The following is a 60,948-nucleotide window of genomic DNA, read 5'->3' as shown; positions in this document are numbered from 1 at the left end:
AGCACTGCCCCAGACAGGACAGGCAGCACGGTCCCCCCACCACAGCACGGGAAGGCAGCACCAAGGGTGGGGGTGAGGGGTTGCAGGGCCTTTATTCATCACACAACAAGCAGGCATGACACAGGGGTGCAGGATGGGGCGGGCAGAGAGCCTGTCATCAGGGCAGGAGGTGCCCTTCATGCGACCTTGGCATGGGCTGGTGAGAGGAAGCAGGAGGACAGGGCAGGGGCAAGCGTGGGTTTGCCCAGAACATCTTGGGTTTCACCCCAGGCTGGGCACTGGCAGGTGGGCAGGAGCAGAATCCATGGAGGGGCTGGAGTAGAATCAGCCACCTCCACATCTTAAGCAAATTTTCCCCACAGATTCCTTGCCAGCCTCATCTCAGCCCCCCTGGGAAATGCCCAGCACCGTTATTTACAGAGTAAGACAGAACTGACCAATATTACAAATAATTAAAAGGCAGTTGTAAAAATGAGAAACCACATTCCAAAAAGTAGAGAGTAGAGTTTTTTTTAAAAAAACAAACCAAACCAAAACCCCAATTATCCATGAAAATGCTAAAAACCACCCCGAAAGGATCTATTTACAGCAGGAGATTGCCCGTGGCAGTGCTGGACCTGACTCCTCCGTGGCAGGCAGGGACACAGCCCGGCCCCAGCTGCTGGTGAGGGTGGGCAGCACCTGCCCTGAGTGTCCCCCACCCGGGTGACAATGGTCCCCCAGGGGCCGGCCAGGCGCCGCAGGAGCAAAAGGCCATCGGTGCTGGCGTGTCCGGAGACACAGGCAGTGAGTGGCTGTCGTGGAGATGCTGACGGAGGCTGCGACGTGGCAGTGATGCTGCGGGCAGCGAGTGGCTGGACAGGAGAGGGCAGCAGCCTCGGCAGCACCAGCAGTTCTCAAGAGAAACTGTGAGATGACAATATGCAGAGGCCCCGGAAACAGTATACAGAGCTCCAGAGCAGTGCACAGAGCCCTTGGGGTGTTGTACAGAGCTCCAGAGCAGTGCACAGAGCCCTTGGGGTGCTGTACAGAGCTCCAGAGCAGTGCACAGAGCCCTTGGGGTGTTGTACAGAGCTTCAGAGCAGTGCAGAGCCCTTGGAGCAGTGCACGGAGCCCCTGGAGCAATGCAGAGCCCTTGGAGCAGTGTACAGAGCCCCCAGAACAAGGCACACAGCCCCAGAGCAATGCACTGAGCCCCGAGCACCTGCAGGCAGCTCCATCTGGGTGAATCCCTGCCTGGCCCCTGGCAGACAGCTCGAAAATAGGTCAGGCAGCTGCCTCAGAAATCTCTGTTCTCTCCTGGAGCTGCACAGAGGCACCAAGGCTGCTCTGTGTGGGGCTGGGTCGCAGTTCCCCAGCCCCAGGAGCTCTGCAGTGCTGTGGGGGCTGTGGCTGCTGCCCCCTCCCTCCCTGGGTAAGGCTTTTTCTGGTGGTGACGGAGGGACGCGCGGCGCAGACCGCCGGCCACGCTGCAGCCTCCCAACCCACAATCTCTTAATCCAATTGGTGCCTCTCCAATGTAGCTCGTTTCGGTATTTTTAAAATGCACTTGGTTTTACATTGCAGGCTGTCCGGAGTTGGGCAGAGCCAGAAGAGGAGGGGAAAAAAAAAAAAAAAGAAAGAAAAGAAAAAAAAAGAGAAATATGTATATTCAGCACTTGGAGGAGAAATAACTACAAGTGCCCCAAGCCGGGAGGTGGGTGCGAGGCAGGGGCACCACGGCCCTTGGGAGCAGGGGATGTGCACACACACAGGGGCACAGGCCACCTCTCCCCACGCTGTGCACCCAGCGATCCCGGCGCTGCGGCTGGAGGAGCCCGGGGACCACCCGGACCCTCCCCAGCAGAGAAGGGCCTCAGCAGCACCCCCAGAGCAGCAGGGTGGCCGGGGAGGGCCCCGCAGCCAGCCCAGCCTGGGTGACCACAGGGAGCCTCCCTCCTCCTTCCTGCCGGGGAAGCACACGCGGCCCGCGGCTGATGCAACCGCGCGGCAATCGGCGATCGGCCCGCGGGATGCCGGAGCGCCGGCAGGGCGGGCAGCGGCCGGGCCGGCACCTCCACCCGCGGCCATCGCCCCTCGGCCACTGCTTCCCTACCGCGGCCCCGCTGCGCCGCACCCCAGCCCTCCCTGTCACGGCAGCAGCCTGCCCCGGCTGCTCTCCCTCTCTCAGCACCCCGAGCCCTCGGCACGGCACGGTCTCCGCTGACACTCCCGGCGCACTGGGGCGGCACCGCCGGCACCCCCAGCGCCGGCAGCGGGCTCCGCGCGGGCAGGAGGCCATGCAGCCACCCTGGCAGGGTGTCCCCGCATCCCGGGGCCACCGGCAGCCTCCGGCTCCGCATCTGCTTCGTAAGCGTCCCCGGGGCCGAGGGGACGTTTAGGAGACAGATGAGCCCGCGCCACCTCCGAGAGGGGCCCCGCGGGCTCAGCGCGGGCGCTCTTCCGGCAGGACAGTGGATGGCAGGCACGCTGCGGCCCCCGGCCCCCCGTCCTCACTCACTCGAGGGCCCCGGCTTCTCCTCCGCCCTGGGGGTGTCCGCGGGGTGCAGTTTGCACTTGGAGGGGGAGTGGCGGACCGCGGAGCGGGAAGGCCGGGCGAAGCAGGAGGTGAGGGACTGGGAGCTGCAGTCACACGCCGTGTCCTGCAAAGATAGACAGGGCACAGCGGGGTTAGAGGGCTCAGGCATCCTGTCCGCCGCCACGGCGGGACACCCCGGGGGGCTCCGTGCCTCGTTACCTCGCTGGCCATGGCCGAGATGAGGTCGGGGTCCCGCAGGGCTGCGTCCTTACTGCCCTGGCCAGGGGACGAGGGCTTGGGGTCCTCGCAGCTGCCCTGCTTGAGGACCTTCTTGTTCAAGACACGGGAGATGTTTTCGGCCGGGTGGTGGGTGGCGGGGCTGAGGTGCTCAGATCTCTTGCTCTCCTCCCCGGTGGCCTCCTTCTTCTCCTGGGGGGCAGTGGGGCTCTGCGCTCGCCCGCAGACGTTCCTGAAGAACTCCTGCACGAGGCCATACTTGGGTGCTTCGGGCTTGGCCCGGCTGCTCTCAGGGCAGCCCGGCTTCCAGATGGACTCGGTGCTGCCCGTGTGCTCCACCACGCTGAACAGGCTGGACAGGCCATCATTGATGTTGCTGAGCACGGGGCTGTCGCGGGTGGTGGTGGAGCGGGCCCAGGCAGAGCCGTTCTGCTTGCTCTGGTGCAAGTTCCACAGGCTCCTGTCCTTGGAGGCATCCAGCTTGGAGGAGGACCTCCTCTGGAGCTTTGGAGAGCCGTATTTTGGGGAGCAGCACGGCCGCTCGATCCTGGAGTGGACCTTATCCAGGGAGGAGGAGATCTGCTTGCTGCGCACGGACACGAGGGAGGAGCTGCGCGGGGACCAGCTCTTGCCGTGCACGCCGGCAGCGCGGGGCAGGTCGGTCTGGAGGCCCACGCTCACCGTCTGGATGGTCTGTGTGCCCACGTGGGCCAGCCCCACTGTCTGGCTGGAGGTGCTCTTCACCTTCCTCTCGAGCGAGCTGGAGCGGATGGCCTGGCGCACGCAGTTGGTGATCTCCTTCATGTCGTCGCTCATGTTGCCGGAGATCTCCAGGTCGTGCAGCGAGGGCGGGAAGCGCGGCACCGGCGGCACCGCGCTCTCCCCCGCGCCGCTGTCCAGCAGCTCCTGCTGCTGCTTGGAGAAGTTGCACAGCCACTGGCTGTAGGTGCCCTCGGCGCTGGCCGACTGCTCCGGCTCCTTCGGCTTGGCCATGGTGAACAAGAACCCGGGCTCGATCATGATCTTGCCCTCCTTGTTGTGCACCAGGGGCGCCTCCAGCCGCCGCACCACCGGCGGGCTGTAGTAGATGCGGATCCCTGTCTTGTCAGGCGCCGTGTAGCTCCTCTGGATTTGTTTCTGGGCTGGGTCGTGCCCGGAGAGGCTGCTTGCCCGTGAGTAGTCCCAGGAGGAAATGCCCAGCTTCTCCTTGGCCAGGCCGTCAGGGGCAGGCTGTTCGATATTCACATATGTACACTTTGAGGGAGGAAGGCTGGCGCTGTCCCGGATCCCGTTGGGCAGCATCTGGGTGGTTGAGGATGCCTTTTTGCCCCGGGCGTGGTCACCCAGCCCTGGCACTGTTTTTCCAGGGAGGTAGGGAGAACAGTCGAGCAAGCTTTCAAACTCTGACATGGAGGAAACAGACTTGGTCCTGTGGGAGGAGAGAGGATGGGGATCAAAAGGGGGCAGGGCAGGGGGTTGGGGGATAGCTGAGGCACTCTGCTCTCCCCTCAATGGGACCTTACAGGGCACCCAGTTCTGCTCCTCACAGGGAGCCGTTTGCTTCCAGGACTACCCTGGAACATGGTTGCATCTCCCCGTGACTCTCAGGGATGTCAAGCCCAAAGGCCCCCTCTATGTTCCAGGGACCATGGAGACACCAGCACACTCACCTTTTGAGGTTGGTTCCCTTGGCTTCTGCTTCAGAGATTGTCTCCTTGTCTGTGATTTTCTCATTGAGAGCCTAGGAGGGCACAGGAGAAAGCTCCAGGGTCAGCAAGCACAGGACCAGGGCACAGAGATGGGCTGGAGCTCAGGGGCTGCCTCCTGCTCCCCTCTGGCACCACCAGCTTCCCACACACTGAGGCATAGCACAGGGCTTGCTGCAACTACATCTATTTAAAATCAGCCTTTTATAACCCCACAGAAGCTCTAGGGGTTCAACCATGCCCTTCACGCTCTCATTCTCCTGGTGCTCTCCCTTTCAGCCTCATTTGCTGTTTAAGGGGGTGTTAATTGGGGTTCACACATCCTCCCATCTAATCCTCAGCACAGACCTGAGCCCTAAGAGCATCCTGAGAGCGCTCCACCCTATCTTACCCACCTCCTTCCAGTTGCTGCCGTGCTTCTCCATTTCAGAGTGCTTCAATGCCCATGGATTGGATCCTTTCTGCAACTGGAGAATGTATTTGTCACTCAACAGGTGCAATGTGACCCTCTCTGGGCAAGCAAAAGCATGAAACATTCTTGGGGCAAGCAGCAGAGGCTGGAGGACACGTCCAGGATGGGGGACACCATACCTGGTTAAGTTTGTTCTGCAGGTCCTTCACTTGCTGCTCTGCCTGCTGCTGCTCCTCCTTGAAGCGAGCCAGCAGCTCTACCTTCTCCTGGTTCCAGTTCTTCTCGCTGATCTGCAGCTGCTTGGTGAGGTCCATGACAGCGCTGTAGGACTCTGCCAGGAGATGCTGGTGCTCCTCACGCTCCCTCTTCAGTGCCACCTTCCAGTCTGGCAGCGCACGCTCCGCGATCCCTTTGCCTGCCTTTGACTCCAGCTGTGGGGACACGGTGGTGGCTCTGAGGGACCCACGGCCCTGGCATGGTGCTGGGCATCTCCAGCAAACAGGCAGGGCTGCAGGCATCCCGCTGGCCAGTGCCAGTCCTGTGCTGCCAGGCTGGGCAGTAAGCATGTCCCCAAGGATGTGACACACACATGGTTTGCCCATGGCACAGCCAAGCCATGGCCAGCCCTGGCTTGCAGCCACGTCATGCCAGCCAGCCCAGCAGATGGTCACCCAGCAGGACACAGGCTGAATGTCCTGCCTGCCTGGCTGTGCTCCTGCCTGCAGGACATGGCTCCTGGAGAGGGGCAGCATCACCTGCAGTGCTGCCAGGGCAGCCCCTAAGGATGCAGCACCACTGGGGTGCTGCCACCACGGCTGCTCTGCTCGCTTTTGAGGAGGAGATGTGGGAACTGGGGACTCATGCTGTGCCAGGAGAAATCCTGCTGGAAAGTGCTGGTGTCTGTGCTGGGGAGCAGAGCTGGTGTACAGCCATGGGCTGCTGCCAGCACAGTGTGAATGGAAACCTCTCAGCACTGGGAGGGCAGGGCTGAAAGACTGATGGGACTCATCCTACAGGCAGGAGCTTCCCCCAGTGCCCAGACTGCCCTGCCTCCACCTCCTGCCTTCCCTGCAGCCATGCATTTCTTTTGCAGCATCTGCAAGGATCCTGTGCTGTGACCTGGGGTGGGGGAGAGGTGGGCTCTGATGCTGCTCTCAGCTGCCTGGCCTCAGGAGGGACACTGAGCCCCTGTCCCATCCCACCCTCCCCACAGAGGAATAAAGAGCATCCTCTGCTGCTCCACAGTTGGATTTCCATGCCAGCCCTGTTGCCATGGAAACTCTCCTGCCTGAGTGGCTGCTAATTAAGATTCCCACAGTGCCACCCTGCTCCCAGCCCAGCGCTTGGCACAGGGCACAGGCAGGCCCCCAGCCCCCCAATAGGCTTGGGGAAGCTCTGCCAGCCCTGGGGGTGCCTGGGGCTCCCACCTGGGCAATGTGGCACTTGAGCTCAGCACGCTCCATCTCCCAGGCAGCCTTGGCCTTGGTGAACTGCTGCTGCAGCTCGCTGGCACCGCGCCGCTCCTCCCGCAGCTCCGTGCACAGCTCCTTCAGGGTCACCTTCATGTCTGCCAGAGTCTTGATGCACTCGTTGGGCTGCAGGAGAGCAGGGTGAACACACCCATCAGGGTGGGACTCTGTGGGAGCTGCCCTCTCTGCAGGCTGCTGCCAGGGTGAGGGGCAGGGGAAGCCACCAGGGCAGGGGACCATCCTCAGGGGTGATATGCTGGGGAGGAGCATCCCCACTCAGCCACGCACCCCGAGAGGAGCCACCATCCTGTGCCACACAGCCACAGCAGGGGCTGATCCTACCCTGATCCACCCCCTGGGCTCGTGGGGACCCTGCTCACCGTGTTGGGGGTCCAGGTGTCCCCGGCACACATCTTGTTGTCTGCCTGTTGCTGCGGGGCGAGCTCCTCCTCTTCCAGCAGCAGGTACAGCTCCTTCATGCTGTTCACCTGTGGGTGACACCATGGCTGGGGTGAGATGGGGACTCACAGCCCCTGGCCAGGGATGGGGGACACCCAAAGAGCCCTGGGCAGGGCAAACAGGCATGAGGGACACACCCAGCAGTGTGGTCTCCCCTCCGTGGCAGCCCACTGTACCTCCAAAAAGTCCTCGCCCTCGTTGTGCACCACCTTGCCCTGGCGCCAGCGCTTGAGGAACCACTTGAGCTTCATGAAGAGCAGGAGGAAGCTCTGCCTGAACTGCTGTGACTCCTGCACCAGCAGGTTCTTTTCCTGGCTCCAGAACTTCTGCTCCAGCCGCCTCTGCAGGTTCAGGCTCTGCAGCTCAAACTCCCGTCGCAGCAGTGCTTTCTGGTGGTCCTCCTTCAGCTGTGGAGAGACGAGTGGCTCCAGGACAGGCCCTGGTGGCAGTGACATGATGCCTCCCCACCAGGGTCTGAGCTTAGCCTGGTGCCAGCCCCATATCCTGATCCAGGGAACCTGCACCACCCTGGCAGCATGCTGGGGACAGCAGGGCCGTTGGGGCAGTCCCGGGGGAAGCCCTGCATGGCTCCATGCCCATGTGCAAGGAGGAGTGTGCTCAGCTCCTGAAAATGAGACATGGTGTGTGTGCTCAGCAGTCTCAGTGTGTGTGCTCCCCAGTGACACCCGGGTCCCCACGTGGGTCGTAGGGCTGGGGCTGGAGTGCCATGGGTTGAGGACAGCTGTCTCCCAGGGGCAGAGGCTGTTACTCACTCACCTGGCAGATCTTCTGTGAGAAGTTGTCCACCTCGTCCTTCCTCAGCTGCCTCTCCTGTGAGAGCTGCTCCTGCAGCCCCCGCAGGCTCTCGTTGGCCTCTGACAGCACCAGCTGCAGCTCCTTCATCTGTAACAGCCCGGGAAGGGCATGGCAAAGGTGAGCTGCACGTCCCTGTGCCCCTCCCTGACCAGGCTCTGCAGCTTCCCTTGTCCCCAGCTCTCGAAAGGGCCAACCCTGTCCCACAGCCCTGTCCCCAGCCCCGCTGGCCAAGGGGACGTGGCTCCCTGCCTGTGCCATACCTCGGTGGCGTAGGAGTCGTTCTCCTCAGCCCGGCAGGCTCTGTAGCTCCGGGGATGTGCGGGGTCCGTGTCCTTGGCGTGGGGCATGCGGAAAGGGTCGGCGTCCCTAAAATCAGGCTGCTGCATGCGTGGGCAAGTTAATGAGAACAAACCAAAAGAGCGGGAAGAAAAAAAAGCCAGAAAACAAAACAATGGGTCTCCGAAACAGTAAAGAACTACAAGACAACAAAAAGGATGAGGAGGAGAAGGAGCTTCATCACCATGGCGGGAGACAATGCGGAAACCAAAAGGAAAGACAGGATGAGGAGACACGTGGCCTGGATTGTTTGGGGAAAGGGGAAAAAAGAGAGAAAGAGGGAAAAAATGTGCAAACACCAGTTACGGTGCCATGCAGTGACTGGGGGAGACCGGGACCTCGGGCTGGGGGACCACATGCAGAACAATAGGACTCTGAACAAGGGAGTGTGCTCCAGAAAGGGGCTTGTGCCTGCAGCCCCAACCACCACTGACATCCCTGGACCCGGGCACGAGCTGGGACCCCTGAGAGCAGCGGGACAGCAGGGCATGAGCTGCTCTGCACTGCTCCAAAGGTGTTCTCCCTTGGATGCTGATTTGCCCTGAAGCCTTTGCTCTCCAAATTACCCTGCCTGGGTACCTCTGGGGACGGAGGGTTCCTGCAAGCGGGGTCCCTGCAATTTGGGCTGCTTTCGGGGGCTGCAGACTGCTCTCCTCCCACCCAGCTCATCCCCACCAAGCAAAGAGCTTCTGAAACACAGTGTTGGGCTAAGCCAGGGAGAGCAGCCAAAACATCAGCCCCTGCTAAGGTGGGATTGCACCTGAGAGCCCCTGGCCATGGGCAGGGCAGCCTTGGCACAACCAGCCTGTGCCAGGAGGTCCACTGCCTCCTGCCCTGGGCACACTCTGTTGGAGCAGAGTCCTACCTTGTCCCCGGTGCCAGTGGCATGCAGTGAGGTGTTAGTTTTGGTTTTGCTCTGGAGAGGCAGGAGGTGGGTTACATTGGAGATCAGGGTTTGCTCCGTTAAAGCAGGAGGAAACGTGGTGGCAAATAAAGCGGCAGCTGCTGAGAGGGATGTGGGGAGAAGCCGTACCTGGAAGTCGGAGGCATGCTCCTTCTGCAGCCCCTCTTTGGTGACGTCGTGGCTGCTGGGGCTGGAGAAGGGGAACGAGTCCGTGTGCTCCTTGAAGCCGCTGGTGAGGTGGTCCACCTTCCTCACGAAGCAGCCCAGGTCCTGCTGGAGCACGCCCAGCCGCATCAGCAGCACGTTCATCAGCTTGGCATCGCTGGGGCTGTCACCACTGCTGCCCAGCGCCTCGCCCAGCAGCACCCCTGCACACTCGTTGTCCAAGCAAGCCTTCAGCCCCGAGGTGAACCCGTTGGCATCCGAAATCAAGACGTCGATGGCTTTACTGACCAGCGTTGCCTGGTCCCGGATGCCCAGCAAGGTCTCCAGGTCCTTGGGCTTGAGCAGTTTGGTGGGGCCATCGGGCACCTTCCCGCCGCCCAGCCCCCTGTCCTGCCCGTCGGCCTCGCTGCCGCCCACGCCGTCCCTCCAGCCGGCGGTGGGGACGCACTGTGCCGAGTCGCCGGCCTCGGCGTCGGTCTCCAGCATGGGCCGGGTGGTCTGGCAGGAGGCCAGGTCGCAGCGCTGGAGGTTGGAGAGCAGCACCCTGTTCTCGTACTGCAGCTTCTTCACCTTGCCGCTGAGCTCGCTGATCTGCACCTTGGCCGTGGCCAGCTCCTCCTGCGAGGGCTCGCTGACCACCGAGCAGCTGTCCTCCGACAGCGTCACGTCCAGCTCATGGTCTGACTTGTACTTGGTCAGCTCGTTCAGGAGCAGCTTGTTCTGGTCCTCCAGCTCCAGCAGCGAGCGCCTCAGCAGCTCGGCCTCCTCCTCCACGAACTGCAGGTGCCGGCGCAGCTCCGCCACCGTGTCCCCCGCGTCCCCGCAGCTCGAGACGCCCACCAGGAACCGCGTGTCCTGCCCCGGCAGCTCCCTGTCCCCCTGGCCCTTCATGTCATCCATCTCTGCCCGCAGCCCGCGGTTTTCCACCTCCAGCTCCACGATCCTCCGGCTGAGGATGTTGGCTTCCTCCTCCACCAGCTTGAGGTGGACCTTCAGCTCGGCCTCCCGGGAGTGGGGAGAGTCAGCCAGCTCCTCCACGGACAGGGAGCTGTCGAGGTCCCCGTACAGGGACCTGTACTTCAGCAGCTCCTCCTTCATGCCGTCATTCTCCTTGGCCAGCTTGGTCAGCTTCTTGCACATCAGGGCTGACTCCTCCTTGGCAAAATGCAGCTGGCACTTCAGGTCTGCGCTGTCCTCCTGGGGACCAAGAGGGGCTGGGTGTTAGAAGGATACTCCCAGGGGCCACAGTGATTCCCACAGAGCCATGGGGACATGCCAACCCCACCCCAGTCATCCCGTGGAAGCTGCTGGCTCTGGCCCTGGAGGGGGAAAAGCTTTGAGATCCATCTTGGAGGCTTTTGGGGTGAGCCTGGAGACAGGACAGGATGCCCTGGATGAGAAGACCTGCGGGTCTTGCCCAAGAAGGACACTGAGCCACCACCAGGGATATGTGGACAAAGTCCAGCCTGATCCACAGCAGGGCAGGGGCGAAGGGAAAACTCTCAAGACTCCACAGGGTTACTAAGGTTTCCTCCCCAAAACTGCACTGCTGCCACTGCAATGCCCTCATCAGGCTCTGCTCCTCTCGCTCAGCTCCCCACTCTCATCACAGAGCAGAGAAGCAGCTGAAAACCTCTCAAAGTCCCAACCCCCAGCCTGCTGCCACCACCTTGCCAGGGCATGAGAACCCAGGCAAAGCCTCAGCATCAACTCAGTAGTCCCTTCCCAAGCTCCTCTGCTTCTCAGGACCGTTTCTCCATGTGTTCCTTTTTTATTTAGCAGTTAGGATCTTGGCTGTTTGCCCAGACAGACCGTTTCTCTGCTCTGGGAGCTTTTTGGATGGAGGACCAGGATTTCCTGACGTCCAGCTCGCAGCTTCCCGTGCCCTGGGGTCACTGGAGTGCTCCGAGCTCCGGTGTGGTCAGTGCCAGGAGCGGACCTGCTGGGCTGTGACCCTCACCTCACTGCACCCACTGGAGCTGGGCACTGCCCTTTGAGGTGGCCAAGCCCTTTGGTTGGGTGGCTGCTGGCCCTGGCAGCCCTCTGTCTGGCTGAACTCACCCCCTTTCCCCTTGCCTTGGCTGGAAAAAACAAACTGTCCCCTCCTTTGGGTGCTCTGGACCCCCAGACCCCAGCCATGCCCACGCTCACCCCAAACTCTGCAGCAGTGTTTACTCTGCAGACCTCCTGGACTGCTCATAGCAAGGCCAGGGGTGATGGGAAGGGGGTTCTCATGAGTTTGGGGTGCCATCTTATTCCCTAAATGTCCTGCTGTGACCACAGGAACCACCCTGCTGCACTTCCATGCTTGTGCACTGGGACACGACCTCACTAAGGCGCATTAAAGCTGTGCCCCCCTAATTAGGTGAGGAGATTAGGGGAGGGCTGGTGCGGGCAGGGCAGACATGACCTCAGTTCCTGTTTTTCCAGGGGTAAAAAAAAAAAAAGCAGCGTGTCTCTCTACTCCTTGGCATCAGCTGAGACACACACACACATCCCCACGCCCACCTGGAGTGCCCCTGGGCTCTGGGCAGACCTTGGTGTTGAGTCTGTCCCTCCCAGCTCCATTTTTGGGGAGTGCTGATGCTCACCCAGCACGGCCAGACAGGAAAGGGGCCCAGGAAGCCACCGATGAGTCACAGCATCCGTGCCCACAGGGCCACCAACCACGGCTGTGCAGGGACAGGGAGCCAAGGGGCATCTGCACCCGGAGAAGCCCAGAGTTCCTGGAGCATTGGTCCCACCACAGAACTGGGGCCACCCTGCAACCCCAGGCTGAAGGGTCTTGGCTCCATGGGGGTGTGGGAAGCAGAGGAGGTTGGAGTTGTTTCCTGTCCCAGGAGGAGGCAGATGAGGAGCTTAAGCCTCAGGAAGGGGTGATTGGAGGAGCCCCCTCAACTCAGGGCAGAGCTGGCTGTAAGTGCTCTCTGGGAAAATGAGGCGAAGGATGCTTGGGACCATCAGCTGGCCAGAAAGGGCTCTCAAGAATGGAGTTAAAGGGAGGTGATAAATAATGACTGAAGGGGAAAGTCTTTGAGGGCCTGGGGGGTCTCTGTCCTGAGGCTGCACAGAAGGGTCTGTGCCAAGGAGGACATGGGTCACCCAGACCCCTTGGGCTGCTCAGGGCTCCTGCCATGAGACGCTCAGCAGCATGTCAGGAGTGTCTTTGCATGGTCTGCCTCCATGTCCCAGCTTTGAGGGAGCAGATCCGTTCCCAAATATAAACCTTTCGGGTCTTTTGCCTTTGAAAGAGGATTTCTCCTCTTGCCTTTCTATCCCTGCAACAGCAGCTCTGCCTCTCCGAGCCCTGGTAACAGCATTAGCGAGTCACAGCAGCTCAGCTCAACAGCAAGTGACAGCTGAAATCCTCCTGCCACTGGCAAATCCCCTTCCCTGTGCTGCCCCAGCAGCCTGGGAGGGGCAGCAGTGGGGTCCTCCAGCCATCCCCACAGGGACCCTCTGCTCCCCCAGACCCCGTGCAGCTCCCACACCACCCTCAGGCACAGTGCTGGCACTGGCAGGAGGGACACGGGCTGCAAGAGCCACAGGAGCAGAGACAGCTTTGCAATGTAAAACTCCTTCAGCTCCTTACACAGGGAAAGGGTTAAAGCCACGCCGGCCACTGCTGCTTCATTGATAAATGAGACAAGGGAGCGGCTGAGGACAAAGAGGATGGCCTAGCACATCAATCCCTCCCTTATGCAGGGGCTCTGAGAGGCAGGAAAGCTCTGCAAAGCCCTGCAAGGAGGGGATGGCGCTGCCATGCCCGGATTTACTCCTGGTCTGGCTCAGTCTCCAGCTGGCACCATGACCTGGGCTGTGGGTGGGTCACTGTGGCGTGCCCTGGGTGCTCAGGTGCTGATACCTGCACTGATGGCTTCTTCTCAGTCTTGCCCAGGGAGCGAGATCCCCGCTTCTTCAGGGAGTTCTGCAGGAGGAACAGAGAGTTATGACCCACAGCAGTGACAGACAGATTCAGTGTGGATGGACATTTGTGCTGACATTCCCCAGGAAAACCCCTGACCCTGGGGGCTGAAGGAGGCTCTTTGCTTTGAGGGAGCTGGACTGGCAAGCATCTCGTCATGAGGTTTGGCCAGAAATTCCCCCTGCAGGCAAATGAGCAGTGAAAAAGCAGGAGTGAGCAGGAAATGAGCCATGGAGAGTGGAGAGGCTGAGTCACTGTCCCTGTCAGGGCTGGATGGAGCAGGGAATCCAACCCCCAGGCCAAGGGACAGCTCTCAGGACATTCCAGTGTGGGAGCAGCAGATGATGACATTCCCCATCGCCTTTTCCCCAAGCAAGGGACATGTCCTGGTCCCTCAGCAACACAATGCTGACTCTACTGTCAAGGTCACAAGGGGACACAAGGGACAATGTCCAGGCTAGTGAGGACAGCGGGGAGGTGGGGAAGGCAGACAGAGCAATAGGGCAGACCAAAAGCACAGAGCCAGTTATCTGGGGAAAGGAGCTGGGGCAAGACCCTCAAGAACATCCACACAGCCTCCCATGAGCGCTGGCTGATCCATGCAGCTGCCCTGGACCTATTTCCAAGCTGGTGCTGAGGCCCAGCAGCCAAAGAAAGCAGCTGTGAAATGTAAGCTGCTGCCTGTGCCAAGGTGCCGGGCTCCAGGCTTTCCTATTAAGGCCACGACCATCCCCGGAGCTGCTGGAGCTGCAGAGCCTCTCCCAGGGGCTGGTTGTGCCACATCACATCCCTCACCCCCACCGTGCTGGGGACTGCGGCTGGCAAAGGGCAGCAGCAGCCCCAGCAGCCCCAGGCACAGCGCCCTGTGGTGTGGCTGTCACTGCCCCACCCTGGGAGCAGCCTTGGGGTGGCCTGAGGGTCCCATCACAGCCAAGCTTGGTGTGGCAGGTTTGGCGTGGGGTACCCAGACTGATCTCGCTTTTTCCTACCCCTTCAGGAGACAGAGGAGGGGAAAATGCCTGTGCCTTCGGTAATGATCCCCAGACAATTATCCAGTTATGGGAGAAACCTCTTGGAAGGGAGGAATAATCAGCCCCGAGGGGTGAGTGCAGCCCTGCACAGTCCCTGGCTCTGGCTGCTAACAAGCTCTGCCAGGCTCTGTGCCCTGCAGCAGCAGGGAGGAGGAGGGCTTTTAGCTCACTTTGTCTAATGTTTGCCTAATTAGCACTCTGCAATCAGTGAGTAACCCCAACGCCCTTGCTAGCCTGGGGATGTGCCATCCTGAGCCTGGGGACCATCTCTGAGCCCGTGCCAGCCAGCAGTGTCCCCAGGGCTCAGGCAGCTGCAGCCAGGGGCTGTATCCCACCCCACGCTCCTCAGGCAGGGCAAGGCAGTGAGCTCCCCACGCTGACCACAGAACCATTTTCCCTGCCTGTTTTCCGAGCGGGAGAGCTCCAGCCCAGCGACCGCTGCTGTTTGTTATTCAGCCCAGCTCCCAGCTGCAGGGAAACCCATTTCTCCCGGCTGCAGGGACACCCATTTCTCCTGGCTGCAGGGACACACATTTCTCCCGGCTGCAGGGACACCCATTTCTCCCGGCTGCAGGGACACCCATTTCTCCCGGCTGCAGGGACACCCATTTCTCCCGGCTGCAGGGACACCCATTTCTCCCGGCTGCAGGGACACCCATTTCTCCCGGCTGCAGGGACACTCATTTCACCCAGCTGCAGGGACACCCATTTCTCCCGGCTGCAGGGACACCCATTTCTCCCGGCTGCAGGGACACCCATTTCTCCCGGCTGCAGGGACACCCATTTCTCCCGGCTGCAGGGACACTCATTTCACCCAGCTGCAGGGACACCCATTTCTCCCGGCTGCAGGGACACCCATTTCACGGCTGTGAGCGGGGCTGTGCAGCCCGGGGACAAGACACCCGTGTGGGGGACGCTGCTCCGTGTCCCCGGAGTGGGGATGGCTGAGCCGCACCCTGCAGTTTCCCTGCAGCTGGGCTCAGCCTGAGGCAGGGCTGGCCCCAGAGGTCCCAGGCTGTGTGCACGGTGGGGGAAGTGAGAGCCTTCTCCTGGCTGTGTCTCCTCCCCCACACTGCCCTGATGGCCCAGCCAGAGCTGCACCCCGAGGCTCCCCCGGGAGCAAAGGCATCCCGGGCAGTAGGGAAGTGGGTTACAAGGGCTGCAGCGGATCTCAAGTCCACGCTGTCAGCAGGATGCCTTTCCTGTCACCGAGGCTGACACAGATGCCAGGCAGAAGCTGGTCCCAAACACAGCACGACATGGAGTGCCCTGACTTGTGCATATGGGTACATTTGTGGCTGCCCAGGACACAGAGGGGATTGTGCACCCACCCAGCTCCACTGGGACACCATTGGGACATCTCAGCCCAGTTTGAACCTGCAGATGTGGTCAGGACAGAGCCAGCACCAGGCTCTCTGCCAGGGACAGGGACCCCACACAGCATGTGGAGCTTTGCCCAGATGGAATTGGGCATGGCCCAGGGGGCTGGGCTGAGCAAGTGGCCAGGGACATATGAAGTGCAGTGGGGAAGTCCTACAGCCCCCCTGGATGGGGCAGAGCCAGCCCGTGCATGGGATGAAGCGTGCCGAGGGCAGGAGCTGCTCGGGTTTCATGAGCATCTGTAGCACGGTTTGAGTTTCAGTGACAGGCAGGGCTGGGGGATCCCACGGTGCAGGCCCAGGACACCTGCTATGAGCAGAGCCTTGGGGACACCTCCTGGTCCCCCTCACCTCTCGGAGCTTGTCCATCTCGTTCTGCACCACCTGCTTGGCCAGCTCGGTCTCAATGAGCCGCTGGCGCAGGTCCTCGTTCTCCTCCTCCAGCCTGATCCTCTTCTTCTCCACCACCTCCAGCTCATTGTGGAGCCGCACAGAGACGTCCTTGGCCACCTGGGGACACAGCAGGGCTCTCATCAGACTGGGCACAAGACTGCAGCTCCTGGGCACCCACAGTCCTCATGCAGAGATCACCAGGGGGTTACTGAGACCCTCTGGAGGAGACTCTGTGGGGAGTGAGCCCCTGGCCCTTGTGTCTGTCCCCTCAGTCCTGTGCTGTGACTGCTCTTGTTCCTTCTCCAGCTGCAAGACTGCCCAGCATCCCCATCCTCTGGCCAAATCCTGCCTTCCCCAGCCCTAGCATGATGCTGGGAGACGTTCATCACCTCTTTCCCATACCACAAAGCTGGCAAAGCCCCCCGAGGGCTGGAAGAGCTGGTAGGCAGCAGCAGAGCAGGCAGCCTGTCGCTGCAGGCAGCAGCTGTGCCAGTCAGGAGAAAGGCGAGCTGCTGCATCACATTACAGAAAAACCAGCAGCTGCCCCGGGGTGAAGGGTGCCTACATCCACCCCAGAGCTCCCCCTCTCCAGATCCCTGCTGGGAGCAGTCCCCAGCATAAAGGGAGCTTAGTGACACAAAGCATTCACTCCTGCATTTGCAGGACAGCAAAAATTGTCCCAAATGCCACTGGTCTCCTGCACAGCCTGGGATATCAGCACTGTGGAGGCAGCAGCAAGCCCTGCTGCAGGGCTGGGGGACCTCAGGCCATGGGGTCAGGCTCCTGTTCCCCTGAGGATGGGCTGTGCTTTCTTTCCCAGTAAGGGAGAAGCTGAAGTGGGTGTTTTTGGCAGCAACCACCCAAGCTTGGGGGGAGCTGATGGGTGGTTTGGGGAGGGGATTGGGGCCCCAGCAGGGATGGGCAGCGAGGCAGGTTCACAGCCCCACACTTGTGGCATGTCTTGGCTCCAGCACCAGCTGTTTTCTGCTCAGAAAACAAAGTTAGTCCTCGAGCTGTTGCACATCCATCCTGGGCTGTCTCCGACTGCCACCGCACCCCCTCTTGGCAGCAGTCTCGTTGGTGAGAGCCCTCAGCAAACACTCACCAGGCTCCTCCAGGGCGAAGCAACGTCACCCTGCAGAAATCCTCTTGTCCCTGCCCCAGCCCCGCGTGCCACCATGCCTGGGGCTCTGCAAGGTTTTTGCGATGGCCAAGAGAAGCAGCTCCCAAGGCTGCAGGGTCCAGGTCCCCACACTCCCTCCCTGCACACTCCATCCTGCAGTGGTGGCCCCATCACATCCCCATAGCAGCAGGATAAGGGAGCTCAGCCTCGAGGCACAGGACTGGGCTGGGTTCCAGCCTGCACAGGATGAGCCTTACATATGGCACATTGTCAGGCAGTGCTGGCCCTCTCCAGCACCAGGACCCTCTCAGACCATCTGTGAGCTGAAAGCACTGCTCCCCACTTCCCACATCAACACAGCCAGCAGGGAATTATGATGTCTCCAACAAAACTGCACGTCCCCACAAACCGCACATCCTCACAGAGCTCCCTGCACCCCGACATCCCCTGCAACCTCCCTGCCCACAGCTCATCAAAACCCCCTTTGAGGGCTCTGCCTGGGTGGGGAGGTGCCGTCCCAGGCTGACCTTGACGTCCTGCTCAAGGCTGTGGATGAGCTCGCCGTCCACCTGGCCGGTCTGTGCCACGCGCAGGCTGCGGCGCTCGGCCTTGCGCAGCCGGTACTGCAGGATGCGGCAGGTCTTGCTGGCCTGGTCCAGCTGCTGCCGCAGCTCCTGCAGCTGGTACACGTCCTCCTCCATGTAGACATCCCGCATCTCCAGCATCTCTGCGCGCAGCTCCTCGATCTCATCCTGCAGGGAGACGGCGTGTTAGACCCTGCAGCCTGCTCTGCCCACTGTTCCCCTGAGACACCTCCCACCATGGCTCTCCATCCATCCCTCCATCTATCCATCCATCATCCATCCCTCCATCCATCCATCATCCATCCCTCCATCCATCCATCCATCCATCCATCATCCATCCCTCCATCCCTCCCATGAGCCATTTTCACAGATCTTCAACCCCTTGGGCCAAGCCCAGTGCTTGCAGGAAAAGGCTCAGAGCCAGCTGGGTGCCGTCACCCAGGGGTGAGCCCGTCACCCGGGGTGGGGCACAGCCAACAAAAGCGCGCGAGAGTATTTGTGGTAAAAGAAAGAGGAAGGTGGGGGAGGGAGAGGAGCTGCAGGAGCAGCTCAGGCGACAGCCACAGGGAGAAAAATTAGGTTATGTTTGGAAAAGATGTGTCAGGGAGGCAGGCAAGGCAAGGAGGAGATGGCAGGCGAGGACAGCTGTTAGAGGAGGCAATGTGGGGACATGAACCAGATGCCACCAGTGCTGGGGACCAGAGGTTGCGCCTTGTTTTGCCAACAAGCAGCAGTCTTTGGGCTGGGTCCTCTGTTCCACCTCTTCCAGTGTCATCAGCTCTCCCAGTGCCCTCCTCCAGCACAGCAGAGCCTCTGGCACAGAGCAAGTGCATCACTGTCACAGCAGGGCCAAGGGTGACATCCTGCTGGCACCAGCACTGACCCACAGCTCCTCCAGGGCTGTGGCACACGACTACTGTGGGGTCCCCAGTGCCACCTCCTCATGCAGAACAGGACTGTGGTCAGTGGGGACGCTCAAGGACTGTCCCCTCTCGACCCTGGGGACTGACCAAGCTCTGTCCATGTCACCATGAACATGGTGTCAACCCAAATCCCCCAGGCAAACGCTCCAGCCATCACATCGGCCGCTCTCCTCAACAAGACCCGGTGGGACTAGGGATCCCTCCTGGGAAGGGACCAAGCCTCTGCTTTCCTGCCAAAACCCCTGGCACTGAAGACCTCCTGACACTGCCAAAGGGAACTGCCACTTGAGGAGTGGCTCACCCTGCCACCCTGCACCATGGCACGGTCAGGGAAGGAACAAAAGGATCTGGCACAGGCATTGGGGATGCTCAGCCCTGATCCACCCTGGGCAGAGGGGACAGGGACAGCTCCCCACATTGCTGTGACAGTGACCTAGAGCCCGAGATGGCAGCTCTGTGCTGGCTGTGCCAGGCACTGGCACAGTGGCTGCCACACTCGCCCGGCCTGACAAAGGCCCAGCTGCAAGAACGCCCCGAAAGGAGAAGCCAAGCCTGGGCAAAGGGCTGGCAGCTGCAGGGACAAGTCACAGTCGCTCACTGTTGGCTTGAAACACTTTGTGACAAAGAAGGAACGTCAATTAGACAATCCCAGATTATCTCCTGGCACCATGGCCACCAGGGTCCTGTCACCCTCCACTGCTCTGCTTCTTGTCAGGGGGTCTTGAGAACAGACCTGCTTCTGTTCTGTCTCACACAGAAACAGCCCCGAGGCTTTGAGATGAGCACAGGGGGTCCTGGGAACCCCGGGCCAGGCTGCTCCAGGGACAGCCAGAGGTGTCCAGTGAAGGGGCATCACTGCAGACATGTTTGAGAAACCCTCCTGGACATGCCAGGTGTGACACCCCGCAGGGATGAACCACATGTGCTGGCAGAAAGCCCTGCCAGGGCTGGGATGCAGCCTGGGGTGACAAACTCCATGGGAACCCCCCACCAGCACTGCCACCACCCACCAGCAGGGCCACAGCTCTGGGGGCACCAGCAAAACCCCCATAACCCAAAACAGCCTGGAGAGCTGGTTTATTCCTTGGCAGCTTTCAAAGGAAAAAAAAAAGCATTATGATTGCAGGTGAGCAGGCGCACTGCAGCGGGTGGGGAAAACAGCCTTTCACCACCAAAGTCAGGAGAATCGTGGCTTGAATACAACTGCAATCCTTCAGTGCTGACCATTCCAGCTTTCACTTGCCATGTGGCTTTCCCAGGCAGCAGCTGAGCAGGGCAGGGAACAGGGACCTTGGAAAAAACCCAACCACATCTTGCATTTGCTGGAAGGAAGCCTGGGCTTGCCCTGCTAAGAGCTCCTGCTTGTTTATTCTCTGGGTTGTAGCAACCGTTATTTTAGGGGGAGGCTGTGTCCAGCCTGGAAGTGCAGCCCTGGAGTGGGGCTGGGGGGATTTGCAGCACTGGGGGCTGGGAAAGCAGGGCCTGTCTTCGCTCCAGCTGCAGGAATTCACCCACATCCAACAACAGCGATAAATCCTCTGAGTGGATGCAGCCTGGCAGGCGCACAGCCTGCCCCAGTTTGCCCCACGGAGACAAACCATGCTGCTAAACCAAAGGGATTAGGATTGCAGAGTGGAAAAATGCCAGCAAACTGGGAGAGAGCTTGGAGGACAGAGCTGATCTGCTAAGGCAGCACGTGGGGTGCACTGGGGTCCCCTCACAGCTTCAGGGGTCCACGGTGGCCACGGAGCCTCACCCTTTGCACCTGCACATTTTCTGGAATTGATGCCCAACTCAGCAAAAAATCTGTTTGGATTAAGGTGAGAGCAGAACCAGGAGAGGGGAGGAACCTCACAGAAACACCCCAAACTGAGGAGTGGCACTGAGCATGGAGCACTGTAAGTGATGTTAAATGAAGTGTGGAACACCAGTGAACACCAGTAACACCAGTGACACCAGTTACCACTAATAGCACCAGTGAGACCAGTGACACCTGTGACCACCAGTAACACCAGTGACAGGTGGGCAACACTGAGGAGGAGATCAATGACTTCTCTCCAACACAAATGCCCTGGGGACTGCCCTGCTGGGCCACTTGCCCTGTAAACAACAGGGTGCCCATCCCTATGCAGAGTCACAGCCTCCCAGCACCCATGGGCTGCTCCCCTTGTCCTCCAGGATCACCCAGCACTGCATCCTGCTCATCCCATCTCTGTAGCAGCAAGGATTCCACAGTGTTTTTACATTAGAGATCCCCTGTCTTGGAAAAAACGCTGGGAATCTGCAGTCCAGAGAGACTCATTAGAATGCTCCAGGGATCTTGTGCAGAAGCAAACACCCCATTTGGTGGCTGCAGGAGCCAGGTTATGCTCAGTGGAGGAGCTCGAGAGACAACCTACCGTCAACCTCCCCTGCACAAACCTTGGAGACACTGTCTCTCCCTGGGGACATTATTAAGGAAACTAAGAAGCGGAAAGGTGGGATGCAAACTGCCTGTTTCCAGTTCAGGAAAAAGAAACCATGCGTTTTTAGAGCAGGAGGAGACAACAGCTGTGTCCACACATGCACTTGAAGGACATCAGCTCTGTCAGGAAGGGCTGAGCTTTAGGGTGATGACCCTGAGCAGTGAGGGACCAGTGGAGATGGCAGAGCACACCTCAGAGTGCAGACCAGACCCGTTAGAGGTTGCAGAGGCAGAATTAAACCCTTGGATCTCCTGCCCAGGGGAGTGACACGCTGACTTTAGCACCCGCAAGAATGCAGCAAGCTCCGAGCAGGGGACACACACTGGGCAACCCCAGCAGGACCTGCTATCTCCAAGAAGCAGAAAACAGCAAAAAGGGACACCGAACAGGCTCGTACAGTGCAGCCATGGCTGGCTGTGGTGCCGCTGGCAGCACAACCCCCTCAGGCTCTGGGGCACAGCCAAGCAGCAGCAGCCTGCCCGTGTAGGGTGGGCAGCATTTTGGGGGGCACAGCCCTGCCTGCACCCTCCAGCTTCACCCCCAAACCTCAGCAGAGGAGGAGGAGGAGGGGTGGGAGCTGCCTGGGTGTCTGCAGAGCCGCCTTTGTGCGGAGCTGGCAGCGGGTGTGCCTGCGGCTGGCCGCGCTCCCCCTGCAACGACGGGATTACCGTGCAGGAGAGCAACAAGCACGGCTCCCTCCGAGATTACAGCACAAAAGCAGCGGCTTTCAATTAACTCTGAGCGCCCGCCAGGCAGCACAGGGAATTGTGCCTGAATTTGGGAGGGGGGAAAAAAGGAAAAATCAGGGGGGATTTTTAAAGGAAACTGCCCAGGGTGCTCAGACACGTCCCCTGCCAGCAAGGGGAATGCAGAAAACGCAGCACACCACAAGCCCATGCCAGGGTGCAATGGGTGGAAGGATGGGCAAGGCACAGCCATGTCACACACAGGGGTTTCTCTGGGTGCATTAAGAGCAGCCCTGGCCTGGCTCTGACAGCAAACACCGGCCATCCATGTCACACTGGAGCCCAGTGCAGCAGCCTGTGCACTGATCCCTGCCCCTCGCTGGCATGGCAGCTCCCCCTTGGCAATGGGAGTGAGGGAAAAATCAACATTTCTCAGCTTTACACCTGCCCCCATAAATTACCAGGCAAACAGCTGGGGGCTCTCTGCAGCCCAACCCCTGTTGTGCACCATCCAAAAAGGCAAGAGGCTGCAAAACCCCTTCCAGGCTTGACAGAGCTCTGTTCCCCAGCTCTGCAGGTGGTTACTGGGACCCCCAGGCATGGTCCCTGCCCCTGTGGCCAGGCGGGATCTGGGCAGCAGCAGAGCAGGGACTCAGAGCCAACCAGGCTGCCCAAACACAGCCCCCAATACCCCTGTGGGATGTTCTGAGAGCCCTTGGTGGTGGCATGACTACCTTGAGGAAAACAAGGCAGCCAGCCACTCTAAGTGTTCCTCCACAGAGCTGGGAAATGAATGTGAGCCCCAAGGGATGTGGGAGGACTCAGGGCAGGGAGCAGGAGAGGGACAGGCAGCAGGAAAGGGCAGGCAGCACTGTGCTCACACGGCTCTTCCCTCGGAGAGGAAAGGGTTTGCAGGCATCCCCTCCCCTTGCTCCAAACCCTCCCGTGCCCACTCTTTGTCTGCCTGTCCCTCCGCAGCTGCTGCCGTATCACATCTCACATTTTCCAGCCTGCTGAGCAGGGCTGGGAGCTGCACGGCTCAGCAACAGCAACGGGGCAAGAACACCAAGCCACCTCCTCCCTCACCAGGCTGCCAGCCTGCCCGTGAAAACAGCCCTTTTTGGGGAAACGCTTGGAATAACCCGTTCAGGGGGGTCACAGCAGGTGCACAGGCCTGAGAGCAGGGGCTAGAGGAGATCCCAGCCCGCCCAGGACAGCCAGAGGGGGAGGAGGGAAGCAGAGCTTGCACAAATCTGGGCTGCAAAGAGAAACGGTTAAAGTGTGCTTAAACAAGTCGGATTTATGATGGCAGCCGAGGGAAGATGGGACGTGAGCTGGCAGTGCTGGAGCTCTGCTGGGAAGCTCCCAAGCCCAGCGTGCATCACACGGGCGTAGTAGCACCACACACGTCTGGCTCGTGCCAGAACGTCACCAAAGCCCTCCCACCCCCAAAAACCCTCATCTCGCTCTAAATACGCACTAGGTTTTAGCTGGTGGTGATGAATATGTGAAAGAAATATTCATTTGCAGCTTTTTGGGTGAGTCCTAGGAAATAAGTCACCTGGGATAAGCCTGATTCATCCACACTCCAGCGGAGGAGAGCTGCATGGCAAAATGGGAAGTGCCAATCCCTCTGTTTAGGGCTTTATTCTTGTTTTAAGTCCTGGAATGCCTGAATTTTTAGCACAGATGGCACAAGCCAGCACTCTGCTGCAGCCCAGCCCAGTTTCCTGCTCCTTGCTGGAGAATCTAGGAAAACCTTCCAACATTTTTTGGAGCACAAGAGGCATGTGCTCTGGGCTTCTGCCCAGCTGGAGCCAGGGTACCACCCCAGCCACCTCCTCCAGAGCGAGGAGAACAGAGCTACAACACGGAAACACGGATATAAGCAGGATGCACATGTCAGGGAGCAGACACAAGCGCTGGCAAAGAAGGGACGATGCTACCAGCGTCCCCATGGCCATTTTTGGTGCATGCCTCCAGCAGCTCTCCCCTCTCCCACTGCTCCTGGCCAGGGGATTTCAGCTGGCACCCCTCAGGGCAGGTAAACCACTGGCACCCGCTGGCCTGCAGCTTGCAGGAAGGAGATCACGTGGGGATGGAGGAAGCCTCGCTCTATCCGCAGGAATGGCAGCGCTCGCACGCGTGTTCTTGGAAACCCAGGGGCCTCATCTGTGTTTTTCCAGCTCCCAGTAAATCAAAGCCCTTAAGCTGTTGCTGCTAATTCTGGCAGGAGTTGGGACACCAGCTGGGAACTGGGGCTTTGCTAATGGACAAAGGGCCTGATTGAGCATCTTCCAGTGCATCACCCGGTGCCCACCTCGGGGCTGGGATCCCGACATTTTCACAAACTTGGGCAGCAGCAGAGGAGAGCTGGCCTGACTTCCAACCTGCAGGACCCAAAGAGCAGCTGGGGAGCCTTGGTACCCAGCCCTGAGCTCGCTAGCAGGTGACTGCCCAAGCAGCTCAGCCACAGCTTCACCCTGCAGGAGAGCAGAGGGCACAAAATGCCTGCAGCCCCCAGGACGTGGCACCTGGTGGATGTGACGAGAGGTGGAACTGCTCTGTGTCCCTGTCCCCTGACAGCACATCTGCCCTGGCTCAACCACACCCCAATGAAGCAGGCAGACCCAGAAAAAGGCCCCAGGGAGCACAGGAACCAGTGGGCAGAAGAGAGCTGGAAAATGTCCCCAGGGTCTGGCAGCAGCAGCAGGCAGGGAGAGCAGCAGGGAGCCATGCCCAACTGCCAGGCCGTGCCCAGCTGCACGGGGTCAGGTTGTGCCATACTGTGTCCCAGGATGCCCAGCCGGGCTGAGCACATCCACACCAGGCTGAGCTGTGCCTTGCTAAGCTGTGCCAGCCCAGGATGTGCCAAGCCTTGCCATGCCAAGCTGGGTCCACACTAGGCTTGGTCATGCTGCACCCAATGTGCCGTGCCAGGGGAAACCATGCCCAGCTGGGTCACGCCTGGCTAACCTGGCCTGTGTTGTGCCAAAGGCTGCCCTGTGCCAAGCCATGGAACACTGAGCTGAGCAGTGCCCAGCCATGCCACACTGTGCTGGGCCATGCTGTGCCAAGCTGAGCTCTGCCCTAAGCTCAGTGTGGCCATGCCAGGCTTAGACAAGCCAGGCCCTACATCCAGTCATGCCACACTGTGCCGAGTCAAGCCCAGGCACAGCACGCCAGGCCACCCCTGGCTGTGCCACATTCAGGGATGCCGTGCTGGGCTGAGCCATGCCAAGCCCTGCACGTGGCCATGCTGTGCTGTGCTGCTCTTCTGAGTCAGGCCAGGCTGAGCCAGGCCATCCTGAGCTGAGCTGTGCCCCGTGCCCAGTCATGCCCTGGGATGCTGAACTGCACCAGGCTGGGCCTGAGGATGCTGTGCCACACTGAGCTACACCTTGGGATGCAGTGCCATGCCACGTCATGCCATTCCCAGGGCTGCTGTGTCATGCTGAGCCATGCTTTGGCGTGCCATGCCGTGCTGTGCCATGCCATTGTGCTGCCAGGGCTGCTGTGCCAGGCTGCACTGTGCACAGCGATGCCACGCTGCGATGACAAGGGATGCTCTCTTGTGCCCAGGGATGCTAAGCCATGCTGACTCCTGCCCTGGGATGCCACACCATGCCACGCTAAAGCCAGGGATGCTGCACCATGCTGAGCCATGCCCTCGGATGCCCTGCAAAGCTCTGGGACGTTAAACCACGCTATAGCCAGGGATGCCGACCCTGACTGACCCATGCCCTGGGATGCCACGCTGTACCACTACTGCCCAGGGAAACCGTGCCGCACCGAGCCGTGCCAGGGATGTCACTCCACACCGAGCCGTGCCAGGGATGCCACGCCGCGCCGTGCCCACCTTGAGATAGTCGTTCTCGGAGCGCAGGTCCTCCAGCTCGCGGAGCAGCCCGTCCGTGCCGGCGTCCAGCAGCTCCTCGGTGAGGTCGGAGAAGGCGAGCGAGGTGCTGAGCTGCAGGCGGCTGCTGGCCACGGAGGCGGCCGAGGGCTCCTCGGGCAGCGGCGACGCCTCTCCGGCCGAGGGCGGCGGCGGCGGGGCGCTGCCCGGGGACTCGCCATCGCTGCCGCTCAGCCCCAGCTCCAGCGACAGCAGCTTCGCCTCCTCCGAGGCGCTGCAGTCCGACACCTCCGAGCTGCTGTCGGTCAGCCCGGAGCCCGGCGCGGGCCCGGGCACCGAGCGGGGTCCCGAGCCCGTCCTTCTGGCCGCGGGGGCCGCCGTCTCGGCTCCGTACCGCCGGCCCTTGGGCCGCGCCGCCCCGCGCCCCGCCGGCCCCTTGCCGCCGGCCCTGGCCCCCGCCGGGCCCCGCTTGTCGGGCCGCCCGTCCTTGCCCCCGCCCGGCCGCCGCGGGTGCGGGTGCGCGCTCGCCGCCAGCCGCGGGGCCGCGCCCGGGTGTCCCCCGCCGCCGCCGCGCCGGCCCTTGGCCAGCGACCAGCCGGGCACCTCCTTGGGCCGGGCGGGCGACGGCGCCCGCTGCGGTTTCTTCTTCCTCTCCGGGAGCGGCGGCGGCGCGGGGGGACCCGGCTCTGCCGGCGCGGCCTCCATCTCCCGCTGCGCTGCGCTGGGCTCGGCCCCGGCCCCGGCTGCGGCTGCGGCCCCGGCCCGGCCCCGGCCCCGGCTCCGCCCGCCGCCGCCGCCGGGCGGGGACGAGCGCGGGCGGCGAACAAAAGGCGGCGGAGGGAGTGTGGGGGAGGCGGGGGGCGGCCGTGCTGGCGGCAACAGCGACCCCTCCGCCCGCCCGGAGCCGCACGATCGCACCGTGCCAGCCGAGCCCCGGTATCCCCGGTGGGTGAGGGCATCCCCGGGGTGAGGGGTCCCTCCCGGGGTGTCTCAGCACCGCGTCTCCTTTGGGAGCCATGACATGGCAGGCCCCCCGCAGCGGGTCCCTGGAGCTTCCCTGGGGACAGGGTCCCCTCGTGTGTCCCCTGCAGAGCAGGTCGCTGGGGTGCCCCTGCGGAGGAGGGTTACTGCGGGGCATTTCAGCTCCTGGGACACCCCTGAGGGGAAGCGTACTTCAGGACAGGTCTGGGGAAGGAGGTCCCCTGGGTGTCCCTGCAGGCGCAGGTCCTCCTGGGCCGTCCCAGAGGTGAAGGTCCCCGAGGGACGCTGAGGTGACTGTCCCCCGAGCCACCACTGTCAGTGCACGCCATCCTCGGAGCTGGAAGTCCCCCGTGGGCGGCAGGTCCCTGGGGCCCCTCGTGGTGACACCGCCCGGGACAGCTCCGCTCCCAGGCTGCCCAGGCCAGCCCTCCCCAGCCGCGGGAGCGCTCAGAGCTCTCCAGCGAGCGCCTGCTCCAGTCTGCTCACACCCACCCGCCGCGGCTGTCGTACGTTACCAGCCGGCCCCAAACCCACTGCGGAGCGTCCAAAGGCTGAGTTTGAAAAATGCTCCTCGGCTGGATTTGTAAAATGCTCCTCTGTGCTTTCCGGCGCGGCAGCACTGCCGCCGTGGCCTCGGCACGGGGAGCGATGCTCCGCTGCATCACACAGACCCTGGGACCCCCTCGCTGCTCAGATCCCGATTTTAGTGCTGGGCAGCACAGCCCCAAGGCAGCGCCTTCTTTTGCCCGGGGCAAACCCGAGCCTGGCAGAGGGGCAGAGCCCACTGCACGTCTCGGTCCTAATCTTTTTTTAAAAATTAACACACGTGGGGTTTATTATTGCTCAATACCCCTCTGTTCAGGTCCCAGCCCCCTGCCCTTCCCCCCAAGCATCCTCAGGACACAGGCTGGGATTGCACTCCTGCTCTGCCTTAAATCAGCTGTGCATCCAGCACAGGAAAATCAGGATTGTACACCAAACCCGGGCTTTTGTTGCAGGTATCACTCCCTGCGGCTTGTGGCCTGAGCAAGCGCCATAAATGCGTGTGTGCCTCTGGCCACGGCCTGCTGAGCCCCCCGCGGCTCCATGAACGCCAAGGCGGTGCCTCCAGCCTGTCAGCAGCTGATGAGCGTGACGAGGGTGGAATAAGAGACCCCAGGAAGACGAGAGGGGCTCTGTCCCAGCCCCACCCTGCAGCACAGCCACTGCACCGGGAAAGGAAGGTTCCTGGGCATCCTGCCCTTCCCGGGATGAATCGCAGCCACAGGTGCCATTTCCCCGGCTCTGGCACGCTGCCTGGCACCACACCTTGCGGAAAGCGGGCTGAGCCGTGCCGTGTCCTGTCCCGCGGCGCAGGGAACGAGGGACAGACGGGGGTGGCACGGAGCTGCCTTCCGTACGTGCTGCAGGGCAGCCCGTGGCCGGGGCTCGCCGCAAGGCTGCTCCCGCAGGGCTCGCAGCATCATTAGCAGCGCCGTGACTCAGTCCTGCTGCATGACTGCACATGCCCCGAGCGGGACGGCAGGCGCTGACCCACCAGCGCCGCGCTCATTAATGATGATCATTAGTTTTGCTCCGAGCAGCGGCTAATTGCGTAACAGCGGGCACACGGTGGGCTGCCCTCGGGGAGCCACGCAGCTGCAGGGGAGCCAGCGGGGAGGGCAGCATGGGAGCAGCCCCCAGGATGCCGTAAGGAGGGACACGACATGCCCCACACTCTGCTTGGGGCTGAGCACAGAGTAAAGAGGCTTTCCCAGAGAGCAGCCTCCCTCAGGGAAGCACACCTCCCGGGCTCTGTCAGATCTCATCACTCACAGCCCGCTTGCTGGGACTCATCCCTGTCCTCGCAGCCTGGCTCTGGCTTGTCCCCACTCCTGGCCAGGTGGTCTCAGGTTGTTGTGCCTCTGTTGGGTTTGTGTGGCCAGGTTTTGGCGGTGGGGGGAGGGCTACAGGGGTGGCTTCTGTGGGAAGGTGCCAGAAGCTGCCCCCATGTCCAGCAGAACCAGTCCCTGGTGGCCCCAAGATAGATGCAAACCCTGGCTATAAACCTGGCCATAAAACCCAGTGCAGGACCCAAAAGAGGACGTGAATCCCATCACAGCAGGACGTGCATGCAGTGGGACCTGTGCATCCCCACAGGCACGTTGTGTCTCACCACCTTTGCAGAGCTGGCAACAGGCTTTAGAGGGCTGAGCCCCATGCTGGGACTGTGCCCGAGGGAACAGGGCTCAAAGGCAGGAGCAGGTTTGGGGTGGAAGTGGGAGGGATGTTAACAAACCTCAGAACATCCCCTGGGGCTGGAGGCAATGCAGACAGCCAGGTTTAGAGCTGAGCCAAGGCTGTCCTGGGCCAGGTGCCTGGTGCTGTGCTCACCATCATCATCCTGGCACTGCCACGGAGCCGTGCTGGAGGGGACAGAGCACTCACGGATGGTCTGCTGTAGTGCTTGGTCCTGAACTCGCTCTTCCCAGGAGAATTATTCAATAAATTTGAATTAAATGTGGGCAGGCGGCTTTCTGAAGCCTCTGAAAGGAAAGCAATGAGCTTAAGCAGCCCCCTGGGCCCTCGGGAGGTCTGGCTGGCAGCCAGCCCGAGCCAGGATCCGGCGCATCCCTGAGCAGAGCAGAGGGAAAGTCTGCTCAGCACCAGCGCACACTGGGGATGAGGCTCAGCAGGGCTCTCCCGGCCACCCAGCCTGTCCAGGGCCTGGAAAGGGGACACAGGAGAGGTGGGCAGAGGCAACATCACCCTGTGCTGGCTCCTGGCACAGGGACACCAACCCTGCAGATGCCAGCTGTCACCTCCAGAGCCACCAGCTCAGGGGCTGCACTGGAATCAGTGGCACCGCTGGTGTGGACAAGGGCAGGAGCACCCCAGGGGCTCAGGGGGACATCCAAAATCCTGTGTCCCCAGTGCAAAGGGCAGGGCCCAGGTAAGAACCAGGAGGACACCTGAACACCTTTCTGGGTCAGGCCCTGGGCTCTGCACACTCCCTGCTCCTTCTCTGGCTCCCAGTGGCAGCGCTGGCTTCTCTCCAGCCCTCTGATGAGGCTGGCAGGTGCATTACAGGTTAGGGTGCCAAAAGCCTCGTAGCAAAGTGCAGCAAGCCCTGAGGAGTGGCAGGAGGCAGGGCCTGAGCCCTCAGTCTCCAAGGGTGCAGACAGACCCAGTGAACTTGGCCCAAGCTGTGTGGAGCAAAGCCAAACCCCCTCCCTTAAGCTGATGATTCCACAGTTTCTTAGGGAAAAAAGCTGTAGAAATGATGCTCACCCAACATTCAGCATCTCCCTTGTTCAAACAGCGTTTGCACCTGCTCTCCTGCACTTTGTATGGACACTCACACACTGAATGACAAATATCCCAAGTGCATTATTTTTAAACTCCTACATGCATTGTTTACTGTCAGAGCTGTGCTCCCCCTCCCCAGCCCTGCCTCCACTGAGGGGATTTTTGCTGCCAGGGAGGGTCCTGAACAGGGACATGAAGCCAAGCACGCCAGGGGAGGGAGCACAGGGGACTCTGTGGCCTGCCATGCCATGCTCACAACCGGGGGAATCTCTTTGCTTCCCAGCTGTGGCACATCTGCTTGCAGAGCTGCTCAACATGACGCTGCATCAGGATGGTCTGCGGCAACCATAGCAACGGGGCTGCCTTGGATTTCCACCTTCCCAGCAGAAATGATACTGATTTCTCCCAAATTTGCTGTTGCCTAAGAGACCAGCAAAAACCTCTGGCCAGGCAGGAGAGAGGGGTTCTGGGGAGGTGCCCAGGTTGAGGCTCTGATGTTCCTGTCAGGTGAGGACTCTGGTGCTGGGCCCGATGAGCAGCTCCAGAGGCTCCAGCCAATCCCACCTCCACCAGTCAGACCCTCCACAGAACCTGAGCTGCACCCCAGACCCTGGCCCTCTCCCCCAGCATCAGCAGGGTGGGAAACACTTCTTCTCTGCTCCTACAGCCTGGATTCCCCAGAAGGAAGGAGGAAGAACCAGACATCCCAACACCTCTGGGCTCAGCAGAGAGCTGTACAACAGAGCACGAGGGCATTGCCCACTGATGAATTTTTCCCCCTGCAGCCCCCTGGAGTTCCTAGGCTAGCTCAGATCTTAGAGGGCTTTGGAGGAATATTTCAGGCACAAGGCAAAAGATTCCAAAAGCAGCTCTAACCCCCAGATGTTGTCCAAGACATTTATTCTCACTGGTTTCCAGGGGGCAAAGAGAATGAACGAGGAAGAACAGAGCCTTATCTAGGCTCCTGCTAAGGAGAGATAGTTGGACCTCAGCCAATAGGGTCAGAAAGGGGAGGAAGGGTTAAACTACATGGTTACAGACTCCAGGGGTCTCTGGGGAGGGAAAAAAACATTCCCCAGAGAAATACAACACACTGAAATGGCTGCTGGCATTTGGAGATGGAGATCCTGGGCCCAGGAATGGTCACAGGGATTTAGGGAGTCAGAGCAGCCCTCCCTGATGCTGAGGGCACCCTGGGACAAGGGCAGCACCCAGTTTCCAGGGCACAGCACAAGCTGCTCGTTGACTGGCAGTAAAGGATTAAAAACCTGCAGGTGAAGGGGGAAAAAACTAAACACAAGACACTCTGGGCTCCCCTTCCCTGGGCCAGCCAGGGTCAGGCTGCTGCAGCACCCACAGCTCTGTCACCAGCTTCTCCCTGAGCCAATCCCACCTCCCAGCACTTTGACTTTGCAGCTCACACTCTCCTGTCATCACAGCTCCCTCACCCAGCCCTCAGAGCAAGTCCAGGAGCTCCGCAGAGCCCCCCAGCCTGCTCTGCCCTCCCCTCCAGACATGTTCCAGGGGGCTCTGGGCTGTTTTGCTGCTGCTCAGTGCTCCTGGGACCTGCTTTGGGGGAGGAAGTGGAGGGGGCTCTTGCTTTTGGGGTACAAGATAACACCGAGCTCCATCCTGTCCTCCCCTTGCCCATCTCTGCTCTCCCCCACCCTGGGCAATGTGGCTCTGCAGGGACAGCAGTGCAGGATCCTGGGCTGGCTGTCCCCAACACCAGTGACACTGCAGTGTGGCAGGGTGGGGATGTTCATGGGTAGAATCCTGTTCCACAAACTCAGCACAGCCCTCGACACATCCCACTCGTGCGGGACCAGGGCAGTGCCGCACTTCCAGGACCTTGGCAGGACCTGGAGATGGCTGCCCAGGTCCGGGAATGGCTGTGGGAATTTAGGGCACCAGAGTGGCCCTAGAAATGCTGAGAGCTCCCCCAGCTCAGCATTCAGGGGCTGCTGCTTGGGACAAGGACAGTGGCCATGGGCCAGGTGGGTCCTCTCACCCCTGAGTCTTCTCCTGACCCGAAAGCCCAAAGCAAACCGAGGCCCGTAACAACAAAGTTCTGTAAAACTCTCCAAATCCGCCTTTTCTGCCCCATTTCTGCCGGGCGGGAGCTGCGGGGCGGCACCGCCACCTGGCGGCCACCGGGAATAGCGCAGCCGCCTGTGCGCTCCGCCGGGAACAGGGAAAAAACACGGAAAAAGGGGAAAAAACACGGAAAAAGGGGAAAAATGAGGGGGAAAGAGTTTTCAACACTCTGCAGACACAGCAGCGCTGTAGAAGCAAGCTTATAAATCATGATCCTTATAAATGTTATTATGTTTTCCTTTATAGGTGAAAGTGATACAAAGTTCCTTCATATTTTATCCAGTGTTTAATTTGAATTTTGTATCCCTGTGCTGGATACCTTCAGTGCTTTTGTGCCTTTTCCCCGGAGCAGGGAGAGGCAGAGACCGCAGCTCTGCCCAGAGCACTCCAGGCTGTTTTAGGCACTTCCAGCAACATGTTAGCAGGGCAAAAAGCCTTCCCTTGGCTCCCGTCACACTGGAGGGGTTGTGCATGGAAAATTAACACTGCAAGGATGGGGCTCATAGTTAAAGGATACAAATTATTAATTTTTTCCCCTGGGTACCCAACAGAACATTTTAACCACATTAGAAATGTAAACCCCAGTCAGAGCTGAGAGCACAAGTGTCCCTCTCCCCTACACACACCTGAGGATGGTCAGCCAGGGGTCCAAGCCAGGGAGAGAGGAAGGAGGGACAGCAACTCAACCAAATGCTGGAGAATACAAAATGAAAACCTAAATAAATTCTTTCCTTTTGTTAACGTGGCCACTGAGAAATTACAACCTCCTGCTATGTAAAATTTTCAAGGGTGGACACTTTCATTGATACACTGACCACAAATTGGCTTTTAATAAGTCTCCAGTATGTACAACAAGCTTTTTAAAAACCTATCTGTCAGAAATGAAAAAAATAAACAGTCAAACCTGAAGTTCAGCAATATTCTGAGGCCATTGCAGTATTCTGCAGCTATAGCAGTGCCCAGGAGCTCTGCCCCCAGCGCCAGCCCAGCTGTGCTTGCACTCACCCTCCAGAAAGGACTTTGCAACCAGAAACCCAGGGCAGGACTTGAACAGTGATAAGGAAGGGAGCTCCTGAGACCATCAGGGCTGTTCCAAGGAGAGGTCTTCTAAGAAAAGAACTGCCCCTTGTAGCTTTAAAACCAGTCAACATTTACTGGTTGGACAGAGATAGTGAGTGATCACAGAGAATAAGAAAATAACCCACTCACATTTAATCTTTGGTGTGATTCCCAAGGTACTTTGGCTTTCTCTGGCACTGACCATTGTGGGGGCTCAGCTCATCCAAGCAGGGTCTCTGCTTAACCAGGCACCCCCAGGCTGCCCTGAGAGCCCTGATGAGCCTGAACTCCCAAAAAGCCTCACCTGGCACCCCACTCCCACATGCTGGAGTTCTACTGACGTGCAAACCCTGGCTCCTCCTCTCAGATCTTGCCCGTGGCACTTTCTGGGCTGGCTCCTCTCTTGTAACTGTTCAAGGATGATGCTATGAGGGAATTCTGCCGTCTTTATCTACCTGTGCTGCTTTCCTAGCAGACAGTGAGTGTTGCAATGGCTTTGCTGAGCAGCCACCTTTACATACAAAGGAATTGTCTGCAGCTGCCAAGTGCAGTTTCCAGCCCTAACACAGCTGTAGGCCAGTGCTGTTCCTGTAAAACCCTAGGGAATACAGGGATTCCTGTGTTCCTGTAAAGCCCTAGGGAATACAGGGATTCCTGTGTTCCTGTAAAGCCCTAGGGAATACAGGGATTCCTGTGTTCCTGGAAAGCCCTAGGGAATACAGGGGATTCCTGTGTTCCTGGAAAACCCTAGGGAATACAGGGTATTCCTGTGTTCCTGTAAAGCCCTAGGGAATACAGGGGATTCCTGTGTTCCTGGAAAACCCTAGGGAATACAGGGGATTCCTGTGTTCCTGGAAAACCCTAGGGAATACAGGGGATTCCTGTGTTCCTGTAAAGCCCTAGGGAATACAGGGGATTCCTGTGTTCCTGGAAAACCCTAGGGAATAGAGGGGATTCCTGTGTTCCTGTAAAGCCCATGGGAATACAGAGTATTCCTGTTTTCTGGTAAAGCCCGTGGGCATACAGGGTGTTCCTGTAAAGCCATAGGGAATAAGGGGTTTTCCTGTGTTCCTGTAAAGCCCATGGGAAGAGCTGTGTTGCAAGGAGCATTTTCCCTACTAGGAGACACAGCCCGTGAGGGGAAAATCCCTGTGGTTGCTGTGCTGCTGCTCCCCTGCTTGGTGAGTCCAGGGCCAGGCTGGCTCTGTCCCTATGGCTGTGATGCTCATCCTGGTGTTGATTTGGGTGACCAGAGATCTTGCTCAGCCTGGCCTTCCTCTAGGGAACATCTTAGTACAAATCCCAAGGGCTCAGAAGAGGCAGTGAATGGTTCTCACACCACTGTGGGTGAAGCTCCTCGTGCTGATCAGGCTCAGAGAAGAAGATTTCTGTCACCTTGTGGGAAGGGAAAAGGGCTGGGACTGAAGGCTGGGCCAGCAACTTCCTGCAAGGAAGAAGAGGACTGAGGGTGTCCATATGTGAGGGAAAAGACTGGCTGGATGTGAAAAGCAAGCCAAAAAAAGTTTAAATGAGTTGTAAATTTAAATATGGCAAGGAGGTCTCTTTGATCAAGTGAGGGGACCTTGCACTGCTCCATTCCCTGTGCCCTGGATGTACCATGTCCCCTTCATCTTCCGAATCTGTTTCATGTGTTGTTTGAAGACTGTTTCTAATTAGCAGAGCTCAGACAGTGAAATGCAGAGTAGAGCCAGTGCAGAGATCAAACCCTCAGAGTTCAAGGGGATGTAATCCAGCCAAAAATGGATGGCAGAGTTGGAAAATTCTCCTGAATTCAAGTTCTGATCAGTCCATGTCCCAAAGTGCTTGCACTTGGAGTATGAGGAAGGCTCTGTCTTTGGCAATTTGAGTTGTGACACTTCACCTCTGTCCTGCATCCCTGCAGGAGCAGTACTGGAAATGTGGCTGCACCACTTTGGCCTGGGCTCTCAGCTCCTGCCACCCAAGCTCAGCAGCTTTGTGTCAGGTCACAAGTAACTAGGAGAGCTGGGATTTCTTGGGATGAGTGCCTCTTCAGAAATAAAACTTACACAGGCTTTCCTTTGTCTTGAGAGCTTGAGCAAAATGGGATCTTTACAAGTTTCAGTCATTGTCGAGCCTTCAGAGTGTGTAATATCAGTAGAGACAACATTTAAGCAGTGGAGCAGATCCATGTTGAATAAGAAACAGGTAGTTAATATAAGGTAGATTCTCAGGTTTTTTTACAGCTTAGCCCCTGGGTTGCCTGTCTCAGCTCTGTTATTCCATTCTGTGCAGCTGGGGAAGGCCACGCTGGTGCTGGTGACAGGGGACTGTCCAAGGCAAGGTGCCTGCAGTGCTGTGTGCCCTGAAGGTGGCAAATGAAGCCCTGTAATGAGCTGGCCGGGGCACAAGGGCACAGCCACCAGCCCCGGATGGGCTTGGAATTGCTTGGCTCGGAGCAGCAGCCCTAATTACTGCTCATTAATGGAAAACCCATTTCAGTTTAATTGCTGGGAGTTTGTGTGTCTGATACAGAGGGTCTGGTCTCTGATCCCCTGCTCCAAGCAGGTGCTGCAGTCTAGGGAGGAACTTCAGTCTGCATCAGGTCACAGCAGGCTTTGAAATGTGACTGAAGCTTTTCCATGCTGGGCTTTATTTCCCAAAGATCCGGGTGCCAACAGAAATCCTTTCCATCTTTGCCTCATTTTTCCAAAGAACAAATCATCAGCCAGGCTTGATTGCAGTGAGTTTGAGGGCTGGGAGCACTGGGGAGCTGCTGGGCTGGTGCTGTGATAAATGGGTTAATAAATGTTGCAGAAAGCCCACGGGAGTGGACCCTTGGAATGCTTTGGGAGGTTTCAGCTTGCAGCTGACTCCCTGTGCAGGCAGGTCAGCCTTTCCAGCTGGGACAAAAATCTGTGCCAAACAGGCTGCAGGACACAAACTAAACAAACTTCCCCACATGGGCTGGCTCCTTCAGGGGATGGGGAGAGCCACGGGGTGAACCCTGGGCTCTGCCCTGCTGAGGGGTGGACTCACCCTGCTCCAGAATCCTGCAGAGCAAAGAGCATCTGCTGCAGAGGGGGAGGATGGAGAAACTGCAGGCTGCTCTGTCTGCTGGCTCCCTCAGCCAGACCTGAAGGAGATGGAGAAACCTGCAGGCTGCTCTGTCTGCTGGCTCCCTCAGCCAGACCTGAAGGAGATGGAGAAACCTGCAGGCTGCTCTGTCTGCTGGCTCCCTCAGCCAGGCCTGAAGGAGATAGAGAAACCTGCAGGCTGCTCTGTCTGCTGGCTCCCCCAGCCAGGCCTGAAGGAGATAGAGAAACCTGCAGGATGCTCTGTCTGCTGGCTCCTCCAGCCAGACCTGCAGGGGATGGGGAAACCTGCAGGCTGCTCTGTCTGCTGGCTCCTCCAGCCAGACCTGCAGGGGATGGGGAAACCTGCAGGCTGCTCTGTCTGCTGGCTCCCTCAGCCAGGCCTGCAGGGGCAGGCAGAGGTGTTGGCTCTGCTCCCTGTGCCCTGGCTGGGTGTGCACAGGGCATTCCCCAGCACCAGCTCTGGTTTGCAAACAAACAAACAAACTCTGTTTGCAAAAACAAATCATCCTGGAGGCTGGCACAGCAGGACACCTGGCTGCCTGACCACATTTCCAGTGTGCTGCTATGAATGGAGTGCACTAATAACCCTCCGGGTCTGGGGTCTGGAGGAGCTGGAGGCTCCTACAGCTCCAAGCTGGAGGCTGAACTCTATTTTTGGGTATGGAGGTGGGAGGTGCAGCCAAATATCTGGGGCTCCTGCCTTTGTGTGCAGGCTGCTGCTCCCAAAGGGGACTCCCAGAGCTGAGGGATGTGGAGGGAAGAGGCATTAGCTGCTAATTTGATGTGCTTTATGTCAAATGTTTGCAGCAGAGAACATCTGTTTGCTACTCCCACTCCTCTCTCACTGCAGCGTTGGCTAAGAACGGTGAGAGTTTCTAAAAAGGGCAATAATTTTATTAAAGGTGCAGCAGAAGATGTTTTTATGAGATATCTGTGTGGAGGCCCGTCAGTGAAAGCAGTGCTCTGGTGATGTTTTGTAGCAGGTGAAAGGTTCTGGGTGTCTCCATGGCCCGTGGTGGCACTCAGCTGATGTCCTGCAGCACACAGGGTTGGGAGCTCTTTCTCCTCTGTTTTTCCTGCTATTCTGCAAATCTGTGGCTGCAGGCAGGCTGCTGAGATAGAAATCATACTCTCCATGTAGAAAATAAGTAAAATTTAATTAAACAATGTTTTTTAACATGGTAATTCCACCTTCCAATGTGCTCTCCAGGAAACCTCAGGAGAAGAAACAGGCTCTGAGTGTGAGTCTGGCACATTCTCTGTGGAGGAGCCTCGCCCATATCCAGGGGCTGGACCCCTTCTTCCTTGACACCCAGCAGTGCTGCCGTGGGAAATTTTGTAAATACTGGAAAAATCATCCCAGCAATAGCTTCAGTCATGGCCTCCAAAAGATGGAACCACAAATACAAACATGTTCTTGAGATATTGAAAACTTCCCCTGTTCTAAGCTTCTCTTACATCTCCTTCAGGCACAGGGTTTGGGGCCCACTGAAAGATCTCCCAGACCAGGCAAGGAGGCATTTTATGAAACAATTTTCTGGATTTGGGGATTCTTTTCAGGGATATTTGATGTTGCAGCTGTGGGGGTGGAGGCTTTTCCAGCTCTTGGACACGAGTACAGGTCAGGGGCTGGTGTGGATTCTTCTCTCACTGATCCTGTTGTGAGAGCTGAGCAGGCAGCACTGGAGGGTCCTCTGTGAAGGATGGAATTGCAGTAGGGCACTTCACAGATGGGCTAAATAGCTCAAATAACTCAATACCTCAATAATAATTAATGTAACTCAATAGTTCAGAATTTCAGTTTGGAAAAGCCTTTTAAAATTAAGTTCCAAACATTAACCCAGCACTGCCAAGGCTACCACTAAACCATGTCCCTAAGCACCACCTTCTTAAACATTTCCAGGGCTGATGTTTCTATCACTAACCTGGGCAGCTGTTCCAATGCCTGGCAACACTTTCAATGAAGAATTTTTTGTAATATCCAATCCAAACCCCACTGGTTCAACTTGAGGCCGTTTCCTCTTGTCCTGACACTTTTTACCTGGGGGAAAAGAACCAGGTGAATTTCTGCACTTCTCTCCTGGCAAGATAAACTCGGGGTGAGGCTGTGCCATGGGGGTGCTTCCCTGTCACTTCTTGGTGTTTTAGGGGAAACACTGCAAGCCCTGCAAAGATGCAGCGTTCATCCTGCTGTGCAGAGGTGTGGAGCTGAGGGAAGAGCAGTGAGTGGCTTTCTTGGAGGTGGATTTACTCCAGGCTGGTGGTTTTGCTGGTGGGTTTTTCCAGGCTGCAGTCTCCCACGAGATGGTGCTGTGGGATAAAGGGACACTGTCCCCAAGACACACCGCGGGGCCTTCGCTGCAGCTTCTGGGCAGAACAGAAAATTGATCTGTGGCTTTGTCAGAAACTGAGGATTTTCTTTGCAAAGCCTCTTCGGGGAGAAAAATGGGGAGGGAGTAACATCAGCTGCAGCTGGGGAGAGTCCCTTCCACAGGAAAACCCAATCAGAGGGAAAGGAGTCACCAAATCCCACTAAACAATTCACAAGTGGTGCCTTGCACTGGGCCATTTTTCACTCAGAAATTAACTCTGCTAATATTCTGCTTAATCACAGCATCACTGAGGGGTTTGGGTTGGGAAGGGACCTCAAAGATCATCCAGTGCCACCCCTACCATGGCAGGGACACCTTCCACTGTCCCAGGCTGCTCCAAGCCCTGTCCAGCCTGGCCTTGGACACTGCCAGGGATCCAGGGCAGCCACAGCTGCTCTGGGCACCCTGTGCCAGGGCCTGCCCACCCTCACAGGAACAATTCCCTCCCAATACCTCTGTCAGCTTAAAGCCATTCCTGCTGTCACTGCAGGTGAAAAGGAATCACATCCAAAGTGAGAGGGAAGCCCAGGACACATTATTGTGATGTGCAATATCTTAGTGCTTTAATTAGATAGAGTTTTACAGAAAAATTATTAAATTAGAATATTTACACATGCACTTGGCTTTTACCCCTCTTTTGGGGGAGGGGTTTATGCTCATTCCTGCCTTGTTCCCCTGGCTCTTGGTTGGTGGTTTCATCCTGGGAGAGGTGAGGGGTGTTGCAGCAATTTGCCAGTGTCTGAATCCTTTGCTGAGGATATGATCTCAGTGGTGATTTTGGTTTCCTTGCCCCGGGTCAGTTCTTTGTTTGCTGGCACACCCTTACACCTTTGCTCTTCCTTTGCTGACTGAAGAAGCCTTTAGAGCCCTGCTGCTTCCTTTGTGGTCTGCAGCTGAGTTATGCCTAAATTCATCCCATGCACTTTCCATGTATTAGTTTCTGGTTTTGCCTTCTCTGCTGCTCCTAAACCCAACCCTGCCCAGCTCTGGCTCTGCATTTCTTTATCTGACCATTACTGATGTGTTTGCAGTCCCCAGTGCCAGCCTGTGTCCCTGTCACCCCACTCCCCTGTGTGCTGCAGCCCATGGCTCTATTGCAGTCCTGGGCTTTTATTAACTTTGTACAAAGCTTTTGACCTGCTGGGCTGGTGGCAGTGCTGGGTTCCAGGGTGTGTGCTTACCCTGTGGGATTTCTGTCCCACAGCCCTTTCAGTGCCTTTTTCCTCCACTCACCTTGTGCATCTGGCAGATTTTTGGGACTTTTTCAATGCTGAGCTCCTGATCTGAGAGTCTTGTTAGGGGAAAATGATTCTTTTTGAACATGCCCTGTCCAGTGATGCTCCTCACTGATGCCTATGATCAGTGCCATGGAAAATAGAGACAGTGCCTAGAAGATTCAATATTTTGCAGAGAAACTGCAAGAAAGTGAATGAATGGACAAATATTTGCCACAGGAATCCTGTTTTCTTTTCAAGCAAACAAACATCTGGGTTATTCCCATTGAAAAAAAAAAAGGTACTGTGGCAAACATGAAAAGATCCAGGAATTTCATATCAATCTGTATTTGTATTTTTAATTTCAGAGCCTTTACATCTAGAAATAAAAGTATTACTGGGGTTTGATCTGGAGTCCTCTGAAGTCAGTAACAGTGAATACTGGATTGAGAGAGGCTGAATCATTTCAGGAGCAATTCCCAGTGCTGTGTGTTTGCTGTCCAAACACCCTGCAAGCCAAAGGTGCCCTGAGATGTCCATGAACACAGAGGTCCCCTCCACTCCCAGTGCCCTGCTGCTTCCAGCAGCAGCTGAGCCCTGCCAGCCTGCCTGGCCCCTTCAACCCTCCCCTTGTGGCAGCTCCTGGGTTTTGCCCGTGTTGCCCCCATGGGGATGGGGTGGGATTTGTCCCTTCATCGTGTAGATTAATGATGGGCAGAGCTCTGTGCTCTCTTCAAGTGATGTTTGTGTCTCTGTACCCCAGGGGAGCTGTGGGTGGCTGCCAGAGGCAATGGGGTTGCACTGGTGCAATTAATTCACTTAGTTGAATTTGCCTTTTGCTGTTTGTTTTTATTCTGAGGGATAGGCTGGCCAGCTAACAAGTAAAACACAAGTTGCAGCCTACTCCTGTAATGTGCCAAAAGCAAAATAATCTTGGTTTGGGTTTTTTCTCTTGCTCGTGTTGATTGGCAGGGCCCTTCATTACTGTCCTCACAGTTATTTTAAGCCGTGCTTCTACAGCAGTAAAAATGATGATCAGTTGTATTTTTCACTCACAAATGGGATTAATTTATCTCACCCAGTCGCTCAGGGGTGACCTTTCCCCAGTCTTTCCTTAATGAACAGTTTTGTGATATAATGCACCTCTGCTCTAAGGCTACAGTGAATTGTTACCTGCTGCAAAGGTGGGCACAGTGGATGGGGCTTGGGGCAACCTGGGATAGTGAAGGTGTCCCTGTCCATGGCAGGGGGTGGGATGAGGTGCACTTTACATCCCTTCCAACCCAGACCATGCTGTGGTTCTAAGAAATGCTCAGCTCCTGATTTTGTGCAGACGAACTCCATCTCGGCCTGCTCACTCCACTTGTGTTTCCTCTGTCCACACAAAAGTCTCAGCCCAAGAGACAAAAGTATCTTCAGTGTCCTCTGGAGTTACAGCCCTCAGCCCAGTCTCCATGTGGCAGAGTCTCCAGCCTCTTCCCCGTGCCCTTCCCTGCTTGATCTGCTGCCAATATCCAGATTATCATTCAGGTCAGCTCCCTATTTCTTCCTTAGACTCAGATTTCCATCTGGCTCCTGATGTTGAAGCTGCTTCTGAATTTTGCAGAGTTTCTGCCCAACATTTCTATGATTCAGCCCTTGTGGTCCAGCTGTGCAGGTGTGCTGTGTGTGCCTGTCAGCTGATCCAGGAATCCAGTGCTTCTTCTGGTACACAGTGCAGGGGGAAGTATTAAAAAATTCCACAGCCACACTGGGTCTGGATCTTCTCCAACTTTCTGCAGGTTTGAAGGCACCTCAAGCCACCTCTAATGATTTCTCTTAATGGGCTTCCAGAAAAACGCAAACCTGGACAATGTCACAGTCCTGTTTTCTTCTCCTCACCAAGACTTTTTTCATTGAGATGGAAAAGAACACCATGGCTAGGTGTTCAGGTGAACCCAGACATGTCAGAAAACTGGGAATGTGACTTCACCTCTGCTGCTGCCCTGTTCTTCCCTCAGCAAATGCACTCCTGCCCCACTCTGCACTGTTAGAACTTCCCTGAGAATCTACTTTTAGCAAATTTTCTAGGACCACCTCCCCTCTGCACCCCTGCTGCTCCCCTTCCCTGTCACAGCACCAGCTGCTGTCTTCAGCTCCAAAGCTCTTGTCTTCACTCCTCCAGTGTCTCCAAGTGCATTCCTTCCCTGATGCTGATCTGCCCTCTGGACAAGCAGCTTTGCAGCCTCTCCTCAGCAGCCCCCCACAGCTGGACAAACTCTGGAAAGAATTCCTAGATTCCTCACCACGGGCCTTCTCAAATCTTGACACCAAGCAGAGCGCCCAGATGGGATTTTTGTCCCTGGGGCTGCTCAGTGTCATCTCCCTGGTTCCTTATTGCTTCTTTCCGCTCACTGAGGGCAGCAGGAGGTCACAGGGGGAATCACTCATCTAGAACCGTGGAATGGTTTGGGTTGGAAGGGGCCTTAAAGATTGTCTTTTTCCAACCCTCCTGCCATGAGCAGAGACACTTTCCACTAGGTCAAACCCTGTCCAGCTTGGCCTTGAACTCTTCTAGGGATGGGGCAGCCACAACTTCTCTGGAAACCTGTGCCAGTGCATCCCAGTTACCAATTTCTTCCTAATATCCCATCTAAACCTCCCTCCTGTGGGATTGAACCCATTCCCCCTTGTCCTGTCACTCCAGGCCCTTGTAAATACACTGTCTAGAGTATATACACTGTATAGAGTATTTACAATGCAGAGAATACTCTCTCTTTTTGTAGGCTCCCTTCAGGTACTGGAGGGCTGTAATTATGTCACCCCAGAGCCTTCTCTTCTCCAGGCTGAACACTCCCAGCTCTCTCAGCCTTTCCTCATGGCAGAGCTGCTCCATCCCTGTGCTCACCCCGGTGCCTGCCCTGGGCTCTCTCCAGCAGCTCCATGTGCTCCCTGTGATGGGAAGGGGTCACACCAGCTCCTGCCCTGTGCTTCTTGCTGCTCCCAGTTGCCTCTGCCAATCCCACCAGCCTGGCATGTGACACCTTCATCATCCAGGGCAGAGCCTCCTTTGTGCTGGGAGCAGCCACAGCCCGCGCGTCCCTTCCCGGCATTTGCGCAAGCGAGCGCTAATTGCATCCTCAGACGTCTGTCCTGTTTTCCTGCAGGCACAGGTCCCTGGGATCAGTGTGCAGAGGGGAATTGGTGCACTGGACAGGGCTGCTGGTGGCCCAGATCCCTCTGGTGTGCTTTGTCTGTGCAGCTCCCGGGCTCTGTTTGTTAGTCTAAGTCACGATGCAAGGCGGAACCGTCCAGACTTATGAAACTGGGTCAAACTGCTGGGGAGGAGCACAAAGGCCTAGTGTGTGAGCTGGGAGGGCAGAACAGACAGGCCAGGGCACAAAATGGAGAGGGGACTGGGAAGGACAGAGAGGAAGATGCTCTGCACAAGTGTGTCAGACACAAGAGGCAGTGGGGAAAGAGTTGGGCTGGTCCTTGGAGTGGAGGGAAGGTTGTGGAATGTTGGGGTTCCCAATACCTCTGAGGTCCAGCCCTGCAGAGAAATGGCTTAAAGAATTTAGCCATTAAAGAATTAAATTAGAATTTAGATCCAGCATGTCTTGAAAAAGCAAAAATGTTTTGATAAAACCAAGAAAATAATATAAAAACAAATAACAAAGTCACACACAATATAAAGACAAGTCTATATACCTGTTACAACATCTTGAAAATGCTGCTGGAGCACCTCTGTGCTGTCCCTTTAGTACTCGATTGTTTAGGTGGGCTATTTGGCACCTTGCCCAATGAACTTGACAACAGGCTTTGAGGTACCCTTCCAAAGCCCAGTCAGTGTCTCTGTGCTGGCACTGAGCCAGTTACAATGAGCAGGCTAAAGAAAATTCTAGTTTAACTTCCTTACATGTTCCAAGCTAAGCTGAAACTCTTTCCCTTACATGGAAACCCCTGCTCGGGTGTGGAAATGCACTGCTACAGTGGAGGAGCAAAGCCCAGCTCATTTGTGTGGATGTTGGATTGCTTCAGATTCAACTCAGTTGTGCAGCTGCCACCAGGCAGCCAGCACAGGAAAAAAGAAATTAAAAAGTGTGGGTTGTTGATCTCAAATCATGTAGGTGCTGGGGAAAATCACCACAGGGTGATTTGCTCTACCATGGAGCTGTTCACCACTGGTTTTGAGGCATTGCAAAGTGTGGGTAATGTCTCCTGGCAAAGATTAAAAAAAAAATTCCCATTCAAATGGGGTTGAGGAAGCTCCATGTACAGACCAGCAGTTTATCTGCCAGGAAAATATTGGAGCAAATCATCAAAATGTAAGCACATAGTGAGGAGGTCAGCAGCATCCTGTGGGATTTGTCTAGAACAAGTGGCTTCCAAACATTTTGACTTTTCTCCTGTGACAGCATAATTCAGGTTTATGAGCAAAAGAAAAGCAAAGATTTTTGTATAAATTGACATTAATAAAGCTTTTGATTTTCTCCAATTATGTTTTGATATTCAAGATAGAGAAACCTCATTAGAAGAAAATTTTCATTTGGTGGTTGCAAAACTGATTGGAAAGCCATGCTGGAAAGTTGTTTCTTATCAAAAGAGAAAACTTCACAAGGTGGGGTTCTGCAAAGGGTTTGCTGTCAATCAGTGCCTTCATTAATCATCTCAAGGATGAGATACAGATTGTTCTTATTAAATTTGCAAATGAGGTCAAGCAGAAAGTCTCAGCTGCAAATATGTCAGAGAAGAATTAGGATATAAAACTAAAATGCTCTCTTTGCCCACTGTTCATGGGAGGAGAAGTCATGGGTTTAGGTTCAGCTGTTTAGAGCACTGAGTGTGACTTCCAACAGGAAGGATAATCCAGGACTGGCATGGGTGGCCTCAGGGCACTTCACAAGCACAGAAAAGGGAATTAAGCTGTGGTTTGTGTAAAGATGATCCTCCCCAGGGCAGAGGGCTGCCCTTTGAGGTCTCTTCCCACCTCATTTCTGGCCTGTAAGTTGGGAGAGGGTTGCAGAGATGCTGCCTGGGATCAGCCCCTCCATCAGGAGCCAGCCCTGTGTGTGAGTGCTGGACCTGCACGTTCCCCTGCCATGACCTTCAGATCTTTTCTTCTCTTTACAGAGCATCTTCTACTGCCTTGAGGACCACCAGGGTATTTAAAACTGCTTTTGCTGTTCCTCCAAATTTCTTTGGTTGTGGGGGTGAATGTGGGAATTCATAATGTGTTTTATCAACTACACAAGTTAATAATGTGGATCTTGTGTAATTTGGAACTCTACCAAAGGATGAATCAATGATGCACAGTTCTAAGTTCACTAAATTCCCAGAAGTAAAACTTGTTCAAAATATATCTGTATCTGGAATGGTGTTGTCTTATCCTTTACACTTGTGTTTCTATTTCTGCACTGATACAGCTCACATAATATTTCACTTCCAGTTCTGAACTTGAAATGCAGCAAGATGAAAAGCCGAGTTTTGGTAAACAGGGATTTTTATTTTGGATTCTAAAGAGAGAACAAAATTGGCTGTGCGTGGAAGCGCTTGCTGCTTTGAAGTGGTTAATTTGCCTTTATCTTCAAGACACATGACATCAGATTGGATCCAAGAATGTTCTTAAGCAGAGATGGATGAAGCCCTGACACCCCCTAACTCTGGGTTCATTTACAGCTGGGTTATAGTCAATCCTCCCTAGAGCCAGGCAAACCCCACAAGGCTTCCCCCAAACCTTGGCTTAAGTGGGCTTTTTGAAACTGGACCTGACCTGGACCCAAATTTAACACTACTTTTTTGTGCTTAAAGGGAATGTATAGGCAAGGAACATATTGTGCTCTGTTGTAATAAGATCTGAGTTTCATCAATATTCAGTACTAGCACATGCTGGGTGGTGTTAGGGACTGAGCAGATACTGTGAGCACCAGCTGCTGCTTTTATGCCAGTTTTTCATGCTGAACAGTAGGAGACTAAACTCTAGCACCACGCAGAATGGAGAGTTATCACGAGCTGGGAGCAGGAAATTCATGCAAATCCCTCTGTGCTCGTTAATGGTGTCTGTGATTGGGCTGGAGGAGGCTGTGAGGGGCAGAGCTGTTCCCCTGTGCTGTCACAGAGCCTGTGCCACCTCAGGCATGTCTCCAAGGCATCATTATTTTGAGATACTGAGGTCCACAGAAGCCTTTACTTTAAGGTTGACTAATGCACCATAATGTCTTTTAAAACTCTGGCCCCCAGGCTTCTTGGGGATGAGTCATCTGACTGAAAGCATCTGGCCATGTCCTATTCCCTCACCGTGTGGGAGGGTCTGCAGGTCCCTGGCTGGTGGCACTGGGCTCCCCAGGGCCCTGTCCCAGTCTGTACCACCCTCAGGGTAGGTGCAAGCAACCTGCCCAATCTGCCTTCCCCACCTCTGCATGCAGTCGTTTGTTTGTCTGAATTCTCAACCCTCTGCTTTGCAAAATGACCTTGCAGGTGTTTTGGTCTTTTTTCCAGGTACTTTGAGAAGAGATCTTGCGGGTCTCCTTGCCTTAGATGACTCCAAAAAACCCAACAAAGTTGTCAAGGGTGACAAGTGCAGGAGGTGGAGGCTGTACTTTATCCTAGAGTGACTCCCAGCCAAAGGCCCTGTGGTTGTCACACCGGCTGCCCTGGGACCACCCCCAGGACAGGTAGGTCCAGTGTCACCAGCAGATTCCATAATAATGTGGTGTTGATTTCTTGGCTGACCTTGGACAAGCCATCCAGCCCTCCCAGATCTCAGCAGATCTTTGTGGAAAGCAACAGTTCTCATTTTCCACTCTCTGTCTGCCTTGAGCTGTCAAATTGAGACATCCCATAGTGGGATGTTCTTTCAGTGACTGATCCAGGGGAAAACTCAAATCTTGGTGGCAGTTGGTGCAATTTTAGAGCTCCTGGAGTTAAAGTGTTGGAACTGTCTGGAGAACATTTTTTTGGGTCCTCTAAAATCCAAGCACAGTTGTTCATCCGCTTTGAAATTTGTATTTACAAAGGATATACCATAACCTTAGGAAATGCTCTTTTGACTAGGAGTGGAAATGGCTCTGACTGGAACCTGCTTTGATTATAAGTCTGTATAGTGTGGTCAGAAATCTCAGTCTTAATGATTAAGATATCCCCCCCCCACCAGTCCTGTTATTGTTAGTGGCAGCTTCTTGCCACAATATAAGATTTCAATTTATGTACATATATTTTGAGAGCAGGTCTCCACGTTGAATGCCTTTAGGCTAACTGAATTCAGACATCAAATTACAATTAAATCACAGCTCAGAAATGTCTGTAATTAGGACTCTTGAAGGGTCATTATTACTATTTTTCTAACTCACAATACAAGAGTGACTTCCAGTGCAATGTTAAGTTTTATTGTTGATTTTCCTATACTGAAAGACAGGAAACGCTGTTGGATTTTATCTCTGATTTGCAGGAGCGAGGGAGGTGGCATCAAACAGCAATTTCCATCCTGTCTGCTCCAATGACGAGATGGTGAATCTGCAGGAATGGGAACACACTGGGTTATGTGCCATTTGCCAGGGGAGGAAGCAATTTCCCGTGGAGACTGAAGGCCTCTGCTCCCCCAGCAAGGTCAGCAGAAGCATTTGCTGCCTTTGGCTCCATCATAATTGCATTAATAAAGACAGCAGCTCCCGTGGGGCAAAGGCTGCAATTAGCAGCAGCATCAGAGGTTTCATCCCTGCCTCTGCAGTGTTCCCCTGCAAGCAGAGAGGTTCTGCTGGAATTTATTGATGCCATTCCCTGCCTTTGAACGAGCAGCTCCCGCCGTGCTTTTGCCACCCAGCAAATCTCCCCACAGCTGGAAAAGGGCTCTGGGGGTGCTAATGTGGAAATCAGGTCTACTCCCTGCAGTCCTCAGCTGGGGAGGTGGTGGGAGGTCCCCACAGCCTGGCACTGAAAGTCAAATAATTTGGGGAATCATCTGGTTCTTGGGGAAGGGGATGGTGGTGAGCAGCGTGTTGTGGCTGTGTGACTGTGTGGGGTGTCCTGGTGTAACTTCTGCCTGTTCTGCCTGCCTTGGATGCTCTTCCAAGTTTAAGGTTGGTCAGGAATGTGTGCCCAGAGCATTCTGCAAGAGAGACAGAATCCCAGAATGGCTTGGGTTGGAAGGGACCTGAAAAATCATCTCTTTCCAACCCCCTGCCATGGGCAGGGACAGGTTCCTCTATCCCAGGCTGCTCCAAGCCCTGTCCAGCCTGGCCTTGGACACTGCCAGGGATGGGACAGTCACAGCTTCTCTGGGCAATCCTTCACTCACAGGGAAGATTTTTTTCCCACTATCTGATCTAACCCTATTCTTCCTCAGTTTAAAGAAATTCTGCTTTGTCCTGTCACTCCATGCCCTTGTCCAAAGTCCCTCCCCAGCTCTCTCAGAACCCTTTAGGCACTGGGAGATGCTCCAAGGTCCCCTCAGTGCTTTCCCTTCTCCCCTCTGTGTCTTCACAGAACCCACTTAGGTGACAATTCCTTGGCAAACCTCGGCTGGATTTACATCTTCACTTCACTGCAAAAACTAATGATGGAATACAACGTCTGCAGACCCACAGTCCTTGACACTGACTGAGATTTTGGAAGTGTGGGCCTGTTCAAGCACACACACAGAGCTGCACACACGTGGACGCAGAGGAAGGCACAAACCCACGTGAGGCTCACACTGGGACTGTGGGTGCCCTGCCAGCCACAGCTCCTGCCACCCATACCTGGGAGAGCTGTCCAGGGCAGCTGCTGCCTGGTAGAGCAAGGCAGAGCTGCCACTGAGCTTTGCTTTCTGAAAACTCCCTCTTCTGTGCTACTGCCTGCTCAGGAGCTTATTAATTTTCTCCAAAAATTGAAGATACCAGGGAAGTCCTAAATAGTTTCTTGACCTACCCATGGCACTTTGCGGAGTTGCTGCTCTTGAGCATTTCAACTTGAGTGAAACTCCCTTTAAAGAACAGGAAAGGAGTGAAGGAGTGTGGTAGTTTACTCACTGCTTCCATGTGGGAAGTGTGGGTAGAGTGGAGCAGTGTGCAGGAGAGCTGATGGACTCACATGTTGGTTGCACTCCCCTCGGAGCTCCAATGAGGAGGGGCACAGCAGGGATGAGTAGGAGACTTGGACTTGACCCATATCTGCAGTAAATCAGCCAGATCTTTGGTTGGATTCAGTGCAAGAGAGCATGGAAAAGCTCCCACCCAATAGCAGGGATGTATTCACATCCAGGACTAACTTTGGTGAGCCTGCAGTGCTGTTTCATTCTATGTCATACTCCACAAATGGAGGAGAATGCTCCTGGTTCCTCCCCCTGCCACACCACCACCCACCAACCTGCTGCACCACACCACTCCTCTCTGCCTTTTCCCCTTGCCAGTCTGAGGAACTTTAAATGGGGAAAAAAAGAGAAAAAATCATAACCCACCATCTGGTCCCCACGAACAGGATCAGCTCTCAGGCCATTTCCTCAGCACAGGCTGGCACAGTTCCCTCCTCTGCAGCAGATCGACTCATCTTGCTCTAGCTTTGGGTCTGCTCCCATATGGTCAGTGCCTAAATCATTGATATTATTTATACTCCTCTTGTGCCTCATGTCCAGGGCATTTTTGTGCTGGCTACTGAGAAGAATCAAACAACACCAGACTCTGCCCAGGGAAATAATACATGTTAGTACCAATTATGCTCAATACCTGGCTGTATTTTTACCCAGTAACATTCCAGGGGCTTCATAATCTCCCTCTAGACTATCCCTGTGGCTCGTAGCTTTTCTTCTGCAGCATTTGACCATTTCCTTCAAGTTCCAGGTGGAGTCATGGGCTTATATGAAAATTGGTGCTTTTAAAACAGGAAATTGAAGTTCATATTACTATAACTTTTGTTATGAAAACTTCCCATCCTGAAGACTCAAACCTCAGGGGCTCCAGGAAACTGAATGAATTTCTTATAAGTTTAAGACATTTTGTCAGTCTCAGCCTGAGGTGAGAATTGAGATTGATAATGACAATTCTGTCCCAAGAAGGCCTATTTATCATGGAGTTGTACACAGTATTTAAACTATGTGTTCTCTTATTTACCTAATAATTGGAGAAAAAAGGGTTTAAATAATGCTCCTCAAATGAAATATCTGGAACTCTTTCTCCTGCAACAGTGAATGAATAAGCAATTAGAAATGAATTCTCACTAGGCCACCTGGGTGTTCAGGCTGTGGTATGTCTGTTCTTTCAAGATGTCAATAACAAAGTCATCTGGACTAATGGAAATTAAATGGGAAAGGGTTCTACCCTTCTCTGGAAGCCTGGAACCTCCTGGTGGCAGCAGCCCCAGCCCATGAACACAGAAACCACCACAGGAGCTGTTTCAGCTCCAGGAACCATGATAGAAAAAGATGGATGTTTTCACATCCAGGGCCTTCTGAAGGATTTTGCTGACCATATCTAGAACTTGTAGCCAGGATTGTCCTCCCCATTTGGAAGCTGGAGGGTGGTGATGGGTAGAACTCATGAAATGGAGAAGCCAAAGCCCAGTGGATGCTGCTCTGGAGCTTAAATGAAATCTCCACAGGCATTTGGGAATGGAGAAATTGTCTGGTGTGAGGGGAAGAAGAGAGGATTACTGCAAGAAAAACACAAAAGTTTTTTTGTTTTGGTGGTTTGATCAAATTTAGTGGAGTTAAATGGCATTTATAGTCCCCGAAAGCAGCAAAATCACTTCAAATTGACTAACCTTTGATTTTCAAACAAACACTAATAATACTGGATCAATGAGTGAAAGTCAATTACAGTTCAGTAAAGCTGTGCCCTTTAAAACATCCCAGAACTGCTCTGCTGTTTCCTCCAGTGATGTGTCACAACTCCCAGGGCTGCTCACACAGCAGGAACCCATCTTTATTTCCAAAAATCAGAAAAAGACACTCCTGAGCATCTTTTTGTTCTGTCTTCTGAAAGAGGAAAGAGTTCCTTAACAGCTGAAGAATTGTCAAGGAAAGAAGTGATAAAGAAACCACGTGCCCATCTGAAATGGAATACTTTGACATGCTCCCCTGCCATTTCCCACGGGTGTTTTTATAAGTGACAGCCACTTATGCCTTCAGAGAGAAACTCAGTCACTGACAGTGCACAGGGCACACCAGCACAGAAAAAGGCTCTTAAAAAAAAGGAAATTCAAAAACTTAGTGACCTTATGACCACAGCCCTGCTGTATAATCTCAGATTCTACTTTTTGCCCCTGTTATATTTATTTACTCCATGTTTCAAACCGTGTTCTGTAGGTGGTTATTGAAGCTTCTCAGTGGTGGCCAAATCTCTCCTTCTCAATGGAAGACAGAAATGCCTCCTGGAGATGCAACTGAGTATCTGGATGAGGAAAGGGATGAAAAGGTTGATATCAGGATATTTCCAACAAATTTGTTTATCAGCAACATAAAACAGTCTTTGTAGACATCAGGCAGTTTTCCCCCATGTTTAATTATATTAAAAATCAGTCTTATACACTGAGTAGTCAAGTTGGAAGGGAAGTACCTCGTGAAGCCCCCAGCTTAAAATCTGCCAATGGCCTTGTGGGAACCTTGGATTTACCCAGCACAAGATGAAGTGTTGTAATGATGCAACAGAAAGCAAAAAACTTTGATTTTCTTTGTGCTGTTGAACTCTTAGACAGTTCTGTTGTATGAGCTGCATGTAGGAAGGCTCAGGGGCTGGTGGGAGGAACGTGGCACCTTCAGCCTGGAGTGTGATGTTTCCATCAATTTCATCCTTGTGAACCATAAAAATCATTTTTCTATAAGTTTTGCGTCTTAAAGAAGCCACAAAACTCAGTTTCAGAGGACATGAGGGTTGAGGGAGTGTGTATGGCACTGCATTTGCAATTACCATGAGCCAGCAAGTGCAAGGAGGTTTCTGCTAATCCAGAGGCTGAATTTTATCTGTAAATTAGGGGATAATACAGATATATAAAAGTAGTAGCATGTTACAGTGGAATGATTTTGTGGTTAAACTCATTAAACAACTGTTTCTCAGCCAGTCAGTGTCCCAGGCTGGATTTGCTGGGAACTTTTTTCCACTTCCATTTCCTTGTGTGCACTGGTCAAGATGGAGACACCATTTTATGTGTGGGACAGGCTGGGTCTTGATGCTTTTCCTGATAAAGGGGAGAGAAGACAGATCTCTAAGGCAGAAAGGGTTAATCCATTATCGTCCTTTAATTATGCTGCTGCCAGCCAGCCTGGTTTGCACCTGACCAAGTGAACCTGGGATGCTTTTTATGCAGCAGAAAAAGGAGCTTCTGGAAAGTGTATCTACTGCAGCTTTCCAATTACTGCTGCCCTTTTTGTGCTTTGTTCATTTTGCATTAATTTAGATGAGTTCAGAGATATCCAGGTTAGCCATGATGATAAATAAATTAACCTTTATTAATTAGACTCTTTAGGACTGATTCATTTATTTTGTTTCAGCATTTGTGATTCACCACAAATGAATGTGCTCTGTCTCTCTGCCTCACAATCTGTTTGTCTTGAATTTCAGTTTATTGTTGCATCTGTTTGGGATCTTTCAATATGGGAGAGAGCTATGATTTAAAGATTATAAACATGTATAAACAGTGTAGGAATAAACAGAGAGGCTTGGCTTGTTGCTTTGGGCTCTGTGCCAGGCTAACAGGACTATTAGGTTTATCTGAGCTGTCTCATATCTGTCTGCTTTGGGGAGGAGATGGTGAGAACAGGCAGCTGTCCCTGTCTGCCCATGCTGAATCATTCCTTCCTGCCAAAATTAAGGAGCACTCCCTGCTGAAGCACCAGGGGCACAGGAAACAGCCCAGGCTGCCTTCCAGAGGGCAGAATTTGACTCTGGTTTTGGTTTGATGGACACACATCCTGCAGCATGTCTGTTGGACACTGAGCACAACATTTCTGCCTCTCAGTCTTGCAGGATGGCTCTGAGGATGGGCTGAACTCCATTTCTCCTCTGAGAAGAGGACCATGGCTCTGATGTCCTCTGGCTGGACCCCAGCCAAGCTCCCCAGAAGGCAGAAAGAAGCAGACAGGCTGTGCTGCCCCTTTCCCCTGCTGCTGGGGCTGAACCTGGCCCTGCACAGACTCTCTCACAGCCGCTGTATCTTCAGCATGGCACCAGCTTTGTGCCTTGACAGCCCCTAATAAAGCCATTTTTCTTTCTCAGCCTCCACCAGGCAGGCCTGCTCTGGATGCTGATCAACAATTTAGCTTTACTTGGGTGACTTGGAACAATCCTGGCTCTTTCAAGGCTGAGTGGAAAAATGTTCCCAGCATGTCTAAGGGAAGACCTCGAAGATTTGTCTACAGTTCTTATTGCTGGTGCATCCCACTGGGCATTTGATTCCCACGTTTAAATTCTGAGCAGATAGCACTTAGTCTTCACCAGAACAGGGTTTTTTTGCAGCTCCATCAGCATATCAGAGAGCAATATTAATGCTTTAAAGTGCAAGTCCCTGACACCCCAGCTCTGCCTGGAGCAAGCAGCAGGCTGAAGCATCCAGTGGTAAATAAACCTCAGCAGATTCCTGATGGAAAGTAAGAGAAGGGGCACATTGGGAAAGAAAACAAAATGTTTGTGTATCCATGTGACTTTGCAAATTTGCTAGGAAAGGACAGGATTTCCACATAGCACTTTTGGTTTGTAATTTGTAATTTATGTGTCTCCAGCTTTCTCATATCAGTGTTGGTTTGTCTAACAGGAGGTGTGTTACACCTTGCCAAAAATTGCCTCACTCTTCAGGCAGTGCCATGGTGTCACTGCAGCCCAAGCAGACATTCCAGGCTTTGTGTGTGGTTCCTTTTTTTCAGTGTCTGTCTTTAGACATTCCTCTAAATAAAGGGGTTGAAAATATCTCAAGCTGCCTTTACATAGGGAGCAAATGGGTATATCATGCAAATTGCATAAAATACTACTGGGATATGCACCCCTATTCCCTCTGAAAGTGGATTGGATTAATTACTTTTGGGTAGCAATAGCTACTGGGATTTAACTCAGTCAATGACTCTGTCTCAAGTTTGAAGTTATTCAATCTTGAATAACTTATTTCTTTTTAATGAGAAATATTTAAAAAATAACATAAGGACATAGCTAGATTGAAGTTCTCAGAAACCTAACCTTGGAAAAGGATTGCTTTCTTTCCTGGAGAATACTATGAATTCACAGTTGTTTTCTTTTAAATGGGCAGCATTAAAATACATATTAAAAACCCCAAAACTAATATTAGCTCTCAACAATTTTGAAAATTACTTGTAGAATGCCAAGGTTGTTTATTGTCAAGACAGGCTGGTGAGACATGAGCTTGTATCAGCCATGTTTGTAGTTTTGTGTGTTGAGTAGGTGAGAGGGTAAAACAGCATAAACAGAGGCAATTTGGGCAGATTTGTTCATGGGACTGGTAATTTTCCCCCACCTACTCCTCCCCTTCCTACAGGCTCTCGTAAGTAAAATCACCAAGCAAGATTTTTTTTCTTTTCCTGCCTGTCCTTTACAACTTACCTTGAGCTGTGAAACCATCTGGAGCCATAAAACAAAGAGCAAATCCTCACTGGAGCTCCTTTGCTTCTGTACATGTCACTTTTATGGGCAAATAATTAACGCCACGTGGGATTTGAAAACAAAGGTGATAGCTGCAAAAATATTTGCGGGCTGTGGTTCACTTCAGCAGCCTTTGCTTTGTGCCCCAGGACTCAGCAGCAGAGATTGCTGCTCTGCTGTTACAGCCTCAGCCAGAGGTGCCTGAGGTGTTTTAGCAGCAGCACTGAGGGGGAATTGCTGATGCGTTTTTTCATCTCGAGAGCGGGCGGCCTCTGTTGCGTGTGCAATTAATGGAAGAGACACCTTGTATGAAGCCGGCACCCTCAGACTCACAGCACCACCCCTGTTAGCCATTCTCCTGCTGCATTTTGGTTTGAGTGCCACTGCAAACCCCCTGAACACACACACAGAGGTGCTGCAGGGCAAAGGAGCCCTCTGCCTCCCATCCTCTTCCTCCCGCGCCACAAACACACTCTGCAGGAGCCGAGAGCAGGATCTGGATGTGCAGATTTCTCCTGGCATTAAAATACAACACTGGCTCGTCCTTCATCAGCAAGCTTGCTCGTCTCTGAGGCTCAGCTTGTCATGTCTGACCGTGTGCTGTATCAGCTGTCCTCTGGGGAGGGGGAATATGAAGACCAGACAGTTGGTGTTGGCCCAGCCACATTTACTTAGACCTCAAATATTTCTGCCTGTGCCAGCACCAGTGGCCTTGTGGGATGTCCCTTTCTGGCCTTGCAGCCTCTCTGGCTTCTCTGATTTCAGTGAGTTGCTCCTCACTTGGCTGGAGCTGCTCTGATCTGTATCTCTTAAGCCAGATCAAACTCCAGCACTGCTTTTGCCTCCTCAATTTGATTGATCTTGCCTAAAGTTTCAGCAGAACCAGCTCTGTTCCTGCAGACAGGCATGGGTGTGTAATTGCAGAGAATGTGACATCTTGCAGTGGGATCTGTCATCTCAGAAATTCCTCTAGGAAGTTTTTTTGGAGTTGATCTCTCTCAGACACAACAGTCCCCAGTCTCCTCCACCACAGACCTTAGGGCAGGCTGGATTGCAGATTATTTTCCTACCATAACCATTCCTTCCACTTTCCCTTGGCCTCTGCTGTGATACAGACACTGCATAGAAATCATTTATTTTATTAAACTCATCCATTTGTGGCTACAGAAAGCAACCCAAAAGCTTAAATTTCTTGTGCCATGGGCAGGTGTGATGTGGGGAGCAGCACATTCACCTGCCATCAGCTCTCCAGGGATAAAACCTGGAGAGCACCACACAGACATTACTTGGCTGATTTTATCTGCTGGGATGGATTATTGGAACAGCAAGATAAAGGGAGAGAAAGGGCTCAGAACATATTCCCTGTCACATACATTGTGAATTTGCAATGAGTGTGTAGAGTGGGGTTATTTTGGCTTTTATTCAGTAAGATTTCCAGCTCCACATTTTCCATGCTGGTATTTGTGACCACACTCATCCTCTCTCTCTCTCCTGTTTTTCTCTATCCAGGCAAAGGCCACACGTGCTCGCTGAGTTGGTGGCATCACTGCACAAAAGCCTGGCTGGGCACCAGGAGCTACACCCAGGGAAGCAAAATCCATCTTGCAGTGCCCTGTCCTTCAGGTCTGGGCTGAGGAGGGTCAGGCAAGCAGCCCTGGCCAGCAAAACAAACCCTCCCCGAGGAGCAGCACGTTGTTCAGGTCTGGCTGGTGCAAAGTGCTATTGATCCCACATTAAGGCATTTAGGAATGGCTGTAATACAGAGGAATAAATGTCACACTCATAAATAAAGAGTTGAACTAATTTAAATTATCCTTGCAAGACAATTAGAAGCTGTTCCAGCTCTGGATCCGTGTGCCCCCTGCTTGAGATAGATAATTTGGAAGCAGACAGCACCTTTCTTCTGTATTTGTATTTTTTTACAAACTTTCAAAGGGCATAGCAGGAATATTGGATGGAAATGAGAAAGATGCTTATGGCATGGATTGTGCTTTCCTGTCAGGCACCTAGGAAAAGCTCTCTCCTCATTCCATGTCAATAAAAAAGCTAAAGCTAGAGGGCAGAGAAACAGAGCCTTAAGCTTTCAGAAGCAATCTTTCTAAACTTGCTATCCCATACTGGTTTTTTAATTAAAGATTTATCCCCCAAATTACTTCTGGTTTCCACCTGAATTCAGTTTTTATTTACCTTTTTTGACTGGCTCCTATTCTGGCACGTGCAGCAGCACAGAGAGGGGTGGGGGTCAGTCTCTCCATCAGTGTGTGTGTCTGTTTACCTCCAGACTTTCATCTCCCTCCTCTGCTGCATATGCTGAGCATCTGGCTGCTACCCAAACACGTTTGATGACTGTCTGCAAATAACAGGATTCCAAATATAAAATATTCTGTGACTCGCATTAATTAAAACAGAGAAAGAACAAAAGGGGTGGGGGTGGGGAAGGAGAGGAAAAAAATTACAGGAGGGTTCTAAAGAACTGGAAGTTTTCCTGGGAAGATGAAGCCATCTATCTGACTGCCATGAGCCAAGTAATGAACGAGATAAATCCAGAGGGGAAAAGAGAAGTCTCAATTACAGTCTCAAAGACAGCGAGTTATGTATTTTAGATAATAGATTTAAAATTATACTGTTTTACAGTCGTCTCTGATCACATCTCACCTTTCCTTGCACTCTGCCCTTTTCCAAAGCTGAGAGTAAGCCAAATTTATTTGTTGGTGTTGGGCAATAGAGATACTAAACAATTTCAAATTTATTTGATGCTTCCACATTCCTTGAAGGCTGGGGTATCATCCCCAATTGCTGCAGCTGCCCTCCCACGTTAGGAACTGTGACTTTTCTCTGTCCCTCTCCCAGACTGCCTGGGCTGCCTGCTTGCAGGGAAGTCTGAAAACTCCACAGAAAAGCACATGGAGAAGGCCAGTCTCGGTGAGATAAACGTTATTTTCAAGCTTACAGTCAAGTATTGCAAATAATTACAAAACTGAGCTCTGTATTTAGTGTTATTTTTAATGGGAGTTGATCAGTGCTCGCTCCAACCCTTTGCCTGGAAAATTCTGTGGAGGATAAATGCTCATTCACAGCGGCTCCATGGGCAGGAGGAGGTGCTCAGGTGATACAGACAGGATGAGCTGCTTTAGAGAGGGCATCTTGTGGCTCAGGAGGAGGAGGGAAGGAGGCTCTGGGCCAGCCAGGTGACTCAGGAGCTTCGTGGGGCAGGCAGGAGGTGCAGCCTCCCCTGGGCCAGCCGAGCATCCATTCCTTCCTGGAATGCAAACTGCGTGGATGGAGCGGGAATGTGGAAAAAGACTTTCTTAGAAAAAATCAGAAGTTTAATTAAAAAATAAAAAGACAATGAGGAGACAGAAAAGCAAAACACGACCAGGTAACTCGGCATTCAGCCAAGAGCACCGCTGCTGAGGAAGGCTGGCTCCTTAACAGTACCAGCCTGTTGCATATTTATAAATTCACATGCATGATTCAAACATTCCTCTTGAGTGTGAATTTCTTTGTTCAGTTTCAGCTCCTCCTCCAACCATTTTATCTGGTAGATTCTTCTTCGGGTGGCTCCATTCCATCTGATCCTGGAGGTTTTGGCCATCTTCATCTTGGTAAGATACTGATAACAGAGGTTCAGTAAATTCCTTTGCTGAAGCTTTGGTCAGTAATCTTCATCTGGATGAAATAATTCAGGAATGTGGGTGATTTTCTCCATCCTTCTCCTTTAGTCAGTTTAGGTGTTACAAAAACAGTCTTTAATATCATGTTACCTCCTAATGAATATATATATTCCTCACACTATTTATTTCTAAGTTTCACTAATAACAGAAGTAAAAAAAATACAGCAAAACCTTCCCATATTATACATACAGCATTTGTGAAAAGCCAGCTTTACAATATGTGTCTATAACAGAGAACAACTTGCAGAAAGAGAGGAGAGATGGGCAAAGGCCAATTAAAATGAGAGGGATTGAAATCCCCTTTGTGGGGATTTGGAAGGGAACGGACCGAGCTGTTCCATCAGTGCTGCTGCTCGCCGAGCTGTTTGCTGTCACAAACTGCTGGCAGCTGGGACAGCTAGCTGGAGTGTTGATCTCTTGGAAAAAATGTATGTTTTTGTGTGTTTCTGGGGCTGTCTTAACAGACTTGCAAAGCTGGATGAAGCAGAGACTTGTTCTCCAAATCAGATACCAGGTCACACCGGTAAGTCTCAGCTAACTGTTTTTATCCAAGGAGGAAACAGCCAAAAAAATTGTATTTAAAAGGTCACACTAGTTTGTCTTGTCTGTATCACAGTAGCTGAGCCTGTCCCTGAGCTGGGAGCTGCTTTGCACAGGATCACAAAATGGGTTGAGTTGGGTTAGGTTGGGTTGGATCAGATTGGATTGGGTTGGGAGGGGCCTTAAAACCCATCCAGTCCCACCCCATCCATGGGCAGGGACATCTTCCACTGTCCCAGGATGCTCCAAGCCCTGTCCAGCCTGGCCTTGGACACTTCCAGGGATCCAGGGGCAGCCACAGCTGCTCTGGGCACCCTGTGCCAGGGCCTGCCCACCCTCACAGGGAAGAATCCCTTCCCAACATCAATTCTAGCCCTGCTCTCTGTCAGTTTAAAGCCATCATGCCTTGCCCTATCACACAATGCCCTTATAAAAAGAAGAATTTTGGATTATAATGGAAGCAATAAAAAGTGCATCCAAATGTTGCACTACCCCAAATACCACGAGGAAATGGCAGCACTGTGCAGAGAGGTGGTACCCCAACGTGCAAAATCCATGGAGGTGTTCCGGGGGCTCAGGACAGACAAGGTATGAAACTCTCCCTTGAGTTAATTGTCACTGAATGAAACCCTTCTCTTTTTTTCCTAAATGCCCTTTACTTATTGAAGTAGTTCATGACTCGGAGGGGGTGAGACAGGGAGGATGTAATTAAATGCGCATTCATCACTCCTGCTGCTAATTGTTTTCTAAGAATGCATGAGAAGAGCATCGATTGCTTTCTGAAGTGCCTCATCCTGCTGCAGGTACCACTCAACAAGCAGGTGAAGCTGGTGAGCCCAGCCCAGCCCCTCCTGGGGCTCATCTCCTCCACTGCCCTGTGTCCACAGGAGCCCTGGGAGCAGTGGCAGGAGCAGTGGAACAGCGCTGGGAGGGTTTGATGGCAGCCTTCCAGTCCCTGAAAAGAAGGATGGACAGGGGCTCTTAGCAAGGGGAAGCAGTGATAGGACAAGGGGGAATGGCTTTAAGCTGAATGAGGATACATTTAGCTTGGATATTGGGAAGGGATTCTTCCCTGGGACGGTGGGCAGGCCCTGGCACAGGGTGCCCAGAGAAGCTGTGGCTGCCCCTGGATCCCTGGAAGTGTCCAAGGCCAGGCCGGATGGGGTTTGGAGCAAGCTGGGAGAGTGGGAGGTGTCCCTGCCCATGGCAGAGGCGTGGATGATCCTTAAGGTAATTTCCAACTCAAGCCTTTCTGTGATTCCAAGCACTTTGTGATTCCATGGGTCTGGGAGGAAAACTCCTGGATCACACCTGGCCCCAGAACTCACCCAACTGCAGAGACTTGGGCCAGAGAAAATAAACCAAGTTACTTTCTTCAGATTTGTAATTCAGCCTCTGCCTTCATTGTGAGAGCATGCATCAACCCAATTTTATTTTAGAGAACTCTGACTGCAAAGGATGCATTTTGTGATCTGGCAGGGAAGGGTTTAAAAGTCTCCCTGTAAAAATGAGGCCAGTTGATCTGTGCCTTGGCTGTTTATTCCACAAAATCAAAGTGTGTATAAAATGCTCCTGAATCAAAACAGCAACACTTGCTACCAGCTGGAGAGAGCCTCTGATCAGTGCCCAGAGCTCGTGTCTGCCCTGAAGTTTATCTTCTGCTGGGTGACCCAAAATGGGTTGCAGATGTGGTCTAATGATGACCAAGATAGGGAAAAGTTCTTCCTTTGAGTTGCTTCTGTGGCTGCAGCAGGGACAGCCACCAGGGCTGTTAGAGGTTTTTCTCAGGTTAATAATAAATATACTAAATAGTGAAGGATTTTGCCCCATTCATCCCCCATCCATCCTCCCCTGTGTGATGGGGCTGCCCTGACACTCTTCTGCCCACTGGCTGCAAAAACCCTGGGAGCCACCAGAAATAATTAAAAGTGTCAGTGTGGGGTTAACAACAAAACCCCCCAAACTGTAAACAAATACACAAACACCCACCCCATAAATAAATAAATAGCATAATGCTCCCTCAAGCAAATCAGAGCAAAACATCAAATTAATAACAGAACATCAAGTAACATAATAAAGAAATAAAAAATCACCACTCAAGCAAGTGCTTCTCCTGGCAGGCTGAGGGCAGGTCACTCAGCACAGCCTGGAAATGATGGATCCATCCCTACAGATGTGTGATTCCTGCTCCCTTTTTATAAAATCTCGTCTGTCTGGAGCTGACAAAATATAGGGTAACAGGTTCCTTCTGCTGGTGTTCAAAAAGGTTATGTCTACCAAAAAGTGCAAGCCAGTGTTTTGTTTTATGATGCTTTTAATTGGCTGCACGGTCCATAATGTGCATTATTGCACCCTGGAAATTGTGTTTATTGTGGTATTGTGCCACCTGCCATTCCAAGGGTCTCCCTCTGCCCCTGTAAATGCTGAGTTTTGCTCGTGATGTAGGTGCTGAATAGAAAAATCCATTCCTCTGTGAGCTTTCCTTATTAGCAAACTCTAATAAGCTGCTGAACAGCGTTCAGTGCACCCGTTGAGAAACCTGCCTGAATGAGAGCCCCTGCACTGAGCCCAGCCATGCCAGGGACAGATAATCCTGCCAGGCACGACAGTAGATGGTGCTCTTGGTTTGCTTTAGCTGCCTGCAGACACAGCACCAGGAGATTCTCTGCTCCTGGGCCTGTTCCCACGGAAATGTCCTGCAGAAAGCAACACTTGGGGTGCCCGAGCA

General features: G+C 54.3%; 1 protein-coding gene and 1 long non-coding RNA gene across 5 annotated transcripts; both read right to left on the bottom strand.

The window, feature by feature from the left end:
* Positions 1-944: 944 nt before the first annotated feature.
* MTCL2 (microtubule crosslinking factor 2) lies at positions 945-26,173 on the bottom strand. 2 transcript variants are annotated; one of them, XM_063404661.1, is made up of 16 exons: positions 25,391-26,173; positions 17,401-17,625; positions 15,709-15,867; positions 12,888-12,950; positions 8,987-10,219; positions 7,878-7,997; positions 7,579-7,704; positions 6,978-7,208; positions 6,723-6,830; positions 6,301-6,468; positions 5,053-5,304; positions 4,857-4,928; positions 4,426-4,496; positions 2,738-4,184; positions 2,501-2,642; positions 945-1,567 (listed from the first exon to the last, which is right to left on the bottom strand). In XM_063404661.1, the coding sequence occupies exons 1-16, from the start codon at positions 26,090-26,092 to the stop codon at positions 1,539-1,541; spliced, it is 5,148 nt and encodes a 1,715-aa protein (XP_063260731.1). In that variant the 5' UTR covers positions 26,093-26,173; the 3' UTR covers positions 945-1,538. The 2 variants fall into 2 exon arrangements, with proteins under 2 accessions (XP_063260731.1, XP_063260732.1); XM_063404662.1 differs by having other exon boundaries at positions 7,878-7,994.
* A 20,652-nt stretch (positions 26,174-46,825) lies between these two features.
* Positions 46,826-50,815, bottom strand: LOC134553033 (uncharacterized). Of its 3 annotated transcripts, XR_010081017.1 has the most exons (4): positions 50,718-50,815; positions 48,888-49,107; positions 48,521-48,600; positions 46,826-46,966 (listed from the first exon to the last, which is right to left on the bottom strand). It is a non-coding gene; the product is annotated as an uncharacterized LOC134553033 (long non-coding RNA). The 3 variants fall into 3 exon arrangements; XR_010081015.1 differs by lacking the exon at positions 50,718-50,815 and having other exon boundaries at positions 48,460-48,600; positions 48,888-49,986; XR_010081016.1 differs by lacking the exon at positions 50,718-50,815 and having other exon boundaries at positions 48,888-49,986.
* Positions 50,816-60,948: the final 10,133 nt, after the last annotated feature.

Source organism: Prinia subflava, chromosome 8, assembly GCF_021018805.1.
Source record: "Prinia subflava isolate CZ2003 ecotype Zambia chromosome 8, Cam_Psub_1.2, whole genome shotgun sequence".
In the NCBI taxonomy this organism is placed as follows: domain Eukaryota; kingdom Metazoa; phylum Chordata; class Aves; order Passeriformes; family Cisticolidae; genus Prinia; species Prinia subflava.
The sequence above is the reverse complement of the archived record's forward strand: the minus strand, read 5'-3'. Positions and strand labels throughout refer to the sequence as shown.

What these genes read in the sequence shown, in the direction of transcription:
- MTCL2 (XM_063404661.1), bottom strand. Translation starts at nt 26,092, where the DNA reads ATGGAGGCCGCGCCGGCAGAGCCGGGTCCCCCCGCGCCGCCGCCGCTC. An exon ending in ACGACTCCTACGCCACCGAG is followed by an intron (nt 7,705 to 7,877) that starts GTATGGCACAGG and finishes GGGCTGTTACAG; the next exon opens with ATGAAGGAGCTGCAGCTGGT. An exon ending in AAGGGAACCAACCTCAAAAG is followed by an intron (nt 4,185 to 4,425) that starts GTGAGTGTGCTG and finishes CTCCTCCCACAG; the next exon opens with GACCAAGTCTGTTTCCTCCA.